We start from the raw sequence: 72,089 nt of genomic DNA, 5'->3' as shown, positions 1-72,089 counted from the left end.
ATTTATTGGGTTAATCTAACAGGACAGTCAGTGGATACAAGATCGTAAGTACAAAGGGGTATTGAAGATTAACAGTTTGGGTTGTTCGAGATTCTCTGTAACATCTAGAGACCTACCGGCTGGAAAAAGAAAAAAAGACTTCGACAAGCAGTCGAAGAGCATCCGTATAGATTTACGGTACATTGTTGCAGTCGTTTATATTCCAGCAGTCAAAAACTGATAGACTGCTTGACTATCGACGAATCTCCATACTACCTTCTACAGCCAGACGCCCGACGCGTTCTCGAGCAGGAAAGCACGTAATACGACAACGCGTCAATAACAATCAAATAATAGGGTGGTCTTCTATCTTAGTATGGGATACTATTGATGGCTGAGAGGCCTTATCAACCATCTTTGAAGAGAATAGAGATCTGAGTATGTAGCAAATATAATTCGTCACATCATAAATTTTTTCAACATATGATGATCACTACTCATAAAACTCGTCCCTAGAAGGGAAGGTAATGTCATGGACATATGCATGTTAGCTAGTAATTACTTATATAAATAGGTAGAAGTAAGTAAAAGTAGATAAAAGTAAGTTAATTCTATAATATCTTCTATGGAAGCTTTTTAGAAGCTTTATAGATGTTGCTTCAACTTCATAGGTTTTTATAATTGATTTTTTGGATTAAAAACATAGTCAATAAGTTGGCCATGTACCACACATGTTATTAGCTTGAAGATCAAGCTAACTATGTAGCCCATATGTAGAAAAACTTACCTTGTAAGTCAAGGCATGTATCCTACAAAGTCAACACACATTAGAAGTCCTATAGAACATCACTACATAGCCTCTAGTTAGATAGTATATATAGAGACAAGAATGAAGCCCTCTTCACTCTTGTCAACTCTTTCTTACTTCTAATTTAGTTTTAAGAGTCTCAAGTTTTCTTGTCTTTTGGTAATAAGCCTTTCTAGTTTCTTTTAATATACGTATTTTTTTATTTCTATTTTTTTACTTTTTCTTTGACACGGATTTCATTGGTTTATGCATCATCTTTTAGTTCATGTCCTTGATACATGGTCTTGCATAAACATATATTTTAATTATTTATATTAGGTATTTACATGGAACAAGATATTTTTGGTAATATTTTCATATTTTTTCATCCTATTATATATATACAATAGATGTAATAATTTTTTTTTATGAATTTTAAGAAATGGTTATTTCAATTCCTTCAACATGCATCACAATGAAAAATATCTATCTTAGTTTTACTAATAAATCTCTCTAAAATACATATTATGTTAAATTACATATTATAGTTACGATAATTTATTGTTTCAACAGGGTTTATTGGACTTTAAGGATTAAGAACTCTTTTGGACAATTAAATACTTGATATAGAATATTATATCAATAATTTTATAAAAGAATATTATAGATTATTGTCCTTACAAAAGATCACACCACTCTCTATATATATATAGATCAGTTATCTATTCACAATGCTATATGTTGATATCAAATGTAACATAAAATAATTAAAATTCACATTGCCAACATTTGTAAGTGACACATATCATATATTGGTTTATTGGACTCATCACAAATTCCATGTAATTTTTTTTTTTTTAAAAATGTTTGTTTTAACATCTAGGTACCATATTTAATAATCTATGATATATACATTTTAAGAAAATAAAAAATAAAATATTAGGGTTGAACTAAGTCTACAATGAACATTTTTGATTAAAAATTCTCCAAATTTGCATTGACATGCACCACACATTAGAACTTAAGAAAAAATGTTGGTCAACAGCATAATCGTGGTAAAAATCCTCTTCAAGTGGATGCGGAGTCTCATTTTGCAATCAATGGATTAAATGGAATTTTAAATAGAATATATATTTTTATACAATATAGACATGAAAGGAACATTTATATATATATATATATATATCATCTCAAAGACAATCATTATGACTCCTTCCATATTAGTAGCCCAATGTCCTTTAGAATCAAAAATATATTTGTATGACTAATGAACTTATTCAAAGGAAATACTTTAACAATCCTAAGCAAAGACATAATATTTTAAGCCCACATAAACATTTGAACTAAAAGACCATAAAATTCCTCTTTGGTCATTTGTCCAATATTTCATCCATTCTTTTTAAAATTTGTACAATTGATACCTTCCTGGTAATATTGTATATGCCAAAATCCTAGGGCTAATGCCCTTTCTATTGACATCCTGCCTAAAGATACCATGTTGATGCTGTTGATACCCTGTTAAAGCTGAAGATTCCCTGAAGATACCCTACTGATGCTGCAGATTCCCTAAAAATACCTGCTGATACTGCAGATTCCCTGCTGATACCACAATTTTCTCTGCATATACCCCGCAGATGCTGTAGATACCCTGTAGATGCTCCAGATACCCCGTAGATGCAGATACTCTGTAGATGCTGTAGATACCCTGAAGATGTAATAGATATCCTGCAGATACCATAGATACTCTGCAGATGCTGCAGATATCTTGTAGATACTACAGATACCATGCTGATACCCTACAGATGCTGCAAATATCCGCTAAAATTTGGTGTAGCCTACCAGATATCAATCTTTAGAAATTGTAGCCAATGTCTCTCTCATAATTCAGCCGACACTCTTTGTCTCCAATTTTAATCTCCAAAACAGAAAATAAAATTTCTCCTTTTTATACCGCACCCTTCTTACTTCCATAAAAAAACAGAAAAGACGAACGCTCTAAAATAACCTCAAGTCTAAATTTGATTTCAAGACTGAATATGTCTACAACAAAAAAATGTATACCTTTTTAAATAAAACCAACATTGCTAATGTATTCAAAGCACACTTTTATCCAAATATTGACTACTTACACACCTAAATCTAAGTCCTAAAATATCAAAATAAATAAATATTATTAAATTAATTTTAAAATTTTATTATTTAAAATTCAACAAGTGTACTTGAAGGAGTTAGCAAATATTGTCACCATCAAAGCTAAAACTATCTCCATCTACATATTGAATTCTTTCAACCATAGATTGATTGAACCCTATAAATTGTAATTTGACATTGATTTAATAAGTTTTTGGATTTTTGCATCTTTGATCTTTAAATAGTGATTAAAATCACTAAGAGAATAAATTCCACTACCAAAAATAACACATCTTCATCTTTCAAACATTATCATTAATCTAAAATATTAATTTTAAGACTTTTAATTAATTTACTTTTAAAAAAAGATCTAATTTTTATGATATTTGAATTTTAAAAAAACATAACAGAATTAAGATTAGAATATTTGTAGTTGTAGCAACAATAAAATTTAGCTTACTATTGAAATTTGAGTATGTAGATTAGTTTAAAATATAATTTCTAAGAATTAATTTTTTTTTGGAAATTCTATTAAAATTATAGTTACACCATTAAAAAGCTACTTAAAAGAAGTTATAAATAATAAGTCATGGGTTTATTAAATTAATTATTTTTAAGGCTTATAATAATTCATTAATCTAGAATTAGGTAGATCTACCTAATTAATAATTTAAAGCTATTATTAAAGCTATGATTAACTAAAAGATTTTTTTTTATCTATTAATTAATTGTATTAGCAATATCATTAGTAAAAATAAATTAAAAATCACTAAAACAAAGATAACTAACTAACAGAGCTGCTAGTAATACTCACATTAAGCAAAGCCTCAAGCCCTCTCTCTTCATACTACTTCTATGCTTATACCATATAATTATTAACTTTCAGATTAGACCATATTATCAAATTGTATAAGAGAAATTCAAAAAGATAAAACAAAAAAAAAAAAAAAAAAAAAAAACAACAAATATGTAATATAGAGCTTGATGATTAATAACTTAATTATTAATTTATGGAATTTGAAACATATAGTTTTACAAATTATATAGATGAAATTTAATATTAAATATAATTTATGAAGAACACATGTGTTTAATTTATTACATTAAGTCACAATATATCCAAATTAAAAGTAAAGAAAAAAATTAAAATTCAATATTCAATAATTGGAATAAAAAAAAAATTATGCAACTTGGCAAATATACTTGATCTGTATGTATTTTTTATTAATATTTTTGTATTTTCTTCCTATTTCCAAGCAAAAAACTCCGAAACTATAAATACCCACCTTCTCATTTAATGTTCCATATGATATATACTTGGATACAAGATAGTCTATACATAGAAGGAACAACATATTTTCAATATGTAAAATTTGGAATCATATCCTTCTATTTGAATGCTTATTGAAAATGTCTCACATTAAAAATAAAAATTAACACTTAACATCTTAAAATATATTATTTCTAATTAATTTCAAGAATGAAAAAATTTGGATATCAAATATGAATTTATGAAGGCTTTGGAATAATTTTCACCTTATTTTTATAATAGTTGTTGTAGGAATGTATAACTTTTCATTTAGAAATAGCAAAGCTTGGCTAAAGTTTGTAATATTTGGAGTGTAGTTTTTACTAAATAAAGTGCTACTGGCTTTGATGTCTTAATGTATCACTTACATCTGAGTATATGTGTGAAGATGGTCCAATCCTTATATCACTCCTAAACAAATGTTGAATTGTATTGGCTAAGTGATAGATTACTTGTTTTTATCTATGATTTATGCACATGCATGTTAATATAGCGTATGATAAAATTTTCTTCTTCCAAAAAAATCAATTTAAGCCTAAAACTTTTTATTTTTTAAAATTAATTTTATTTTGATTATTTACATGATACTAAATTAAATTCTTGAAAATATTGTGAGTATATATAGAATTTCAATATTTATCACAATGTGTAAATGTGCATCATTCTTCAACATTGTTCAAAAAAACAATTACTTTCAAGGAAAAAGTAAAATGATTGCACAATTTAATACTTATTTAATATGGTGTTGTATCAAGGGTCGGCTTTAGGTAGATGCAAAGTCCCTCCTAGCATTCAAGTTAAATCCAAAATGTACAAAATCTTCTTAAAAACTCCTTTGAATACTTATAAAACCATATTTGTAATAAACCACTAAATTGAAAGCTTGAAAATTTATATCCCAAGTTCTAACTATTCAAATAAGCTCAAAATTTGGGAGTACGGAATTTACACCTTTAAACATTATCACACAAAATTTCAGCTGCAAATTTGTTACTGATCGTCTGATATCACCAAATCCTTAGCAGGTATTTTTAAAAGTCAAAACCAAATTGGAAGCTTGAAAATTCATATCCCAAGATCCAGCTATTCAAATAAGTTCAAAATTTGGGAGTATGGAACTTACATCTTTAATTATTATCACACAAATTTTCAACTACAAATTCATTACCAATCGTCTAATATCACCAAATTTTTAGCAAGTACTTTTAAAAGTCAAAACCTTAGACAACTGAGAATAAATTTTGCCATTTCTCCCAAATCAGAGTCTCAATTGACATGAAATTTTAGAAATAGGCTCTTTACATTATAAGTGACATGTATATCAAAAATGAGCTTCAAATTCGTCTTGAAGCTTAATTTCTAGCTTAAAACCAAAACCTCCTTTTTTTTCTAATTTCTTTGAAACTCTAGTTTTAGTTTGCTGATCTTAACCAGCCATATCTCACTCATTTTAGATTCAATTCTATTGATCCTTCAATATAAAATGTTGAACTTAAAGTCTAATTTTTAATCCAATTCTTTGATTTCTTTCTAGTATCTTCAAACTCCTAATATATATGTGACAGTAGGTATCAAATTAATAGCCTAAGTTAAAACAAACATATCTCTCTCATTTGAGCTCTAATTCATGCATTTTTTTCCATCTAAACTCATACCAAGAAGCTCTTCTCTTTGAATACCTCCTTTGAACTTGCAAAAAATCTCCTTCTTTCTTACTTCTGAGCTCGATAAAAAAGTCGCAGCCAAGGTCTTCAAAATCCAAGTCAAAAATTAATAGTTTAAAGTTAAAAAAACACCAAATATAATCCTCCAAGTTAGCACTACTAATATTAGCTGACTAATGCTATTCAAATCCCCATTTATGTTTAATAAAAATCTACATACAACCTCAAAGTCAAAATTCTTCTTACATCTACAAATATAATCCTAAATCTATTAAAATCAAAGATTGGAGGAAAGCAAAAGGAATAAAAGAAGTTTTTAAGGCTAAACCAAAGATAAAGTTCAGGTTTAAGATAAAATAAAATTTAGCCAAAATTTCAAAAAAGAAAAAAGAAGAAAGTGGAAATTTTTTTCCAAAACTATAGAAAAACTAAATTGGTAAGAAGAAAAAAAATTTAATAAAAATTCAAAGAAAAAAAAGTCTAGTAAGGTTTTTGTACATAAATGAATTTACATCATGACAATGGATTGTACCATATCTATGTTTTTAATAGGTTCATATATCCACTTTTTTTCAAATATATACTAACCTTTCAGATTTACAAGTTTTTGGTGCATCATCTTAGTGATAAAGACCACCTCATTTAAAAAGTCATCTACTTCAAAAATTCATCCACTTTATTGAAGATTTTTAAAGAGATACAAGAGTAGGTGACAGTAATATGTACACACATATACACAAGAGAGTGTATAGTGTCAAGGACAAAGACCCGATGAGGGAAAATATACACCAAAAGGCTATCTCGATATAACAAGTCAAAATATAAACAAGTAGATATATTAAAAGGAAACTCGAATGGCTATTGCCACAAGACAAGAAACTAAAGACTCTTGAACCTGGACTAGAAGCAAGAAAGAAGTTGACAAGAGTGAAGAAGCCTTCACTCTTGTCTCTATATATACTATCTAACTAGGGGCTACGTGGCGACGTTCTATAGGACCTCCAATATGTGTTGACTTTGTAGGACACATGCCTTGACTTACAAGGCAAGTTTTTCTACGTGTGGGCCACATAGTTAGCTTGATCTTCAAGCTAACAATATGTGTGGCACATGGCCAACTTGTTGACCACGTTTTTAATCCAAAAAGTCAATTAAAGACACCTATGAAGTCAAAGCAGCGTCTAGGAAGTTTCTAGGAAGCTTCTATATTAAATATTATAGAATTAACTTACTTTTATCTACTTTTACTTACTTCTACCTATTTCTATATGTAATTATTAGCTTACATGATTATGGCCGTGACATTACCCCCCCTTCTAGAGACGAGTTCCACAAGGAGCGATCATCATATGTTGAGGAAATCTATGATGCGACGAATTGTATTCGCCACATACTCTGATCTCTGTTCTCTTCGAAGATGATTGATAGGGCCTCTCAACCATTGGTAGTGTCCCATACCAGGGCGGGAAGACCACCCAGTTATATGATCATTGTTGAGGCCTTCGTAACTTCCTTCGAATAGAATATTCGGAACACCATCAGGAGTTGTTCCTACCTCTAGCAAAATCACCAAACATCGAGAGTCCCTTCCCAAATCGTGATACCAAACGCGTTGTATCTCACCATCTGTTCGAGGAAGAACATGTCGTTCTTGAAGATCTTCATCTCGATTGCGTCGTCTTGAAGGTTGTGACAATCGTAATGTCTCGTCCGGTAGGTCAGCAAACGAAGGTTCTTGAGTTGAATCCGCTAGTTGTTGGCTCTCCATCTAATTAGCGTCACAAATGCAAAGAAGTTACAAACAAGGATAGGAAATTGAATGTTATCTTGCCTCAATCTTGTCTCTTTTATAAGAGAGATTTTCATCTTGGTTTTGATGGATGTCGCTGATGAAAAACTTTGACTTTAGCTGATGCATTTCCTAGATTCTTGGATGGCTCCCATGTGCGTTCACTAATATCATATCCGCGCTAATGAACAAGATATTCCAGCTTATTTCGGCGCCGCCTTGAGTCTAATATCTCTTCCACCTCAAATTCTTCATTATTATCTATTTCTATAGGAGGCGGTGGCATTTGTCTTCTTCCTTGTATATCCACTATCTTATATGGTTCAAGAAGAGACATGTGGAATAAAGGATGGATCTTCATTGACTCCAGTAGATGTAACCGATATGCAACTGGGTTGATCTGTTCAGAAACAGAAAAGGGGCCAAGCCTACGATAGTCCAACTTGTCACAAGGTCGAGTAGTCTTGATATTGCGACGAAGTAGCCATACCTTATCACCCACGTTGATTTGTGGTTGCTCCTTACGATATAGATCTGCGTTTATCTTTTGTCGTTCTTGAGCTTCCTTCAATTGCGTCTTCATTATTGCATGTAACTCTGACAACCGATTTGCCATATCTTCTGCTGCAGGATTATCAACTTTTGAAAAATCAAAAGTATCAAGTCGTGGATGATAGCCATAATTAGCAAAGAAAGGTGTTTGTTGCGTGGAAGAATGTACTGTATTATTATAAGCAAACTCTACCAATGGAAGAAGGGTTGTCCAATCATCTTGTTGGTAGTTGATAGTACACCTTAAATATTGCTCCAAGACTTGGTTTACGTGCTCTATTTGTCCATCAGTTTGAGGATGGAAAGCCGAAGATAGCTTTATGTCCACTTTTAAAATCTTGAAAAGGGCCTTCCAAAATCTTGACACAAATTGAGTTCCCCTATCTGATATGATATCTTTAGATAATCCATGATAGCGATAGATATTATCAATGAAAAGCTTAGCTGTTTCTTCACCTGTGATAGATTTTGTACATGGCATAAAATGTGCCATCTTGGTGAAACGATCTACTTTCACAAATATAGAATCATAAGATCTTGAGCTTGGAAGATCTGTGATGAAATCCATAGAAACAGAAGACCATGGTTGTTCTGGTATAGGTAATGGCTGAAGAAGTCCGTAAGGTCGATGACGAGGAATTTTTGATCTTGAACAAATATCACATGATTGTACAAAGTCTTTGACTGACTTCCACATTTGTGGCCACCAAAAATCTCTTGATATGAGTTCCAAAGTCTTATTATATCCAAAGTGCCCTGCTGCTGGAAAGTCATGACGTGCTTGAAGAACACGTAAACGTGCTTCTCCTTCTGGAACATATAGGCGTCCTTCAAAATATAATAGATTATTCTTGAACTCGAACTTAGAAGGATCATGAGACTTGGAAGAATTATTCTCGATATCATAAACAAGAGGGTCTGAGGACATACTGGATTGGATTTGCTTGAGAAAAGTTTAATCAACACTCAATGTTGATTTCATTGCTCGGAGATGAAATTGCTCCGGTTTCAAGAGGACCGTTCTTTGTTGCTCAAAAGCTGCATCTCCTTCTTTTAATGCAAAATAAGAACGTCTAGATAGGGCATCGGACAAACCTTATTGTTTTCCTGGCCGATAAGTGATAATGAACTCGAATGTTGACAAAGACATACTCCAACGAGCTTGACGACGATTCAACACGCGTGCTGACATGAAATACTCGAGGTTCTTGTGATCTGTATACACAGTGACTGGACTAAAAGCACCTTCTAGATAATGACGCCATTCTTGAAAGGAATCCATGATCGCAAGAAGTTCTTTATCGTGGATCTCATAATTGATCTCGGCTGCTGAGAATTTTCTTGAATGAAAAGCTATCGGATGAAGTTTGTCATCTGTTCCCATTTGTGATAAAACTGCACCCAAGGCAAAATCGGATGCATCTGTTTCCATAAAAAATGCCTTGGAAAAATCAACACGATATAAGACTGGTGCAGAGACAAACGATGTCTTCAAGGCTTCAAATGCTGCTTCCGCTTCTTGATTCCATTGGAATTTATCTTTACTAGTCAAACATGTAAGTCGAGTTGCAACTCGTGAGAAATCTTTGATAAAGATCCGATAGTAATTGACAAATCCCAAGAAACATTGGACATCTCTTACTGTCCTTGGAATCTTCCAATCCATGATTGTTTGGACTTTCTTAGAATCCATCATGAGACCATCATTTGAAATGATGTATCCTAAAAATTCAACTTGAGTAGTGTGAAATACACATTTTTCTATCTTGGCATACAATCCTGCATCTCTAAGTTTTTGTAATACTTGACGAACATGTATTTCATGTTCTTCAACATTCTTAGAATAGAGCAGGATATCGTCTAGATAGCAGACGACAAAATTGTCTAAGAATTCACGAAATACATCATTCATGAGATGTTGAAAAGGAGCTGGTGCATTCGTGAGTCCAAAGGGCATGACATTATATTCGAAATGTCCATACCTGGTTCGAAACGCAGTCTTCCATTCATCTCCTTCTTTAATCCGTACTAGATTATATGCTCCTCTTAGATCTATTTTTGTATAGATCTTAGCTTGATTCAACTGGTCAAGGAGTCCTGATATCAAAGGTAATGGATACCTGTTCTTGATTGTGATCTTGTTGAGTCCTCGATAATCAACACACATTCGTAAAGATCCATCTTTTTTCTTTACGAATAGAATTGGAGCTCCTGCTGGAGATTTTGAATGACGTATGAAATTCTTTGCTAAATTCTCGTCAATATATGTCTTGAGTTCAGCCATCTCATCTTGCGATAAATTGTAAATTGGTCCAAATGGTGGCTGAGTTCCTTCCTTGAGGTCGATTGAACAATCATATGGGCGATGCTCAGGAAGAATATCTGCATTCTTTTTCTCAAAAATGTCTTGATACTCCTGATATTGACTTGGAATGCCAATTGAAGTCTTTACGTTTTCAGAAATAGGTGCAGCATAAATAGCAAAAGTTGATCCTTCTTTTGCGGCGTGTATAAATGCTTTTACACCTATCAGTATGGGTTTTACTATACTAGACTTATAATTTTTTACTTGGTTGGTAGAACTATTAATAACGCTTTGAAAAAAGTCAAGTTTATGCGAATTCCAATCTATTCGAGGGTTATATTTTTCTAGCCAGGATAAACCTAAAATAACTGGATTGGACGGGGATTTAATTATGTTAAAAGCTATGTAGCTATCATGACCGTCTATTGTTACTTTTATAGGATGAGTTTCATGGGTGACATCTCCAGAAGACAAGGGACGACCATCTATGACTTCTACATGTATTGGTTTAGGTTTCTGTACAAAGGGTATTTTACGACTTTTAACAAATTGTTCATCTAAAAAACATGCTGAGGCTCCCGAATCTAATAAAGCAGAGGCTTTGTAATTCTTAGGTCCTAAATATAAGTCTATTATAAAACAAGGAGAGGGTTCTGAGGAGAGGATAGGACCTTCATTAGGAATTGTACAAGGTTCCAGCTGCACGGTCCCTATTGTAGCTGGACGAATCCGTTTTCTGACATGTTGTCTTCTTTGATCGTCGTACCCCTCATTTTATAGTTGCGTCGTTTCTTTGGACAATGTTGAGCAGTGTGCTTAGGTTCTCCGCAATATAAACATAATCCTTCTTGACGACGACGAATCTTTTCTTGCTCAGTTAGGGGTTTAAAACGTACCGCGTCAATTTGCATGTCTTCTACTTCTGAATGTACGTTTGGCAAAGATATTGATGTTGCCATTGAGTAATAACGTTGAGGTTCCCGTGAATGATTCTCGGATCAAAATTTGAAAAGTCGATTATCACATTTTACTGCAAAATCGATTGCTTGACTCAAAGTTTGAGGATGAGGTAAGTTGAGCATCAATTTCTTTACTTCGTATTGCAATCCATAAAGAAATTGACTGATGAGTGCAACATCATCCCACTTGATGTCAATTGCAAGTTGTCGAAATTGTGAAGCATATACTGTTACTGAGCGATTTTCTTGTCGCAGAATTCGGATCTTATTTGTTGCTACATGAGTTGCATCGTGTTCACCATACATAGATCGAAACTCCACCAAAAATGCTTCCAAATTGTCCAATATTGGATTTCGTTGTTCAAGAAAAGACGAAAACCACGATAATGCAGAACCAAAAAGTAGAGTGCCAATAAACCTGACTTGTGATTTTGGAGTTGGATAGCTTTGCAGTTGAAGTTCAATTGCCAATTGTACTTGATTGATGAACCCTTGAAACTTTGATCTCGTACCATCAAATTTCTCAGGTAAGGCAATTCTTGGTTTTCTAGTGCTTATAGGGTGTTGTACAATTGGAGAAGGAACGTGATTTGTTGTAGATGTTGAAGCAGCTCCGATCATCTCTATATCTCCACTTTCTGCTATTCTTGTTCTTTCCTGTGTTGGTGAATTGAGTTGATGCATCGCAAGCATTAACTCCCTCATTTGCTCTTGCATTTGTGCCATTTTACTCTTCATTTCAATAAGCTCTGCCATAATGACACTAAGAAGAAAAATTTGTTTGATATTGCTTAAGACAAAAGAAAAGAAAGACTTGATAACAAAGAAGATACTAAGAACAATATCAGTTTAGAAGTGGGTAATCCGCAAACTTCTAATACGCTTATGTCTTGTCAAGAGAAAGGAGTAATCCACTCTTACTGAAGAAAAAACAAAGCTCTGATATTGTAAGTGTACTCTTGTCAATCTGTCAAGGACAAAGACTCGATGAGGGAAAATATACACCAAAAGGCTATCTCGATATAACAAGTCAAAATATAAACAAGTAGATATATTAAAAAGAAACTGGAATGGCTATTGCCACACAACAAGAAACTAAAGACTCTTGAACCTGGAGTAGAAGCAAGAAAGGAGTTGACAAGAGTGAAGAAGCCTTCACTCTTGTCTCTATATATACTATCTAACTAGAGGCTACGTGGCGACGTTTTATAGGACCTCCAATATGTGTTGACTTTGTAGGACACATGCCTTGACTTACTATCAAGGACAAAGACTCGATGAGGGAAAATATACACCAAAAGGCTATCTCGATATAATAAGTCAAAATATAAACAAGTAGGTATATATTAAAGGAAACTGGAATGGCTATTGCCACAAGACAAGAAACTAAAGACTCTTGAACCTGGACTAGAAGCAAGAAAGGAGTTGACAAGAGTGATGAAGCCTTCACTCTTGTCTCTATATATACTATCTAACCAGGGGCTACGTGGCGACGTTCTATAGGACCTCCAATATGTGTTGACTTTGTAGGACACATGCCTTGACTTACAAGGCAAGTTTTTCTACGTGTGGGCCACATAGTTAGCTTGATCTTCAAGCTAACAACATGTGTGGCACATGGCCAACTTGTTGACCACGTTTCTAATCCAAAAAGTCAATTAAAGACACCTATGAAGTCAAAGCAGCATCTAGGAAGTTTCTAGGAAGCTTTTATATTAATTATTATAGAATTAACTTACTTTTATCTACTTTTACTTACTTCTACCTATTTCTATATATAATTATTAGCTTACATCATTATAGCCGTGACACTTACAAGGCAAGTTTTTCTACGTGTGGGCCACATAGTTATCTTGATCTTCAAGCTAACAACATGTGTGGCACATGGCCAACTTGTTGACCACGTTTCTAATCCAAAAAGTCAATTAAAGACACCTATGAAGTGAAAGCAGCGTCTAGGAAGTTTCTAGGAAGCTTTTATATTAAATATTATAGAATTAACTTACTTTTATCTACTTTTACTTACTTCTACCTATTTCTATATGTAATTATTAGCTTACATGATTATGGCCGTGACATATAGAAGGAGAGAGAGCTTTTAATCTATGTATTAATGTGGTTGTTTCTTGTACATAAAGAGAATGATAGAAAATAAAAAATTACTCTTTAATACGTTCCAAACATTATTGCTACATTATTTATTGATAACTACAATAAATGTTATAGAAAGTACCGACTACATTTAATGCTTTCAATACTCTTTTTTGCTTGTCATAATATTTATATAACATAAAATTTGCATAGAATAATGATCTATATTTTTTTGTAATCTTGTAAAATTAACAACTACTTCTTTATTAAATCCTTATTTGGAATTTTTTTATTATATTCAAAGGTAAAACTATAGATGAAGAAAAAGAATATAATATTATTATTTTTAATTATTTAAAAAATTCATTAAGTTTTTTATTCAAGAAAAGCAAGTTGTCTCATGCTAATGCCATAAATAAGTGTCACAGACATACTCATGTAAGCTAGTAATTACATATGCAAATAGGTGGAAGTAAGTAAAAGTAGATAAAAGTAAGTTAATTCTATGGTATTTAATATGGTAGCTTCCTAAAAGCTTCATAGATGCTGCTTTGACTTCATAGGTGTCTTTAATTGACTTTTTGGATTAGAAACGTGGTTAACAAGTTAGCCATGTGCCACACATGTTGTTAGCTTGAAGATCAAGCTAATTATATGGCCCACATGTAGAAAAACTTACCATGTAAGTCAAGGCATGTGTCCTACAAAGTCAACACATATTGGAGGTCCTATAGAACATCGCCACATAGCCCTTAGTTAGATAGTATATATATAGATAAGAGTGAAGCCTTCTAGACTCTTGTCAACTCCTTTCTTGCTTCCTGTCTAGTTTCAAGGGTTTCTAATTTTCTTGTCTTTTGACAATAGCCATTCCACTTTCTCTTTCAATATACATACTGTCACGGCCCTAATCATGTAAGCTAATAATTACATATAGAAATAGGTAGAAGTAAGTAAAAGTAGATAAAAGTAAGTTAATTCTATAATATTTAATATAAAAGCTTCCTAGAAACTTCCTAGATACTGCTTTGACTTCATAGGTGTCTTTAATTGACTTTTTGGATTAGAAACGTGGTCAACAAGTTGGCCATGTGCCACACATGTTGTTAGCTTGAAGATCAAGCTAACTATGTGGCCCACACGTAGAAAAACTTGTCTTGTAAGTCAAGGCATGTGTCCTACAAAGTCAACACATATAGGAGGTCCTATAGAACGTTGCCACGTAGCCTCTAGTTAGATAGTATATATAGATACAAGAGTGAAGGCTTCTTCACTCTTGTCAACTCCTTTCTTGCTTCTAGTCTAGTTTCAAGGGTCTCTAGTTTTCTTGTCTTTTGGCAATAGCCATTCTAGTTTCTCTTTTCAATATACATACTTATTATTCATATTTTGTTACTTTTCTTTGAGTGAAGGCTTACTTGTCTGAACTGTTTTTTCATCGAGTTCTTGTCCTTGACAGATTGGCAAGAATACACTTACAATATCAGAGCTTTGTTTTTTCTTGAGTAAGAGTGGATTACCCCTTTCTCTTGACAAGACATAAGCATATTAGAAGTTTGCGGATTACCCACTTCTAAACTGATATTGTTCTTAGTATCTTCTTTGTTATCAAGTCTTTCTTTTCTTTTGTCTTGAGCAATATCAAACAAATTTTTCTTCTTAGTGTCATTATGGCAGAGCTTTTTGAAATGAAGATTAAAATGGCACAAATGCAAGAGCAAATGAGGGAGTTAATGCTTGCGATGCATCAACTCAATTCACCAACACAGGAAAGAACAAGAATAGTAGAAAGTAGAGATATAGAGATGATCGGAGCTGCTTCAACATCTACAACAAATCACGTTCCTTCTCCAATTGTACAACACCCTATAAGCACTAGAAAACCAAGAATTACCTTACCTGAGAAATTTGATGGTACGAGATCAAAGTTTCAAGGATTCATCAATCAAGTACAATTGGCAATTGAACTTCAACCGCAAAGCTATCCAACTCCAAAATCACAAGTCAGGTTTATTGGCACTCTACTTTTTGGTTCTGCATTATCGTGGTTTTCGTCTTTTCTTGAACAACGAAATCCAATATTGGACAATTTGGAAGCATTTTTGGTGGAGTTTCGATCTATGTATGGTGAACACGATGCAACTCGTGTTGCAACAAATAAGATCCGAATTCTGCGACAAGGAAATCGCTCAGTAACAGTATATGCTTCACAATTTCGACAACTTGCAATTGACATCAAGTGAGATGATGCTGCACTCATCAGTCAATTTCTTTATGGATTGCAATACAAAGTAAAGAAATTGATGCTCAACTTACCTGATCCTCAAACTTTGAGTCAAGCAATCGATTTTGCAGTAAAATGTGATAATCGACTTTTCAAATTTCGATCCGAGAATCATTCACGGGAACCTCAACGTTATTACTCAATGACAACATCAACATCTTTGCCAAACGTACATTCAGAAGTAGAAGACATGCAAATTGACGCGGTACGTTTTAAACCCCTAACTGAGCAAGAAAAGATTCGTCGTCGTCAAGAAGGATTATGTTTATATTGCGGAGAACCTAAGCACACTGCTCAACATTGTCCAAAGAAACGACGCAACTATAAAATGAGGGGTACGACGATCAAAGAAGACAACATGTCAGAAAACGGATTCGTCCAGCTACAATAGGGACCGTGCAGCTGGAACCTTGTACAATTCCTAATAAAGGTCCTATCCTCTCCTCAGAACCCTCTCCTTGTTTTATAATAGACTTATATTTAGGACCTAAGAATTACAAAGCCTCTGCTTTATTAGATTCGGGAGCCTCAGCATGTTTTTTAGATGAACAATTTGTTAAAAGTCGTAAAATACCCTTTGTACAGAAACCTAAACCAATACATGTAGAAGTCATAGATGGTCGTCCCTTGTCTTCTGGAGATGTCACCCATGAAACTCATCCTATAAAAGTAACAATAGACGGTCATGATAGCTACATAGCTTTTAACATAATTAAATCCCCGTCCAATCCGGTTATTTTAGGTTTATCCTGGCTAGAAAAATATAACCCTCGAATAGATTGGAATTCGCATAAACTTGACTTTTCTCAAAGCGTTATTAATAGTTCTACCAACCAAGTAAAAAATTATAAGTCTAGTATAGTAAAACCCATACTGATAGGTGTAAAAGCATTTATACACGCAGCAAAAGAAGGATCAACTTTTGCTATTTATGCTGCACCTATTTCTGAAAACGTAAAGACTTCAATTGGCATTCCAAGTCAATATCAGGAGTATCAAGACGTTTTTGAGAAAAAGAATGCAGATATTCTTCTTGAGCATCGCCCATATGATTGTTCAATCGACCTCAAGGAAGGAACTCAGCCACCATTTGGACCAATTTACAATTTATCGCAAGATGAGTTGGCTGAACTCAAGACATATATTGACAAGAATTTAGTAAAGAATTTCATATGCCATTCAAAATCTCCAGCAGGAGCTCCAATTCTATTCGTAAAGAAAAAAGATGGATCTTTACGAATGTGTGTTGATTATTGAGGACTCAATAAGATCACAATCAAGAACAGGTATCCATTACCTTTGATATCAGGACTCCTTGACCAGTTGAATCAAGCTAAGATCTATACAAAAATAGATCTAAGAGGAGCATATAATCTAGTACGGATTAAAGAAGGAGATGAATGGAAGACTGCGTTTCGAACCAGGTATGGACATTTCGAATATAATGTCATGCCCTTTGGACTCACGAATGCACCAGCTCCTTTTCAACATCTCATGAATGATGTATTTCGTGAATTCTTAGATAATTTTGTCGTCTGCTATCTAGACGATATCCTGCTCTATTCTAAGAATGTTGAAGAACATGAAATACATGTTCGTCAAGTATTACAAAAACTTAGAGATGCAGGATTGTATGCCAAGATAGAAAAATGTGTATTTCACACTACTCAAGTTGAATTTTTAGGATACATCATTTCAAATGATGGTCTCATGATGGATTCTAAGAAAGTCCAAACAATCATGGATTGGAAGATTCCAAGGACAATAAGAGATGTCCAATGTTTCTTGGGATTTGTGTCACGGACATACATATAATTACCTATATGAATAGATAAAAGTATGTAAAAGTAGATAAAAGTAGGTTAATTATGTAATATCTTCTAGAGAAGCTTCTTAGAAGCTTCATAGACGCTGCTTTGACTTTATAGGAGTCTATAGTTGACTTTTAGGCTAGAAACTTGGTCAACAAGTTAGCCATGTGCCACACATGTTGGAAGCTTAAAGAACAAGCTAACTACGTGGTCCATTTATAGAAAACTTGCCTTGCAAGCAAAGGCATGTGGCCTAGAAAGTCAACATATATTGGAGGTCTTATAGAACATCGCCCTGTGGCTTCTAGTTAGATAGTATATATAGAGGCAAGAGTGAAGCCCTCTTCACTCTTGTCAACTCTTTTCTTGCTTCTAGTCTAGTTTCAAGGGTCTCTAGTTTTCTTGTATTTTGGCAATAGCCATTCTAATTTCTTTCTTAATATACATATTTCTATTTTGTCCTATTTCTTTGAGAAAAGTCTCACTTACTCTTTAGCTTTCATCGAGTTCTTGTCCTTGACAGATTGACAAGAGTACACTTACAATATGAGAGCTTTGTCTTTTCTTGATTAAGAGTGGATTACCCCTTTTTCTTGATAAGACATAAGCGCATTAGAAGTTGCGGATTACCCTCTTTTAAACTGATATTGTTCTTAGTATTTTCTTTGTTATCAATTCCTCTCTTCTATTTGTTTTGAGCGTTATTAGACATCTTCTCTTTTCTAAGTGCTACTATAGCAGAGCTTGTTGAAATGAAGAGTGCAATGGCACAGATGCAAGAACAATTGAGGGAGTTAATGCTTGCGATGCATCAACTCAATTTACCACCACAAAGAGCAACAAGAATGGTAAGAAGTGAAGATATAGAGATGATTGGGGCTGCTTCAACATCTGCACCAAACCATGTCCCTTCTCCCAGAATGGAACACCTTTCGAGTGTTAGAGAACCGAGAGTGGCCTTGCCCGAGAAGTTTGATGGTACCAGATCCAAGTTTCGAGGATTCATCAATCAGGTCCAATTAGTGATTGAACTTCAACCCCAGAGCTATCCAACTCCAGGGTCACAAGTTAGATTCATTGGTACACTTCTTTCAGGTTCAGCATTGTCATGGTTTTCATCTTTTCTTGAACGACGAGATCCAATATTGGATAATCTGGAGGCTTTTTTGGCGGAGTTTCGATCCATGTTTGGAGAACATGATGCAATTCGTGTTGCAACCAACAAGATCCGTATTTTGCGACAAGGCAATCGATCAGTAACATTATATGCTTCGCAATTTCGACAACTTGCAACTGATATCAAGTGGGATGATGCCGCACTTGTGAGTCAATTTCTCTACGGATTACAATATGAGGTAAAGAAATTGATGCTTAATTTACCTGATCCTCAAACATTGAGTCAAGCAATTGACTTTGCTGTGAAGTGCGACAATCGACTTTTTGAATTTCGATCCGAGAGTCGCACAAGTAGGCTTCAACGTTACTACAATTCAATGGCAACACCGACGTCTCCTCAACACATACCTTCAGAAGTAGAGGATATGCAAATTGATGCGGTACGTTTCAAACCTCTTACTGAGCAAGAAAAGTCTCGTTGTCGACAAGAAGGATTGTGCTTATATTGTGGAGAACCTAAGCACACTGCTCAACATTGTCCAAAGAAGCGACGTAACTACAAAATGAGGAGTACGGCTGTCAAAGAAGACAGTATGTCGGAAAACGAGTACGTCCAGCTACAATAGGGACCGTGCGGCTGGAATCTTGTACAACTTCTAATGAAGGTCCTATCCTCTCCTCAGAACCATCTCCTTGTTTTATAATAGATGTGCGTTTAGGACCTAATAATTACAAAGCCTCTGCCTTGATAGATTCAGGAGCCTCAGCTTGTTTTTTAGATGAAGAATTTGCTAGATGTCATAGAATATCATTAATACAAAAAACTAAACTTGTACACGTAGAAGTCATAGATGGTCGTCCGTTGTCTTCTGGAGATGTAACTCACGAAACACTTCCTGTAGATGTAGTAATAAATGGTCATAGTAGTTGCGTAATTTTTAATATAATTAGATCTCCCTCTAATCCAGTAATTTTAGGCTTATCATGGTTAGAAAAGTATAATCCTCGAATAGATTGGATTTCTCGTAAACTTGATTTTCCTCCGAGCATTAGTAACAGTTCTATTAATCAAGTAAAAAACCATGAGTCTAGTATAGTAAAACCCGCACTTATAGGTGCAAAAGCATTTATACACGCAGCAAAAGAAGGATCAACTTTTGCTATTTATGCTGCACCTATTTCTGAAAGCGTAAAGACTTCAAGTGGCATTCCAAGTCAATATCAGGATTATCAAGACGTTTTTGAGAAAAAGAATGCAGATATTCTTCTTGAGCATCGCCCATACGATTGTTCAATCGATCTCAAGGAAGGAACTCAGCCACCATTTGGACCAATTTACAGTTTATCGCAAGATGAGTTGGCTGAACTCAAGACATATATTGACGAGAATTTAGCGAAGAATTTCATACGCCATTCAAAATCTCCAGCAGGAGCTCCAATTTTATTCGTAAAGAAAAAAGATGGATCTTTACGAATGTGTGTTGACTATCGAGGACTCAACAAGATCACAATCAAGAACAGGTATCCATTACCTTTGATATCAGGACTCCTTGACCAGTTGAATCAAGCTAAGATCTATACAAAAATAGATCTAAGAGGAGCATATAATCTAGTACGGATCAAAGAAGGAGATGAATGGAAGACTGCGTTTCGAACCAGGTACGGACACTTTGAATACAATGTCATGCCTTTTGGACTCACGAATGCACCAGCTGCTTTTCAACATCTCATGAATGATGTATTTCGTGAATTCTTAGACAATTTTGTCGTTTGCTACCTAGACGATATCCTGATTTATTCTAAGAATGTTGAAGAACATGAAATACATGTTCGTCAAGTATTACAAAAACTTACAGATGCAGGATTATACGCCAAGATAGAAAAGTGTGTATTTCACACTACTCAAGTTGACTTTTTAGGATACATCATTTCAAATGATGGTCTTATGATGGATTCTAAGAAAGTCAAAACAATCATGGATTGGAAGATTCCAAAAACTGTAAGAGATGTCCAATGTTTCTTGAAATTTGCCAATTACTATCGGATCTTCATCAAAGACTTCTCACGAGTTGCAGCTCCACTTACACGCTTGACTAGTAAAGATAAATTCCAATGGAATCAAGAAGCGGAAGCAGCATTTGAAGCCTTGAAGACATCGTTTGTCTCTGCACCAGTCTTATATCGTGTTGACTTTTCCAAGGTATTTTTTATGAAAACAGACGCATCGGATTTTGCCTTGGGTGCAGTTTTATCACAAATGGGAACAGATGACAAACTTCATCCAATAGCTTTTCATTCAAGAAAATTCTCAGCAGCCGAGATCAATTATGAGATCCACGATAAAGAACTTCTTGCAATCGTGGATTCTTTTCAAGAATGGCGTCATTATCTAGAAGGTGCTTCTAGTCCAGTCACTGTATATACAGATCACAAGAACCTCGAGTATTTCATGTCAGCACGCATGTTGAATCGTCGTCAAGCTCGTTGGAGTATGTCTTTGTCAACATTCGACTTCATTATCACTTATCGGCCAGGAAAACAACAAGGTTTGTCCGATGCCCTGTCTAGACGTTCTTATTTTGCACCAAAAGAAGGAGATGCAGCTTTTGAGCAACAAAGAACGGTCCTCTTGAAACCGGAGCAATTTCATCTCCGAGCAGTGAAATCAACACTGACTGTTGATTCAACTTTTCTCAAGCAAATCCAGTCCAGTATGTCCTCAGACCCTCTTGTTCATGATATCGAGAATAATTCTTCCAAGTCTCATGATCCTTCTAAGTTCGAGTTCAAGAATAATCTATTATATTTTGAAGGATGCCTATATGTTCCAGAAGGAAAAGCACGTTTGCGTGTTCTTCAAGCACGTCATGACTTTCCAGCAGCAGGTCACTTTGGATATAATAAGACTTTGGAACCCATATCAAGAGATTTTTGGTGGCCAAAAATGTGGAAGTCAGTCAAAGACTTTGTACAATCATGTGATATTTGTTCAAGATCAAAAATTCCTCGACATCGACCTTACGGACTTCTTCAGCCATTACCTATACCAGAACAACCATGGTCTTCTGTTTCTATGGATTTCATCACAGATCTTCCAAACTCAAGATCTTATGATTCTATATTTGTGATAGTAGATCGTTTCACCAAGATGGCACATTTTATGCCATGTACAAAATCTATCACAGGTGAAGAAACAGCTAAGCTTTTCATTGATAATATCTATCGCTATCATGGATTACCTAAAGATATCATATCGGATAGGGGAACTCAATTTGTGTCGAGATTCTGGAGGACTCTTTTCAAGATTTTAAAAGTGGACATAAAGCTATCTTCGGCTTTCCATCCTCAAACTGATGGACAAATAGAGCACGTAAACCAAGTCTTGGAGCAATATTTAAGGTGTACTATCAACTACCAACAAGATGATTAGACAACCCTTCTGCCATTGGCAGAGTTTGTTTATAATAATACAGTACATTCTTCCACGCAACAAACACCTTTCTTTGCCAATTATGGCTATCATCCACGACTTGATACTTTTGATTTTTCAAAAGTTGATAATCCTGCAGCAAAAGATATGGCAAATCGGTTGTCAGAGTTACATGCAATAATGAAGACGCAATTGAAGGAAGCTCAAGAACGACAAAAGTTAAACGCAGATCTATATCGTAAGGAGCAACCACAAATCAACGTGGGTGATAAGGTATGGCTACTTCGTCGCAATATCAAGACTACTCGACCTTGTGACAAGTTGGACTATCGTAGGCTTGGCCCCTTTTCTGTTTCTGAACAGATCAACCCAGTTGCATATCGGTTACATCTACCGGAGTCAATGAAGATCCATCCTATATTCCACGTGTGTCTTCTTGAACCATATAAGACAGTGGATATACAAGGAAGAAGACAAATGCCACCGCCTCCTATAGAAGTAGATAATAATGAAGAATTTGAGGTGGAAGAGATATTAGACTCAAGGCGGCGCCGAAATAAGCTGGAATATCTTGTTCATTAGCGCGGATATGATATTAGTGAGCGCACATGGGAGCCATCCAAGAATCTAGCAAATGCATCAGCTAAAATCAAAGTTTTTCATCAACGACATCCATCAAAACCAAGATGAAAACCTCTCTTATAAAAGAGACAAGATTGAGGCAAGATAACATTCAATTTCCTATCCTTGTTTGTAACTTCTTTGCATTTGTGACGCTAATTAGATGGAGAGCCAACAACCAGCGGATTCAACTCAAGAACCTTCGTTTGCTGACTTACCGGATGAGACATTGCGATTGTCACAACCTTCAAGACGACGCAACCGAGATGAAGATCGTCAAGAACGACATGTTCTTCTTCGAATAGATGGAAGTTATGAAGGCGTCAACACTGATCAAATAACAGGGTGGTCTTCTCGCTCTGGAATGGGACACTATCGATGGCTAAGAGGACCCATCAACTATCTTCGAAGAGAACAAAGATCAGAGTATGTAGCAAATACGATTCGCCGCATATTAGATTTTCTCAATATATAATCACCGCTCCTCGTGGAACTCGTCCCTAGAAGGGGGGGTAATGTCACGGACATACATATAATTACCTATATGAATAGATAAAAGTATGTAAAAATAGATAAAAGTAGGTTAATTGTGTAATATCTTCTAGAGAAGCTTCTTAGAAGCTTCATAGACGCTGCTTTGACTTTATAGGAGTCTATAGTTGACTTTTAGGCTAGAAACTTGGTCAACAAGTTAGCCATGTGCCACACATGTTGGAAGCTTAAAGAACAAGCTAACTACGTGGTCCATCCATAGAAAACTTGCCTTGCAAGCAAAGGCATGTAGCCTAGAAAGTCAACATATATTGGAGGTCTTATAGAACATCGCCCTGTGGCTTCTAGTTAGATAGTATATATAGAGGCAAGAGTGAAGCCCTCTTCACTCTTGTCAACTCCTTTCTTGCTTCTAGTCTAGTTTCAAGGGTCTCTAGTTTTCTTGTATTTTGGCAATAGCCATTCTAATTTCTTTCTTAATATACATATTTCTATTTTGTCCTATTTCTTTGAGAAAAGTCTCACTTACTCTTTAGCTTTCATCGAGTTCTTGTCCTTGACAATTTGTCAATTACTATCGGATCTTCATCAAAGATTTCTCACGAGTTGCAGCTCCACTTACACGCTTGACTAGTAAAGATAAATTCCAATGGAATCAAGAAGCAGAAGCAGCATTTGAAGCCTTGAAGACATCGTTTGTCTCTGCACCAGTCTTATATCGTGTTGATTTTTCCAAGGCATTTTTTATGGAAACAGATGCATCCGATTTTGCCTTGGGTGCAGTTTTATCACAAATGGGAACAGATGACAAACTTCATCCGATAGCTTTTCATTCAAGAAAATTCTCAGCAGCCGAGATCAATTATGAGATCCACGATAAAGAACTTCTTGCGATCATGGATTCCTTTCAAGAATGGCGTCATTATCTAGAAGGCGCTTCTAGTCCAGTCACTGTGTATACAGATCACAAGAACCTCGAGTATTTCATGTCAGCACGCGTGTTGAATCGTCGTCAAGCTCGTTGGAGTATGTCTTTGTCAACATTCGAGTTCATTATCACTTATCGGCCAGGAAAACAATAAGGTTTGTCCGATGCCCTATCTAGACGTTCTTATTTTGTACCAAAAGAAGGAGATGCAGCTTTTGAGCAACAAAGAACGGTCCTCTTGAAACCGGAGCAATTTCATCTCCGAGCAATGAAATCAACATTGAGTGTTGATTAAACTTTTCTCAAGCAAATCCAATCCAGTATGTCCTCAGACCCTCTTGTTTATGATATCGAGAATAATTCTTCCAAGTCTCATGATCCTTCTAAGTTCGAGTTCAAGAATAATCTATTATATTTTGAAGGACGCCTATATGTTCCAGAAGGAGAAGCACGTTTACGTGTTCTTCAAGCACGTCATGACTTTCCAGCAGCAGGGCACTTTGGATATAATAAGACTTTGGAACTCATATCAAGAGATTTTTGGTGGCCACAAATGTGGAAGTCAGTCAAAGACTTTGTACAATCATGTGATATTTGTTCAAGATCAAAAACTCCTCGTCATCGACTTTACGGACTTCTTCAGCCATTACCTATACCAGAACAACCATGGTCTTCTATTTCTATGGATTTCATCACAGATCTTCCAAACTCAAGATCTTATGATTCTATATTTGTGATAGTAGATCGTTTCACCAAGATGGCACATTTTGTGCCATGTACAAAATCTATCACAGGTGAAGAAATAGCTAAGCTTTTCATTGATAATATCTATCGCTATCATGGATTATCTAAAGATATCATATCAGATAGGGGAACTCAATTTGTTTCAAGATTTTGAAGGACCCTTTTCAAGATTTTAAAAGTGGACATAAAGCTATCTTCGGCTTTCCATCCTCAAACTGATGGACAAATAGAGCACGTAAACCAAGTCTTGGAGCAATATTTAAGGTGTACTATCAACTACCAACAAGATGATTAGACAACCCTTCTGCCATTGGCAGAGTTTGTTTATAATAATACAGTACATTCTTCCACGCAACAAACACCTTTCTTTGCCAATTATGGCTATCATCCACGACTTGATACTTTTGATTTTTCAAAAGTTGATAATCCTGCAGCAAAAGATATGGCAAATCGGTTGTCAGAGTTACATGCAATAATGAAGACGCAATTGAAGGAAGCTCAAGAACGACAAAAGTTAAACGCAGATCTATATCGTAAGGAGCAACCACAAATCAACGTGGGTGATAAGGTATGGCTACTTCATCGCAATATCAAGACTACTCGACCTTGTGACAAGTTGGACTATCGTAGGCTTGGCCCCTTTTCTGTTTCTGAACAGATCAACCCAGTTGCATATCGGTTACATCTACCGGAGTCAATGAAGATCCATCCTTTATTCCACATGTCTCTTCTTGAACCATATAAGACAGTGGATATACAAGGAAGAAGACAAATGCCACCGCCTCCTATAGAAGTAGATAATAATGAAGAATTTGAGGTGGAAGAGATATTAGACTCAAGGCGGCGCCGAAATAAGCTGGAATATCTTGTTCATTAGCGCGGATATGATATTAGTGAACGCACATGGGAGCCATCCAAGAATCTAGGAAATGCATCAGCTAAAGTCAAAGTTTTTCATCAGCGACATCCATCAAAACCAAGATGAAAATCTCTCTTATAAAAGAGACAAGATTGAGGCAAGATAACATTCAATTTCCTATCCTTGTTTGTAACTTCTTTGCATTTGTGACGCTAATTAGATGGAGAGCCAACAACCAGCAGATTCAACTCAAGAACCTTCGTTTGCTGACCTGTCGGACGAGACATTACGATTGTCACAACCTTCAAGACGACGCAATCGAGATGAAGATCTTCAAGAACGACATGTTCTTCCTCGAACAGATGGTGAGATACAACGCGTTTGGTATCACGATTTGGGAAGGGACTCTCGATGTTTGGTGATTTTGCTAGAGGTAGGAACAACTCCTGATGGTGTTCCAAATATTCTATTCGAAGGAAGTTACGTAGGCCTCAACAATTATCAAATAACTGGGTGGTCTTCCCGCCCTGGTATGGGACACTACCGATGGTTGAGAGGCCCTATCAATCATCTTCGAAGAGAACAGAGATCAGAGTATGTGGCGAATACAATTCGTCGCATCATAGATTTCCTCAACATATGATGACCGCTCCTCGTGGAACTCGTCTCTAGAAGGAGGGGTAATGTCACGGCCATAATCATGTAAGCTAATAATTACATATAGAAATACGTAGAAGTAAGTAAAAGTAGATAAAAGTAAGTTAATTCTATAATATTTAATATAAAAGCTTCCTAGAAACTTCCTAGACGCTGCTTTGACTTCATAGGTGTCTTTAATTGACTTTTTGGATTAGAAACGTGGTCAACAAGTTGGCCATGTGCCACACATGTTGTTAGCTTGAAGATCAAGCTAACTATGTGGCCCACACGTAGAAAAACTTGCCTTGTAAGTCAAGGCATGTGTCTTACAAAGTCAACACATATTGGAGGTCCTATAGAACATCGCCACATAGCCCCTAGTTAGATAGTATATATAGAGATAAGAGTGAAGCCTTCTAGACTCTTGTCAACTCCTTTCTTGCTTCCAGTCTAGTTTCAAGGGTTTCTAATTTTCTTGTCTTTTGACAATAGCCATTCCAGTTTCTCTTTCAATATACATACTGTCACGGCCCTAATCATGTAAGCTAATAATTACATATAGAAATAGGTAGAAGTAAGTAAAAGTAGATAAAAGTAAGTTAATTCTATAATATTTAATATAAAAGCTTCCTAGAAACTTCCTAGATGCTGCTTTGACTTCATAGGTGTCTTTAATTGACTTTTTGGATTAGAAACGTGGTCAACAAGTTGGCCATGTGCCACACATGTTGTTAGCTTGAAGATCAAGCTAACTATGTGGCCCACACGTAGAAAAACTTGCCTTGTAAGTCAAGGCATGTGTCCTACAAAGTCAACACATATTGGAGGTCCTATAGAACGTCGCCACGTAGCCTCTAGTTAGATAGTATATATAGAGACAAGAGTGAAGGCTTCTTCACTCTTGTCAACTCCTTTCTTGCTTCTAGTCTAGTTTCAAGGGTCTCTAGTTTTCTTGTCTTTTGGCAATAGCCATTCTAGTTTCTCTTTTCAATATACATACTTATTATTCATATTTTGTTACTTTTTTTTGAGTGAAGGCTTACTTGTCTGAACTGTTTTTTCATCGAGTTCTTGTCCTTGACACATACTTGTTTATTTATATTTTGTTACTTTTCTTTGAGTGAAGGCTCACTTGTTTGAATTCCTTTTTCATCGAGTTCTTGTCCTTGACAATAAGTCAACAATAGTTACACAAAAGAGGAGCTTTGATGAAGAGATAAACGAGGTTATTTATGGATTTAATTGTTGATTTTAAAAACTTGATCAATAATCAACTCATGGATATAACAAAAATATTTTAAATCAATATATTTTGTCCTATTGTCTTTAATGAAACCAACTTACATTTGTAAAACATAAGTGTTATTGTCTTCATACAAGATTGTTAAAGAAAAATTATGTGAAAGTCTTTAGATTGTTCAAATATGTTTATCAATTGATCATAATTAAATATATTCCCAAGATGCTTAATATAAGGCAATAATTTTTGCATGGTTGGATGAAGTTGCAGTTACAGTTTGTTTCACTGATTTCTATAATATTGTAGCTATATGTTTCAAAAATACATAGAATGTTTGAAATTTGGTTGTTGTAATATTAGATTTATATCCTACATCATAATATCCAATAAATTTTAGATATGTAAATCGTGTGTAGTATAATCTCAAGTTTTTAGTACTTTTTAAATAATATAATAAATATTTGATGTCATTTCAATGTTGTAGTATTGGATGTACAATATGTCTTATAAGAACACTAATTATAAATGTAATATCTGATCTTGTAGATGTAGCTAAGTATAAAAATTTTCTAGTCGCTGTGAGGTATAGCTATTAATCTTTTAATATTTCTTCCTTTTCTTTATACAAATAGTATGGATTATTACCATTATGACTAAATCCAATCATTGGTGTTAACAATGAATAAGCATCAATCATATTGAATCTTTGTAAGATTTGTCTAATATACGTTAGTTAGTAGAAAAAAATGCTATCATCTTTGAGATGTATAATCTAAAGATCAATACAAAAAATTATTTTTTTTGATATTTTCATCTCAAATTCATGAATAAGTAGATTAACGCATATAAATCTAGTATCTATTAGATTAAAATCATCAACATATATAGTAATGATAACAAAAATAATTTTATCTTATTTAATAAATAAACAATGGATTAATGGATCACTTACAAACTTATTTGTAATTAAATAATCTTAGAGATTTTTTATCACATACATTCAAATTATTTTAGACCATATAAGGTCTTATTGTAATTTAATACTACAATATTATCTTTGAGCAAGTCAATTTAAAATTCCTATTTTTAAGCCAAGTAGAGCTTTTATATAAATATTTGCATCAAGAGAACTATAAAAATATATAGTTATCACATTTATGACATGCATCTCAAAGGTGTCATGAAGTACTATTCTAATAATAGATCAAAATGTAATTGAATCCATGACTGAAAAATATATAGATTTATTATCAATGCCAAACCATTGGATAAATCCTCGGGCAATAAGATAAGCTTTATAGGTGATTATTTGATCTTTAGTATCTTTTTTGCATACTAATACTATCTTATATTCCATAAGGTAAGATGTAAGAGTATTCACAATTGAATCAAAGACTTTCATCTTACGCAAAGAAACATATACCTCCTCAATAGAAATTTTCTATTTTAATCAATTAGAGCAATGCAAAAGTAGCTTATTTTATTTTTTTGTAAGTAGATAGGACATGAGATCAGAATGACTTCAAAATTTCACATTCCTATATTATTATATAAAAATAGCACGTAGGAAAAGAAATGTAGAGAGATTTTTTTCAATCATTTTTTCTTTAGACATGCTTTGTCTACACAACCATAATTGTGAGACAATATGATACATTTTATTGTTAAAAATATTTAAATTTGATAAATTTAAAATATGTAAATATGTCCAATTGTGATGTATACATGGAAGAAAAATGGTCTTTTGATGATCAAACTTGGATTTAAGATTCTCCCAAAGTTTGATTGAATCTTTCATTTCCATATATTGGTGTTGCAATGCAGGTGCAAGTTAACAACAAAGAAAAAGAAGTACTTTCCAACGGATAGTAAGAGGAATAGAAATACTTATAGTACGAGATTCTTCTAATAGAATTATGTTTGAGAATTATTCTATAAATAAAATTTCTTTTACTATTTTTATTTATAATAGATAATTATTTCTATCAGCAACCAATGGTGGAAATAAAAGAGCTTGAAAATGTTGGGATGCAATCGTGATAGTTGGAACCATAGTAGAAGGAGTTGATAATATTAAAATACTCATTATAAATAAATTTGTAAAAAAACTACAAGATGAAGTAAAAAAATTTGAATAAAATATACCTTAAAATGTAAAGTAAAATAAAATAATAAAATTAAACTTTAAATAAAAAATATTAAAAATTTGGAGAGATTTTTTATTTTTTTTTTATTTTTTTTTTGAAAGGATTTGTTAATATTATAGATTAGAAGTAACTTCAATTATGCATTGTCAATACGTTTTTGTAAATTTGAAAATGGGCCAAATGAATCATTATTTTGGAAAAGTGATATTCAATATTTGAAGATCTTACATTTGTATTTTTGGCTTGTATTCCAAAATTCAAGCATTTGTTACAAAAGAAATGGTATTATGTGGCAATCGAGGTTATGATTAAAATCTTTAAGCATCAAATTGCACATCAGCAAAACGATTTGTAATAGAATGGATCCAAGTGATTACTCATCTTGTTCGAAATTTAACGAAACCGATGAAACAAACACAATGAATCAATCGACTCTAAACTAGAATGAGTTGTAATAGAGTGGGTCCACACCATGAATGTGAGAGGATTTAATAGATTAATTCCTAGGCTTCAGAATAAATGGTGTAACAATGATCAAAAGTATTCAAAAATGAAATTCATTAAAAATAACATAAGCAAATTATCAAGGCAAAAGTCTCACTGACCAATTTTGTTGAGTTGTTTTTGATGTTTGCTCTGCACTAAAACTTCTCCATTTGAGGTTGATTTCATTTGTCTGGAACAACGTCCTCCACAATCAGATGTTGAAAAAGGAGCAACTCAAAAGAAAGTACCATAGTCAAATAGCAAGGTTGCTGTAATATCATTGTTATAAAAGAAGCAAAATTTTTGGATACTTTTGACAACAAAATGACAAATCTCCTATATATTAATTTGACATATTTTACTGGTTTAAGCCATTATTAGTAAATTTCAACAAAAAAAAAAAATCAAATCAAATCAAATCAAATTTTAAAAAATAGAAATTTGTTGAAGAAAATAAAAATTTGCTCAAGAGGTAGCTATAATACCTCCAACTTTGAGATAGGACAAGGATTGTCGTCAACTGCATTGGTTGATGTTTGAACACTTGAATCATCTTCCAACACACTCATATGGCTTGTATTCAATATTTCTTGTAATGGTTCTTTTTTCTCCCACATGAAACCATAGCAGGAAAAATCTACAGTTACTTGGTACGACCACTGGGGATCCACTGGCTTGTTGAAGCGTGATGGAAATTTATGATTATAAAACAACTCAAAAGCAACCATGGAATGCTCTTTGGTATGCCCAGAAGGCATCATGCCTATTGCATCTAATCCTTCAAAGCATGTTTCACAAGGGTGAAAATCAAAACACACTTTACAACACCGTGTTTTGTTCCGAAGTGGAAAAGAATCACAACCACTACAGGAAAATAGAGCCAGTTGTGGTGACATATGGTGATCGCAATTGTCCACTCTTTTTCTTTTTGTTGAAGTTGGTGCTACCTTAGAATGTTTCGAGGATCTATTATAGCAATCTTCACAGAGGTAATAATCTTGTCACAGATCACATTTCCACATCCTAGATGTCCATCTCTCAAGGGTGCCACAGGAAGCACATTGTTGTTTAAAGCCATTGCCACAATGACTTCGTGACAATATGGTTGTGATGTCAACTCTCATGTTTTAGTATACGAGGGAAAGTAATCCAACTGAGCTATAAAACTAGTCAATCTGATCCTTAGCAATCAAATAATTGACCAACTGGAAAGGCGGAAAAATTCATCTACACAGAGCCACAGCGCATTGAATCAAACGATGATGTCATACGACAAAGAATACCTACTCCATCACTTCAATACTTTACCATACACATACTACTGGTTTAATACAAGAAATATTTTCCACGTATGAAGAAACAATCTATATGTTCAAGTTAACATATTCCTTTCCACAATGTTCTCCCAATATTGAAATTACTACACAATTTTCAAAGTGAAAGGTTCCTCCTTCATCTAACTCATGATATGGACTGACCCTTGTCCTATCACCATGATAGAACAAACTTGCTCATTGAGCTACTTAAAACAACTGACATCAGATTCCCTATCACCTGACCATGATGAAAACTTTGCCCTCAAATTCTATATGAGAAAAAGATTACGACAAAATCTGGATATCAGACTTTACCGAAACAAGAATGAGGTCAGTGATCAGAAAAGGGGACTGTCTACCACGACAGGAAGCGAAAGCAAATTATCAAGTCACCATGTAATAGGTACGGAGCAGCCCAACCCCTCCAAAGAACCTGCTGCAGCGCCATGTGACCAGTACAAAACCATCCAAAGTCGTTCCTCTTCACCCCAAACGACACCACTGCACGCACACCCCAATCTCTCAATCCCAAACCCTCTTGCTCTCCGATGCCAGGTCCGCCAGCATCACTACATACGGCAATATTTGCAAGCGTAATATTACTACGTAGCGAGTGCGGTAGACAAGATAACAACCTCGGCTGCAGCTGCAGCACCTTGCCTTCTCTCAAACCCCAACCAACAACACAGCGTCCGCGTCCTGCCCCGTTTCTAGCGTGCCCAACATGTCCAACTCACTACGCCCATCAGCTTCACATCTGGAACGAGACTCCGGGCCCTGTGAGTGCCAAAAGCTAGCTTGTGTGCTAATTACCACATCGACTATGGCTCTGCCCTCGCTCAACAACTGGAACAACGCTCCAGAGAGTGACATGTCAGGAGAGTCTGTAATGTAGGAGAAGTGAGGAGCACCAAGAGAGTCGGTAACTTGGGGGAGCACGCAACCAACTAGGGATGAGAGCAAGTCAGCCCGAATGATACCTGCACAGTACGTGGGATCCGGTATATACCCAAAACCGTCGCTGCGCCAAAAGCCGCTTTTACACCGCCTTCGTTTTGTTGATTGCAGGGTCTCAATTGAACAAGAACGGTACATGTTGGTCATTTTGGATGCTTTGATGGTTTCGGGGATCCATCTCTTGGGATGAGGTGAAGGAAAGAGAAAAAAACGAACAAGTCCAGCTCCTTCAAGTATTGGTATGAGTGAAGTGCTTATTTCTTTTAGTTGCTTCTGCTGATATCTAGCACATGCGTACAACAATGATATTTTTTTTAAAGAGGTTTTCAAGCACCTAATTGCACCTACTGAAATGGATTTGGCTATGAAATGTTTAAACCACTGATACTTTTGTCAGCAAATGACTTCCAACATGTATAAAATATTATACAATATGTCAAATCTGAATGAACGTTGTCTTTCAAAAACATGATAAAATTTATTTTTAATCCAAAATACTAATTAATGTTGGAATGCATGGTTTTATTACAATAGTTTACATTGCCATACGAACTACATCGAAATGGACTTAAAGAAGAAGAACCTTGAGCAATGTATGCGGAGACAAATGAAATTACACAATTATCTTATTCAATTTGTTACATAAGAAATATCAAGAGATTAATTTTCAAAAATCTAAATAGTAATGGTAGGTATTAAAGTGTATTTTTTCATAGAAATAATATAACTTGACAATATATAGCTCATAGAGGGATGCCTCTTTGGAATTAGTTGGAAACAACAAAGAACTCTATTGATCACACAAAGCACATTCTTTCCTTTATTGACATGCAAATGCAATAACAAATCAAGCAAAACCTTGAGCCTCCCTTCTTCATACAACTTCCAAGCTTGCACTATATAACCATTCAACTTTTAAATTGCTCTTCATAATCAAATTGGAATCATTAGAAAGGCAAGGATCATGATAAAATTCCTTTACTGAGCACAATCTCTATAGATTTCTTTTTCCATGTAGAATAACATAAAATAAAATTAAAAATAAAAAAATAAAAAAAGAAGAAATAAACATATAGGAGATAAATTGATGGTTAATAACTTAATTAGTAATCTATGTAACTTAAAATACATTCATATAAATTATATGTATAAAAATCCATTATTGATATATAGTTTATGAAAAACAAGTGTATTTAATTTATCATCATAAGTCATAATACATGCAAATTAAATATTATAGAAAAAAAAATCAATATTCAATGTTCATTGAATGGAAAAATAATAATTACCCAACATCGCAAATATACTTAATTTGCAAGTTTTTCTTGATCAATGTTGTTGCTTATACTTATTATTTCTAAGTACAAAACTCCAAAACCGTAAATGCCTACTTTCTCACTTAATTCTCTACATAATACATACTCAAGAATAAGATAGCCTCTGCATGGAGGAAAAAACATACTTTCAATATATAAAATTTGGAATCATATCCTTTATTTAGATACTAATCAAGATCCTTATATATTTAAGTTATATAAATATGTTTGTACTTAAATTGATTCTATATATTTTATTATCAATTTTATTATTTTATTATCAATTATATATATATATATATATATATATATATATATATATATATATATATATAAAATAAATTCATGGCTATGAATCCATATGGTATATATATTTTTTGAATAAAATTTATTTTAGGTTTTCAAATTTTTTGTAAACATGGTGAAGATTCATTTTTTTGATTTTGATTTTGATTTTTGATTTCTTTAGATAGATGACATCTAGAAACCATAGAAAAAAACTTATGTGATTACTCAAGTTCTACCATGGATATTTAAACTTCAATGCCTTCATCTTAGCTACAATATAACAAGCCATACTTATAAGGTGCAATTCCTAACATTACTTAATATTTAGCAAATTGAATGAAGCCAACCAAGCTACGGTGGCTGATGAAATGGGGCTTAAAAGAAGATCAATGGTCTGCACGAGTAATGTGCCTTGACTTCTATAATTGTTGTACTACCAACAAGTAGGAATGCACTATGGATTAGATTAGACTTCGCATACTTCAACGACTATGAGGTAAAACAGCTCTAGCATAATTTTGTGAGTGAATGACATCCATAAGAAAAAATCTTGATGCATTATAGATGATGTTTATTGCCATTTTTCATCCATTTGTCTTGACTTTCATACGCTTATGAATTACATCAATTAACTTAATCATGTTTAATTGAAGAAAAAAGAGATAAGTAAACAAGAGGCCACCTATTATTCCATTTTATGCTACGTATGCAAAGGCCAAAGTACTAAGCCATCCTTGCAACCTATTGGCAAGAAGCTTGTATTGCGGATTGTCAATACTATCGTGGCTGCGCAAGACCATGACCTTAAACTAGCTATCATGGCCATTTGTTCCTTATTGATTTGTATTGTCTTTGTATATAATAATATAACTTGTATTGTATCTTACCTCTGTTGTGCTATGCCTATTGACTTGCATATTTTGTGCCATCTATTGCATCGTTTGGCTAAAATGACTAGCAAAACGAAATCAAATTTATAAAAATCTAACTATGAATATCCGCCATATACACCTCAATAAATAGAACTCAAAAATTTTAATAGAGTTACTTATTAATTTAAAGTTCAATATGTGGCATTACAATCTTATTGAAAAATATGTAAAATAAAAATAGATAACTTCCACATTATACATGTGACTTAGCTTAGTTTTGTATGGAGTTTACAACATAATATTTACAGTATAATGTAAAAAGTTTTTAGTAATGAAAAATAAAGATCTTATAGACTCTTATACTACACTTGTTTGTACTTGTAACGTGCAAGTTTTTTAAGCTTAAAGTGTAATTTGTTTGAGTCATAATAGTGCACTTGCATGCATTTTGTAAAAGTGGACATGTAAATCTTATCAATGATATTCTTGTGAAGTTGCAGGCTAGTAGATCTATGAGAGATGTAGCAAAAAAGTTACATGTTTCATAAAGTTATGTTTTTAGAATCAAGAAGGAGAAATTATTGAATATTCTAATAAATCATGGTGGTAGATCATATGCTCTTATACCTATAGAAAAAGAAAATGTGATGTTCCTATAAGTTTTGATATGGTTAAGAAAGTGTTGATATAATTAGAAGACTATTGTATGATGTAGAGCTTCACTTTTAAGTGAAGAAAAAAAGACTAATATTGGTACAAAAGTACATCAAGTAATGATTTGAATTTGTTAAGTACCATGGTGTCGTCTTGTAACATGGCTATATGGTAAAAATATAAATAAAAAAGATTTTATTAATATTTAATTATCTTGGATGTTAGAAACAATGGCCAATTCTAGTGCCAATATTCAAAGGCCTGTTAATGTCACCCCATTGCAAGCTATACCATCCCACGTGACATCAGCAATATGCTCCACCAACGTCATCGAATCAAATACCCTCTGTACCAACGAGACAACCAGGATCATTTTCTAACCCTACATAGAACAAGCCTAGTAGGTATATATCAGTGGAGACACCCAATATGCCTGATGGGGGTGCAAGAAGACCACTTTGTTGTTTCTATTGTAGAGAGATTAGTCATTACGTAAGTGAATGTCCTAATCCCAGAGCTAGTGACAATTACACTGTTGTATTACGTGCTATTTAGCTTGAGAAGGCATCGGGCATCTGGTTGTGGAAGATAAAACAATGTTTTGCAAGTATCCCAATAGTCTAGTGGGTTTCAACTATCTAAATACAAACTATTTTGGATTTCAATGTAAAAGCTTAATCCGAATACAAAGTGCTTAGAAACACTATTTTTAATACCTTCAAGATATTATAAGCACAATTTTTTTTGTTATTTTTTAGTTTTTTTTTTATTAGTATTATTTTATTTTTTTTTAATTTTTAATTTTTTAATTTTTAAACACTAACCATAGACAGAGAGCTTTGGCAAGCTGTAATTCTCAATTTGACCATCTGATTGTTGTAAAACTTCTACCACTAGTGTCTTTGTAAGTCTTCAAAATGCTCAAAAAGTTTAAATCCAATCCAACTTACAGATTGTAAGAAAATACCATAAATCTACAGTGATGTTCTTTGATCGCCGCCTAGAAAGTTGATGACGAACTTTGAATTCTAATTTTTCCTTCTCCAATTGATAATTCTCATTCAAACTTTGTGTGCAGCTTTGCCTTTAAGTCCTCGACTTACCATGCTAAAAATCACCTTATATCAGCTAGTAGATCTCCTGATATTGCAGAAATCCTAAACAACCTCAATATGCCAACTTCTGATACCTCTTTATACTAATGATCAAATATCCTCTATCCGTACCGTAAGATTAATACAAAATTTTGTATGCATTTGGCATACTCAACCATCTAGCCTCTATATTCGGAACCTCATTTGGTTGCTCAACCGAGTCAGGTTTCATACTAGGTAAGAGGCCCGTAACATGACCTGGATTGGATGTCCTCGTAATTGAGTCAAATTGGCCCTTTACGTTAAGCTCATCTGAATGTTGAATTGATCCTTTCTCCTTTTGCCAACTCTTGGTAAGAACGGCTTGGACACATTCCACCCGATTTACTGGAGAATCTTGAAGACCTCGATTTATTTCCTCAATTTTTCCTTGGCTTTGGATCTACTGATCCCGATTATTGAAATTGAACGGAGCATTACATTGCTGATAAGTATGCCTCCACTACTTGCTATTCCTATACAATGGCATGTAATTGTTACTGGCTTTGGGATTGGGACATTTACTAGTATAATGACCAATTTTTCTGCAATAGAAACAACGAAGTGGTCTTCTTGTACCTCCATCAGGCATATTGGGTATCTCCACCAGTATATACCTATTAGGCTTATTCTATGTAGGATTAGAAAATGATCCTAATCATCCATTGGTACGAAGGGTACTTGATTCGATGACGTCAATGGAGCATATGCTATTGTGACATTCGGTGGTACAGCTTGCAATGGGATGACATTAACTGGCCCCTGAATATTGGCACTGGAATTGGCCAGTGTTTATAACATCCAAGTTGACTAAATATTAATAAATCTTTCTCATTTATATTTTCACCATATAATCGTATTACAACACGACATCTACTCCCTCTGAACTTGTGCATCATTTGGTATGTACCAAATAATCTAGTTTTTGTTTGATTTATAATATGTTCTTCAAGTCTTCGTCCAAATCCTCTTCATCACTTTTCTAATGTCTCTAATTTGCGTAATTTTCTTTCAATACTATATAATATTTTTCTTTTTTTTTCTTTTAAAATCATCAACTTTCTTATACATAATATTTCCATTCTCAAAAATACCAATAAAACTCGCATCAAAGGCACCTACATCTAGCGAGAATACCTCCTCTTTTGTACCTACATAATCCCGCTTTATAGTGGTACTTCTCCAAAATCCTTAAATTCTTCAACAACCCTTGGCAATGGTTTCTCCCTCAACCTATCTTGATTCCGTTCATAATTAAGAGGTATTGTTAGAAATTACACAGCTTTCTTTCCATCTTCATTATGTTGTCATATTACTTGCTTTCCTGTTCAAGAACGCATCGGGCGTCTGGCTGTAGAAGGTAGTATGGAGATTCACTAATATTCAAACAGTCTATCAGTTTTTGACTGTTGGAATATAAACAACTACAAGAATACACCGTAAATCTATACGGATGCCCTTCAACTGCTCGCCGAAGTCCTTTTTGTCCCAGCCGGTAGGTCTCTAGACGTTACAGAGAATCCCGAACAACCCAAACTGCTAATCTTCGATACCACTTTATACTCACGAACTTGTATCCACTGACTGTCTCGTTAGATTAACCCAATAAATTTCATTCACTCTGCATACTCAATCCTATAGACACCCTTTTAATTCTTCATCACAGACGTAACTCGATTTCACAAAACAGTCAAGAGTAATCAAATCCACTTCATTAAAAATCTCGATTCACCATTACAACACTGACTTCAACAACGATTGCTTCAATCTTCCCAAAACCCTATGAAGAAAAAAAAACCCAATTCTCTGTCTTTTTTCCCTGCCCGAAGCATGAAGCTAGCTCTCTAATCCTTCAAAAACCTCTCCAAAAAAAAACTTCTTCCCTCCTCTCATTTCTTAACCTTAATTCTGAATTTCTTCAATCCTCCGTCTTGGATCCGAAATTGGCTCTCGCCGTCAGAGCTTTTTCCTCCGTTTTTACCTTTAAGAGATTCTTTTATCGAAAATAACGTTCCCTAAAATGGCACAGAGAATAAGACAACCTGAAACAAAATCGAAACCCCGTAATCGGGACCACATTGAGTCGCCCGACCAATTCAGGTCTCATATTGGCTAAGAGTCCAGTAGTAAGACCCGGATGTTCTCGTAATTGGATCAAATTGGTCCTTCACGTCAGATTGGCTGAGGCTCATAGTAAGACCTGGATTTTCCTGTAATTAGACTGCATTGGATTGCCCGACCAATTCAGGTCTCATATTGGATAAGAGGACCCGGATTGGATTCTTGAAATTGGATCCAATTGGCTCTTCGAACTAGGCTCACCCATTGTGTGAATTGGTCCTTTCCCTTCCTATTGACTCCGTTATCGAAATCGAATGGAGCATTTCAGTATGCCCCGGCTGACTGTAACGGGGTGACTGACCCTGGCCTCTCAGTATTTGCACTGGAATTGGTCGTAGCTCCCAATATTTGAGGTAACTGAATATTAATAAAAGTCCCATTTCTTTATATTTTTACGATATACTCGTGTTACAACACGACAACGTACCCTTGCATAAGTAGAACCATCGTCAAGTATTTTTGTTTCCATCTGTATTGCCATAATATAAGCTTGTTCTAAAATCAATGGATAAAACGTTGAATCTTGAACAAAGAAATATTGTTCTAGAGCAACATCTCCAATCCAAATTTTGACATCTAGATAAGCTCCATATAATTTGCCTCGTGTCTTATTAGCTGCTCGTATTGCCCATCTATGTTCCATATTAATTAGCCATTTTTATTTCTTATAAAGATCCTTAGACATAAGATTTATTTCAGAACCATGGTCCACTAAAGCAACAATTGGTTCTTCTATATCTCCTACTTTCACCAACACTTCAGTAGTTGTCTTTGTCCAATGCTTTCAAGTATAATATCCTGAAGCTTTTATTTCTTTATCACTATAATTTTTAAAATATACTTGTTGAATATATCCATTCTTTTCATTTGTTGATTGCTTGTAACCATTATCAACCTCTTTTTCATCTTTATATAATCTTGCATCAATAGCATGATTCATTCTAGCTTCGCCCATTGATTGCTTCTTTTGTTTAATGCTATCAATGATAACATCATGAAACTCCTTCTTTGTAATTCCTAAAATCTCTTTCAATGTGAATTCCATCTTAGCATTTAATATATGTTCATCCAACACCCCTTTTAAATTTGTTGCCACTTCAATATCAGAAAGTAGCTTATAAGCAATTGATTTATCCTTATTTTTTGTCTCCTTTGTTTTTTCTTCCAATGATGCTGAAGTATCCTTTATAGGCAATTCTTGTGAAACCACCTTATAAGCCTCGTCTCCTCGAGTTTGTCTCTTAGAAGAATTTCCTTCCCTTGTATCATCAAAATTTTCTTCTTTCTTTTCTTCCATCAAAGCTTCATGTTGGTTCTTAGGAATATATGCATAAACTGAAAGAAATTCAACAAGATCTTTCCAACCTATTGCATCTCGTACTATAGCTACAATCCTCAATAACGCTTCTCTAGGTATTTTTCCTTTTTGCATTGTAGAAATGGCAAAAGTCCAAAATTCACTAATTTCTATACTTCTATCAAAGTCATCATCTACTCTAGCACCATAACTTGCACTCTCTCGTGTTGCTATTCCATGTTCTATTAAATAATCTTGAATCAATGCTGTCATACCTCCTTTTTCAAAATTGGTTTGAAGGAGATCCTCTGTATCTTTTAATGCAATCTTTCTATCTTTTCAATAAATAACTCCTTGCTGTACCATATTATTAAATTCATTGCAATCCTTCCTAGTGTGTAAAGCGTCATCATACCAGATACATCTTTGTACATACCCTTGTTTTGAAACATTCTTCAAATTTTTTGTAGAAGTATTTTCTTCAAGTCTTTTCAATTTGATTTGAAGATCTCACATTCCACGTATAATTTCTTCAATCCCCATATCTCCTTTCTTCGATAAAGATGTTGAAGGTTGAACAATAGGCATTGTTGGTTGTGTTGTATGTATTGGAATTTTAGGTGCTTGTACTTCTTTTGGAATATTACTCCTATCCTTCCTACTTTCTCTTTTTTTAAGCAAACCCACCATATTTTCAATATTTTTCCACTTTGTTGTTAATCCTTCATCTTCTTCTTTGTCTTTAAGAAGCAACTCCGATTTCTCTTGTAATTCTCCATCAGTAGCTTGAAGAAATAATTCAACCTTATTCGGCTCTAATGTCATATTTTCTACCTTCGATAATTGAGAATATTATCTCTCAAATTTCCTTAGTAGCTCTGATGCTTGCAAATTCTTATTAGGCTGCTCAATCCATTTTAGAAATAGTTTCAAAGTAACACGATCAATGTCCTCTAAGAAATATTCGTCTTTTAATACATGTAAAAAAATCTCCTATGAATTTTCATAATGCTCCATAATTAATGTAATATGCTCTCTTATTTCCAATATCATAGCAAGTCCAAATAATTCAACCATCTTCTTCTCAGAAACCCGATTTCATTCCATTTCCCAAACATAACATCTTAAATACTTTAAAATATCCCTTCCATCAAATTGATCAATTTTATTGACCACTGCTTGCAATGCTTTGGTTGCTAAAGTTTCTTTGTGATCATTATTGCTACATAGATAATGATAAGGCTTGAAACATATTAGCAATAGACGGATCCATATACATACCTTGTCTTTTAGAAGAAATTCCACCAGAAGCTCCACTTGAAGCTCCTCCCAAAGCTCCTTCAAAAATTTTATTCTCATTCTCCATAAAATAAAAATAAAAATAAACGAATTTCAATACCTCCCACCTCAAGCGTTTTACATCAGGTTCACCACTTATATCATTGTTGTAATACGTGAAGTCTTGTTTAAGAATGCTCCGGGCACCTAGCTGTGGAAGGAAGAATGGAAATTGTAGTAACAAAATCCTAATTCTAATAGAATATTAACAATGCTCTAATTAGACCATAATAATGCTAAACAAGCTTAATCAAATTCAAAAAAATCTCAAAGAAATTTCAAACAAACAATAAAAATTCTTAAAGAAATATTAGAAGGATCACAAATATCACTCAAATACATCTCAATTCAATCTTAATTTAATTCTAGTTAAAATTCTATTGAACTTTATTTAAACTTTAGGCCAAAACTAATTCAATCTTAAATCCTAATAAAATACTAAACTCTAAATCAAACCTGAAACAAACCTTAAACCAAACTCCAACCAAATCCTAAACCAAATCCTAACCAAACCCTGAACCAAACCATAAACCCTAAATCAAATCCTAACCAAATCCTAATCCAAATCCTAAATCTTAAATAATATCCTAACTAAATCCTAACCAAATCCTAAATCCTAAATAAATCCTAAATTCCAAATCCTAAACCAAATCCTAATCCAAATCCTAATCAAATCTTAAACCAAATCCTAGTAATTTCTACAAAAGATTTAAACCTTAATAATTAATGAATAAACCATTGATCTTAATTCAAATTTTTTACACTTCTAAAAAAATAAGTTAAAAACAAGCGATAAAAAATTAAAAAGGATCAGAATTACGAAATTGATGATAACCTCAAAAATGTGCTCGAGTGTTGGCCGGCCTCCTTCTCCAATCTTGATGCCAATCTTCTAGAGCTAATATCTCTCCTTTGCACCATTCGATTGATATCAAAATTCTCATATACATAGAAAATCAAGTCTAATATCTTCTCACATAAGTTTCACTCTAATCCAACTAATAGATTGCAAGAAATCTTAAAAACCCCTACTAGATCTAAAATTCTACTTTTTGAGACCTTGACCCACTTAAACCTCAATATCCCTCAATTCAACCATAAGATCAAGCTCAAATTCACAACACATATTAAACACAACTATAACCATAAACTCACAAAATTTCATTAATAGATTTATTACAAAACACTTGAAATTATCCAAAACATAAACCCTGTTTTATTTCATAAAATCTAAGTCATCCAAAACAAACTTTGACTTTGCAAAGCTCTTACAAAGTCATCTCAATTCCAAATCATCCAAAATCACCGCCCATAGAAACCCTATCTAAACTTCTTTCAAACTCCACTCTTCGATTTGCCAAAGAGTCCCAAAGTCGTCGTCAAGACTCGGTTTTGTGCCTCATGATCTAATTTTGACCCTGATTCATAACCGGCCCTCTTCGCGTATCAACATCTAGTTTTTTTTAAGTAATTTTTACTACAATTTACTCTTAACTTCCTCCTAGAGATGTCTATATCATTTTTTTTTCCAATCTATCTTATTTTGCCTTATTTTTGGCCCTACAAAGTAAGTAGAAGTTATTTTTTCTAAAAGGGCAGCATTACTACTAAAAGTTTTACTACCTTCCTATCTTTTATCCATATTTTTCTACCTTTTCTTTTAACTTGGCTCTTCTATAATAAGATCCATATTATCATCTGTCATCATATAGTCATCTTACAACATGACATCGTATTACGTGCTATCTAGCTTGAGAATGCACTGGACATCTGGCTGTAGAAGATAAAACAATGTTTTGCAAGTATCCAAGTAGTCTAGTGGGTTTCAACCATCTAAATACAAACTATTTTGGATTTCAATGTAAAAGCTTAATCCGAATACAAAGTGCTTAGAAACACTATTTTTAATACCTTCAAGATATTATGAGCATAAATTCTTTTATTATTTGTTAGATTTATTTTATTTTTTTATTTGTATTATTCTTTATTTTTAATTTTTAATTTTTTTATTTTTTTATTTTTAAACCATAATCCTAGACAACAAGCTTTGGCAAGTTGTAATTCTCAATCTGACCATTCGATTGTTATAAAACTTCTACCACTAGTGTCTTTGCAAATCTTCTAAATGCTCAAGAAGTTTAAATCCAATCCAACTTACAGATTGCAAGAAAATGCCATACATCCATAGTGATGTCCCTTCACAGCGGCCTAGAAAGTAGATGACAAAACTTGACTTGCAATTTTTCCTTCTCTAATCATTAATTCTCATTGAAACCTTGTATACATCTCCGCCTTTAAGTCTTCGACTTATCACGTCAAAATTCACCTTATTCTAGTTGATAGGTCTCCAGATATTACAAAAATCCTAAACAATCCCAATATTCCAACTTTTGATACCTCTTTACACTAATGATCAAATATCTTCTATCCATACCGTTAGATTAATACAAATTTTTGCATGTACTTGGCACACTCAACCATCTAGACATTTCTAAAATTTCAACTGTAGATGTTTCTCCAATTTCACAAAACAATCAAGCTTACTAGCCTTAACTTTATTGCAAAAAATCCAATTCACCAATACAAACACTGACTTTGAGCAACGATTGCAAAGTCCTTCCAAATCCTATGAAATCCAAGTCTTATACCTTTTGAAGGAGCTTGAAGCTAGCTCTCCGACTTCAAAAATCTTGATCTCCGAATGCCCTCTTCTTTTTTCTTTCTTTTCTTTTAACTCCGTAAGGTCCTCTATTCTTCCACCGTGGACTCGGAATTGGAACAGCAAACCGCGCTTCCATGGAATTCATGCCTCTAAGAGGATCTTTCCACGGAAAGGACGTTTCTTCCAAAACGGCATAAAGAATGAAATAGCTTGAAATAGAAATGAAGCCTCCGTATTTGAAACTTCATTTGGTTGCTCAACCGAGTGAGGTCTCATACTAGATAAGAGGCCCATAACATGACCTGGATTAGATGTCCCCGTAATTGGATCAAATTGGCCCTTTACATCAAACTCACCCAAATATTGAATTGATCCTTTCTACTTTTGCCGACTCCTGGTAAGAACTGCTAGAACACATTTCACCCAATTTATCGAAGAATCTTGAGGACCTCGATTTATCTCCTCAATTTTTTCTTTTTTTGGATCTCTTGATCCCGATTATTGAAATTGAACGGAGCATTACATTACTGATAAATATGCCTCGACTGATTGTTATTCTCACACAGTGACACGTAATTGTCACTAGCTCTGGGATTGAGACATTCACTAGTATAATGACTAATTTGTCTACAACGGAAACAACGAAGTGGTCTTCTTGTACCTCCATCAGGCATATTGGGTGTCTCCACCAATATATACCTACTAAGCTTGTTCCATGTAGAGTTAGAAAATGATCCTGGTTATCCGTTGGTACGGAGGGTACTTGGTTCGATGACGCCGGTTGAGCATACGCTATTGTCACGTTCGGTGGTACAGCTTGCAATGGGGTGACATTAACTGGCCCCTGAATATTGGCACTGGATTTGGCCATTGTTTCTAACATCCAAGATGATTAAATATTAATAAATATTTTTTATTTATATTTTCACTATATAATCATGTTACAACATGACAATGTGGTACTACGTGGGAATTGCAAGTAGTCGGGGCATACTTATCAGCAATATAATTCTTTGTTCAATTTCAATAATTGAGATCAGCAGATCTAAAGCCAAGAAAAAAATTGAAGAGATAAATCGAGGTCCTCAAGATTTCCTATTAAATCAGATGGAATGTCTCTAAACCATTCTTACTAAGAATTGACAAAAGGAGAAAGAATCAATTCAACATTTAGGTAAGTTGATGCGAAGGACCAATTTGACCCAATTACGGGGACATCCAATCCAGGTCCTGTTACAGGCCTCTTATCCAATATGAAACCTGACTTGGTTGGGCAACCCAATGAGGTCCCGATTACAAAGGCTTCAGTTCCATTTCAAGTTGTTCTGTTCTGTATGCCATTTTGGAGAAACATCCTTTCTATAAGAAAATCCTCTTAGAAGTAGGAATTCCATGGAAGTACGGATTGTTGTTCCAATTCCGAGTCCAAGGTGAAAGAATAGGAGATTTAGGGTCAGGGAGCGAGCTTCAAGCTCCTTCCAAAGGTATAAGACTTGGGTTTGACAAGGTTTGAGAGGACTTTGCAATCATTGCTCAAAGTCAGTGTTTGTATTGGTGAATTGGATTTTTTACAATAAAATTAAGACTAGTACTCTTGATTGTTTTGTGAAATTGGAGAAACATCTGCAGTTGAAATTTTAGAGGTGTCTAGATAGTTGAATATACCAAGTGCATGCACAATTTTGTCTTAATCTTATGATACGGATAGAAGATATTTGATCATTAGTATAAAGAGGTATCAAAAGTTGGCATTATTGGAGTTGTTTAGGATTTCTATGATATCTGGAGATCTACCAACTAGAATAAGGTGAATTTTAGCATAATATGTTGAGGACTTAAAGGCAGAGCTGCACACAAAGTTTGAATGAGAATTATCAATTGGAGAAGGAAAAATTGTAATTCAAAGTTTGTCATCAACTTTCTAGGCGGCGGTCAAGGAACATCACTATGGATTTATGGCGTTTTCATACAATCTGTAAGTTGGATTGGATTGAAACTTCTTGAACATTTAGAAGACTTATAAAGATACTAGTGGTAGAAGTTTTACAATAATTGGACAATCAAATTGAGAATTACAGCTTACCAAAGCTCTTTGTCTAGGATTAGGGTTTAAAAATTTAAAAATTAAAAAAAATTAAAAAAATAATACCAATAAAAATAAATAAATAAAATAAATAAATAAAAATAACAAATAACAAAAGAAATTATACTTATAATATCTTGAAGTTATTAAAAATAGTGTTTCTAAGCACTTTGCATTGGAATTAAGCTTTTCTATTGAAATCCGAAATAGTTTGTATTTAGATGGTTGAAATCCACTAAACTACTTAGATACTTGTAGAAAATTATTTTATCTTCCACAACCAGAGGCCTGGTGTGTTCTCAAGCAAGATAGCATGTAATACAACAACAGTGTCAAAGATATGAATCTCAAAGAATCAAAAATTCAATACACTCTTACGTAATTCAAAAAGAATAGATATCCACTAAAAATTTATATAGTATTAGAACTAAAATGGCTATTGCCAAAAAAAATAAGATTAGAAAGTCTTGAAATAAGACTAAGAACTAAAAAGATATTATCATGTTGTAATTTGGCTACCATATAAAAATAATATATTTATATATTTAATATATAATATACTTAGCAACATGGTAAGAGCCATGTTAGTAGATTTTAGTTGGTTGTAGAATGTAGTTAAATTACTACTTTAAAAGAAGATTGTTTAAAAAGATTACTATTAGAACTTATATAACTTCATTTTTTTTTGATAATGGCTTCTCAAATTGATTTTATTGATATTAATCTCATACATTTAGAATCTCTTTTATTAGACATTGATGATCCTTAAAGTCTTATTTTTATTCTTTAATTTGGTGTCTAGGACATATATTATATAAATCTTATATAAAAAAAGATTAGAAAGGAGTTTTGATAGCAAAAAGAATAATTAGGGCATCTATAGGGATGAATGAAGATGGATGATAAAAATTTCGATTTTTATTGGCCAAAAGTCATAACCAATGGACTTCAAGGAGACTACTTAAGACTTTATTAAGATTTAGGATTAGTCTTTTGAAGGGATTTGAACATTAGAGATTAACGTGAGCAAGTTTAAGTTTTTGACTTTGCAAGCCACATGTCTTAACTTGCAAGGTAAGTTTTCCATAGATGTACCACATAGTTAGCTTGTTTTCTAAGCAACCAACATGTGTGATACGTGGTTAATTTGTTGATCATGTTTCTAATCTAAAAGTTAACTATAAATCCGTGTGAGGTCAAAAATACATCTATAAAGCTTCTAGAAAGCTTATCTAAAAGATATTATGAAATTATTATATTTTTATTTAATTTTATATACTTCTATCTAATTTTATAGGTAATTATTAGAATAAGTATGTATGTCTGCGACATTACTCTTCTTTTTAAAGATGAGTTCTTTAAAAAAGAGTCATCATCTTTCATAGATCTTGTTATTCTTGATCTTGATTTTGATGAATGTTGTCAATAAAAAAAAAAAAAAAAAAAAACCTTCTTTATTATATTTTCAAGATTCTTTATTGGCTCCTATGTGCATTCACTAATATCATATTCATGCCAATGAATAAGATATTTTAACCTATTTTGGCATTGCCTTGAATTTAAAACTTTTTTCAGCTTAAATTCTTCATTATTATCCACTTCTGTAGAAAGAGGTGGTACTTGACTTCTTCTCAATATATTCAAGCTCTTGTATGGTTTGAGAAGAGATAGGTGGAATACAAGATGAATCTTCATTGATTCTAGTAAGTATAATTGATAAGCAACTGGATTGATTTTTTCAAAAATAGAAAAAATCTCTATTATAGGTGAAGAAACAGCTAAGTTTTTTAAAGCATCAAACAATATTTTGGCTTCTTTATTCCACTTAAGTTTGTATTTATAAATCAAATGTATAAGTGAAGCTGCAACTTAAGAAAAGTTCTTAATGAAGATTTGATAGTAATTGGCAAGTCCAAAAAGAATTGTACATTTCTTTTTATTCTTGAAATCTCTCAATTTATAATAGTTTGAACCTTCTTTGAATGCATCATAAGTCTTTTGTAGAAAATAATTTATTATAGGAAGTCAACTTAGGTAATCTAGAATACACACTTTTCTAACTTGACATATAATCTTGCATCTTCAAGTTTTTATAACACACAACAAACATAAATATTATGTTCTTTTGTGTTCTTAGAGTAGATTATGATATTTTTTAAATAAAAAATAGCAAAATCATCAAGAAACTTCCAAAAGACTTCATTCATTAAATGTTGAAAAGTAATTGGTGTCAAGGACATGAACTAAAAGATGATACATAAACCAATGAAATCCGTATCAAAGAAAAAGTGACAAAATAGAAATAAGAAAGTATATATATATATATATTAAAAAGAGATTAGAATGGCTTATTGCAAAAAAACAAGAAAACTTAAATTCTTGAATCTAGACTAGAAGTAAGAAAAGAATTCACAAGAGTGAAGAAAGCTTCTCTCTTCTCTCTATATATACTATCTAACTGAGGGCTACGTGGCAATGTTCTATAGGACTTCCAATACATATTGACTTTATAAGACCATACCTTGACTTATAAGGCATGTTTTTCTACGTGTAGGCCACATAATTAGCTTGGTCTTTAAGCTAAGAATATGTGAGGCACATGGCCAACCTATTGACCACGTTTCTAATCCAAAAAGTCAATTATAAACACCTATAAAATCAAAGCAGCATCTATGAAGCATTTAAGAAGCTTCTATAGAAGATATTATAGAATTAACTTATTTTTACCTACTTCTACTTATTTCTATCTTTTTATATAGATAATTATTGGCTTACATGTGTATGTCCTTGACATTACCTCTTCTTCTAGGGACGAGTTGTAGGAGGAACAGTCATCATATATTGAAGAAATCTATGATGTGACGAATTGTATTCACCATATACTAAGATCTTTGTTCTCTTTGAAGATAGTTGATAGGGTCTTTCAACCATTGATAGTGTCTCATACCAAGGCGGAAAGACTACTTTATTATTTGATCATTGTTGAGGCCTTCATAACTTCCTATATCTTATTTTTTTTATAGGAAAGGTCTTCATCTTGATTTTAATAGATGTCATTGATTGAGAGCCTCTATCACCTTTGCTACATTTGCAAGATTCTTTAATAGCTTCCATGTGCGTTCATTAATATCATATCTATGCCAATGGATAAGATATTCTAATTTATTTTGACGTCGCCTTGAATCTAAAATTTCTTTCACTTCAAACTCTTCATTATTGTCCACTTCTATAGGAAGAAGTGGAGCTTATCTTCTTTTTGGTATATCCACTGTCTTGTATAGTTCAAGAAGAGATACGTGGAATAATTGATGGATTTTTATTGATTTTGGTAGGTATAAATAATATGCAACTAGATTGATTTGTATAGAAATAGAAAATGGTCCAAGCCTACAATAGTCCAATTTATGACAAAGATGAGTGATCTTAATATTGTGACAAAGTAATCATATCTTATCATCCACATGGAATGATAATTGTTCATTTGGATAGACATCCACATTGATCTTTTGTTGTTCTTGAGCTTCTTTTAACTACTCCTTCATTGTTACATGTAGCTCTGACAAATGATTTGCCAAATCTTTTGCCACAGGATTATTAGCTTTTGAAAAGTCAAAAGTATCAAGTTATTGATGATAACCATAATTGGCAAAGAAAGGTATTTTTTTTGTAGAAGAATGTATTGTGTTATAATAAGCAAACTCTAATAATGGCAAAAGAATTATCCAATCAACTTATTGGTAGTTGAAGGTATATCTTAAATACTACTCTAAAACTTGATTAATATGCTCTGTCTATCCATCAGTTTGAGGATGGAATGCCAAAGATAGTGTTATATCTTCTTTTAAAATCTAGAAAAGAGTCCACCAAAATCTTGATACAAATTGAGTTTTCCTATCAAATAAAATATCCTTGGATAATCCATCATAGCGATAGATGTTGTCAAAAAAGAATTTAGTTATTTCTTCACTTGTGATAGATTTTTCATATATTACAAAATGTGCCATCTTGGTAAAATGATCTACTATCACAAATATAGAGTTATAAGAACCTGAGATTGAAAGATCGTTGATAAAATCTATAAAAACAGAAGACCATGGTTGTTTTGGAATGTGTAATGGTTGAAAAAGTCTGTAAGGTTGATGACAAGGAGTTTTTGATCTTGAACAAATGTTTCATGATTGAACAAAGTCTTTCACACCCTTCCACATTTGTGACCCCCAAAAATCTCTAGATATAAGCTCCAAAGTCTTATTGTATCTAAAATATCCTGTTGCTAGAAAGTTGTGACGTTGTCCTGTTGTAATTTATTCATAGAGTAAAAATAATGGTTATTATATTGATGTTATTTAATAATGATTTTAGAAAATAATGAATTATTTTCTATAGAAGTTCATAGTTTATAGAAAACTTAAATAACTTGTATAAGTTTTATAAGTAAAAGTAGAAGTATTAGGGTTATTTAATATAGAAGATGTAGAAAGATATGGATATTGATATTATAGTATTGTGGCCTTAGGCCATCTACGTGGATAGATAAGGCAAGGATAAGAGGATCTTCACTCTCATTGGCTATAGGTCATGACCAATGAGCTTCAAGGGGCTGTCCGAGAGAAAACCGAAAGGGAGGCTACTTCTTCGAGTGGATTCGAGGATTTAGAGGAGAGATTCAGAAAGCTTGTGTTTTGGGCTATAATTTTGGTGTATAAAGTTTGTTATTTGAGTTTGGTATGAAGAAGTTAAGGTTGTTTGAAGTTAGGGTGTGAATTGTTTACCAACTGTCACGCTTTTAAGCATACAGAAAGATGTAGAAGGTTTTTTGGAAAACGAAAGGTGTCGTTGGAAAGCTGGTTTGAAGGACTACAATTTTTGTGAAAGGGTTGTTAAATTTGAATCTGCAATGAGAGAGTTATGGTTATTTAAAGTCTAGTTGTTAAATTTATACCTACTGTCACTCTTTCAAGCATACAAAGAGTTGTAGAAAGGCATTTAACAATCGAAAGGTGGAGTTGGAAAGTTGACTTGAAGGATTTCAACTATTGTATAAGATTTGATGAAATCAGATCTGAAGTGAGGAAGAAATGGTTGGTCGAAGTCAGAGCTTGCAAATTAAGGAAGTAAGGGAACCAAATTGTTCATGGTTATGTTTTGAGCCATTTTTTTTTGAGAATTTTTGAATGAATTTTGGCTCAAACTTGCCAAAGTTGTAGTTATAATATTGAGATGCTACACAAAAAAAAATAAAATAAAATAAAATAAAATCATGTCATTTGAGTGTTGGCTTTGTAAGAAATCGCAAAATCAGTATATAGGTGTTTGTAAGTCAACATGTAAAGGCCGTGCTACTAGAATTGTGTTATCTAGAGTTTTGTAAAGAATCAACAATTGAAATTTGGATATAAAAGATTTAAGGGTATTGCCTTACTTCTTAGATAATTTGAACTCAATCTAACAGTTGGATTGAGAATTATCAAATTTTAAAGTTCATTGCATCAAAGGGATTCGGTATTGAAGGAATTTTGGTATTACAAGGATTTTACTACTACAAAAAGGATTTTGGAAATTATGAAAGATTTGGAAAATTACTGATTAATTTTATTATTACTAGAGGTCTAGTAATTATTATTTATTGCTATAACTTTTATTATTATTGGAAGTCTGATGATTATTATTTATTACTACAACTTTTACTATTACTAGAGGTTCGGTAATTATTATTTACTACTATAATTTTTATTATTACTAGAGGTCTGATAATTATTATTTACTGCTGTAACTTTTATTATTATCAAAGATCTGATAATTATTATTTACTACTACAACTTTTATTATTACTAGAGGCTTGGCCTTTGATATTTATTGCTTCTATGTTTAATATCATAGAAAGGAATATAAAAAAAATTATAAATAAACTTGGAGTATTTTTCATCTTATGATTAATTGAGAATTTAATGTCAACCAAAAGCCCAACGCTTTCTCAAGGCAAACTCTCTTTTCCTCAACAACATGCTTGAAGAATACGTAATCATGCTTCTCTTTTTGGAACATATAATTTACCTTCAAAATAAAATAGGTTTTTTTTAAACTCAAACTTAGAAGTATCTTAGGACTTATAAGAAGGATTCTTAATATTATAAATAAAAGGATAAAAAGATATATTTGATTAAATTTATTTCACAAAGATCAAATCAATAGTCAATGTTGATTTCATTACTCAAAGATGAAAATGTTTTGGCTTCAAAAAAATCATTCTTTGTTTATAAAAAGATGCATCTCTTTCTTTTGGTGCAAGATAAGAACGTCTAGAAAGGACATCTAATAAACCTTATTGTTTATTGGATCAATATGTAATCTTGAAATCAAATCTTGATAAAGACATGCTCCAACAGACTTGGCAACAATTTAAAATACATAATCTATCATGAATCTATCATAAATCTATCATTTGAAATAATGTATCCTAAGAAGTTGACTTGAGTAGAATAAAATATACACTTTTCTATCTTGGTATAGAGTCTGGCATCTCTTAATTTTTGTAACACACAACAAATATAAAGTTCATATTCATTTATATTCTTAGAATAGATCAAGATGTCATCTACATAATAAACAAAAAAATCGTCCAAAAACTCTCAAAAAATATCATTTATTAGATGTTGAAAAGCTATTGATATATTTGTAAGTCCAAAAGGCATGACGTTGTATTCAAAATGTCCATACCTAGTTTGAAATGTAGTCTTTCATTCATTTCTTTTTTTTAATACATACTAGATTATATGCTCCCTGTAGATCTATTTTTTTATAGATCTTAGCTTCATTAATTGATCAAAAAGTCTGGATATAAAAAATAGAAGATACTTATTCTTGATGGTGGTCTTTTTGAGTCCTCAATAATCAACATACATTTGTAATGATCCATCTTTATTCTTCACAAATAAGATTGGAGCTCCTACTAGTGATTTGGAATGGCGTATAAAATTCTTGATCAGATTAACTTCAATATATTCCTTGAATTCAGCCAATTTATTTTGTAATAAACTATAGATTGGTCCAAATGGCAGTTGTGCTCTTTCTTGAAGGTCAATTGAGCAGTAATAGGAATGATGTTCTAGAAGAGTATCCACATTCTTCTTCTCAAATACATCTTAAAATTCTTCATATTGGCTGAAAATGCCACTTCTTCATATTGGCTACAAATACAAGTTTAATTGTACTAGACTTATAGCTTTATATTGGATTAATTTCACTCTTAATTATAATTTTAGAAAAGTTAAGAGTACGAGAAATCCAATCTATGTAAGGATTATACTTTTTTAACCATGATAAATCTAAAATGACTAAATTAAAAGAAGATTTAATTATATTAAAGATAATACAATTACTATGACTATTTATTGCTATATCTATAAGAAGAGTTTTATGAATAAGATCTCTAGAAGATAATAAACAACCATCTATGACTTCTACATAAACAAGTTTAGTTTTTTGTACTAACAATATTTTATGACTTTTAACAAATTCTTTGTCTAAGAAAGAAGCTAAAGCTCCTGAATCTATCAAGGCAAAGACTTTATAATTTTTAGGTCCTAAATACACATCTATTATAAAATAAGGAAAGAATTGTGAGGAGAAGATAGGACCTTCATTAAAAAAATTACAAGATTCTAGCCACACAGTCCCTATTGTAACAAGACAAATTTGTTTTTTGACATATTATCTTTTTTGATAGCTGTGCTCCTTATTTTTTGGTTTTCTTGCTTTTTTGGATAATATTAAGTAGTATATTTAGATTCTCCATAATATCAATATAATCCTTTTTGGCGACAATAAATCTTTGCTTGCTCGATAAGAGGTTTAAATTATATTGCATCAATTTACATATCCTCTAATTTTGAATATATGTGTTGAAGAGATGTTGATATTGCTATTGAATTTTAGTAAAATTGAGGCCCACTTGTTCGATTTTTAGATCAAAATTCAAAAAGTTGGTTATTACACTTCTCAACAAAATCAATTGCTTAATTCAATGTTTGAGGATCAAGTAAGTTGAGCATCAATTTCTTTACTTCATATTGTATCCATAGAAAAATCAACTAATAAAAGCAACATCTTCTTACTTGATATTAATTACAAGTTGTCAAAATTGTGAAGCATATAATATTACAAATCAATTGTCTTGTCGCAAAATACAAATCTTATTGATTGCAACACAAATTGTATCATGTTCTCCATACATGGATTTAGCTTCTGTCAAAAATGCCTCCAGATTATCTAATATTGGATCTCGTTGTTCAAAAAAAGATGAAAATCACAATAGTACTAAACCTAAAAGAAGTGTATCAATGAATCTAACTTGTGATCCTGAAATTGGATAGCTTTGAGGTTGAAGTTCAATCACAAGTTGTACTTGATTGATAAATCCTCAAAATTTAGATCTTGTACCATCTAACTATTAGGGACATAGTCCTTAGATCTTTCTAGAGACAAGTTTCTAGAACCTTCTAGAAAGAAGTCTCTAGAAACTTCCAGAAGATTCCTTGAATATTCTCTTAGAATATTCTTCAAAGATTCTCTAAAGATTCTTTGAAGATTCCCTAAAGATTCCCTTAGAAGGCTCTAGAAGATTCTTAGAATATTCTAGTAGATTCTAGGAAGTTACTTGAGAAGCTTCCTAGCTCTTGAGTAGTTGCTCGAGAAGCTTCATAGTTCTTGGGAAGCTTCTTGATGCGCTTCCTTAGAACCATAGGCCAGTAGTATATATAGGAGTCGAGGCTGAAGAGTTCTTCAGTCTCGACAACACATCTCTTGGAGTTCTAGCTCACCTTTCTGGTGTTGTTCTTGTACTCATCTATTTAATCTAGTTCTGCCACTTCTTCTTGAACTTCTTGTTAGATTTCAAGTCTATATTTTGTGTCCGTGACAGTTTGTCGAGACTACCTTTATCTTAATGTCAGAGCTGAATCCTTCTTGTTTGAGAGTGAATTACCCCTCTTCTTGAAGGTATTCTAGCACTTTAGGGGTTGCGGATTACCTTCCTCTAAACTGATATTTTCTCAATCACAATATCAGAGCTTAGTTCTTTGAGGCAGAGAGTGGACTACCCCTTTCCTTGGAGATACTTGAGCGTTCTAAGGGTTGCGGATTACCCTCTCTTGGACTGATATTAATTCCTTCTTTTTGTTTAGCATAGCTAGTAGAAAAGACTGTTAACATCGATTTCAGAGCTTTGCCTTCTTGATAGAGTGCGGATTACCCCTCTTCTCGAAAGCATTGAGGCATTTTTAGAGGTTGCGGATTACCCTCCTCTAAAACTGAAATCGTTTAGTGTTTTTTTTTCCTTTTCTCCGAGTAGGTTTTAGTGACAGGTAGTGCTACAATTTTCTCCAAGAGACTTAGCAATTTCTTCTTCTCTCAAAATTTTAATCCATCTATTCTCTAAATATGGAAGTAGACCAGGTCATAGATAGTGCATCTCCACAAGTAGACAATAGAGTGGCAACTCTTGCAGATCTTCAAGCTCTTATGAATAGTGTACGAAAGGAGATTGCATTTCTTCACAATCCAAGTAAAGAACCTCAAATTGATCTAGTGACCGAAGAAGCTAGACGCGAAATTCATAGCCTACAACAAGAGATTATTCGACTGAGAGAAGTAAGACATGTGTCACATACGACCCCTATAGATACTTCAAAGATTAGTACGAAAGAACCAAAAGCGAGTATGCCAGACAAGTTTGACGAAACAAGAGCCAACTTTCGAGGTTTTGTGCAACAAGTACAGCTTTATCTACGCCTATACCCTTCTCGTTATCCGAATGGATTTACCCAGGTTGCTTTTATAGGTACTCTTCTATCAGGAAATGCTCGCTCTTGGTTTGCTCCACTATTGGAGAAGGATTCTCCAATATTGTACGACCTAGAGGCTTTCATAGAGAGACTTACTACTGCGTTTGGAGATAGCGATCGAGAAAGAGTGGCTGAAAGAAAGATACAAAATCTGCGACAAGGATCATGTTCTGCTGCAATCTATACTGCAGAATTTCAACAGCTTACATGTGATCTTGATTGGAATGATAAGGCGTTCATGACACGATTTCGATATGGACTGAGAGATGATGTCAAGAACTTATTGATCACCATGCCTAAGGCGGATACTTTAGAAGAACTTATATCTTAGGCAATTATTTGTGACAACCGCCTCTTTGAATTACGACAAGAAAGACGATCAGGTTGGAGAAATGATGGAGCATTTGCTACATTTTCAAAAGGTCCAGAGAATCACTCCACAGATCCTGAACCCATGCAAATTGATGCGGTACGTTTCAAACCCCTCACAACTGAGGAAAGGAAGCGACGGTTTGAACAAAACTTGTGTTTATATTGCGGAGAAGTGGGCCATAAAGCTATAGATTGTCGGAAGAAACAGAAGCCTCAAACAACAAGACTCAGGAGTACAAGCATGCAGGAAAACAAGGACGCCTAGCCACAATAAGGACCGTGCGGCTGGACATTTCAACATCCAAAATTAATCAAGGTCCCTTTCTCTCAACTCAACCTTCAGATTGTTTTATGGTATCTTTACATCTGGGTATTCAAGAACTACAAGTCGATGCTTTATTAGACTCGGGTGCATCCACTTGCTTTATAGATGAAGAGTTTGCCAAGCTTCACAATATTTCTCTTGTAAAGAAACTTAAGCCTGTCTATGTAGAAGTCATAGACGGACGACCATTGTCTTCGGGCAATGTTATCCATGAAACTAAACCATTGAAGGTACGTCTTGAAAACCATGAGAGCAATATTGTGTTTAATGTTATCAAGACCCCTTCATGTCCTATCATTTTGGGACTATCTTGGCTTGATAGATATAATCCATTGATAGATTGGAAGTTGCGAAAAGTGACATTTCCAACAAACTCCTTGAAGGTGGAATCTGCCAAGACAATGTCTAGAAACAAATCCTTGTTTATAGGTGCAAGGGCTTTCATGAAGGAAGCCAAGCAAAATACACCTCTTCTCATCTTTGCAACTCCGACTCGAGAAGATGCAACTCCGACTTTGGTTATTCTAAAGCAGTATGAAGAATTCAAAGATGTCTTTCAAAAGAAGAATGCTGATATGCTGCCAGAGCATCGACCCTATGACTGTGCCATTGAATTGCAAGAAGGAGCACAACCACCTTTTGGACCAATCTACAATTTGTCGCAGACGGAGTTGACTGAGTTGCGGAAGTACATTGACGAGAATCTAGCCAAGAACTTCATCCGTCATTTGAAGTCGCCAGCTGGGGCACCAATCTTATTTGTGAAGAAGAAAGATGGCTCACTACGGATGTGCGTGGACTATCGAGGTCTCAACAAGGTGACAAAAAAGAATCGCTACCCACTGCCTTTGATCTCTGGTCTTCTAAAACAACTTGGGCATGCAAGGATCTTTACAAAGATTGACCTAAAGGGAGCTTACAACCTTGTGCGAATCAAGGAAGGAGATGAATGGAAGACAGCTTTTCGAACAAGGTATGGCCATTTTGAATACAATGTCATGCCATTTGGTCTTACTAATGCTCCAGCGGTCTTTCAACACATGATGAATGACATCTTTCGAGAGCATCTAGACGATTTTGTTGTCATCTATCTAGATGATATTTTGATATTTTCTAAGAACGAGGAAGAACATGAGAAGCACGTTCGTCTGGTACTCAAAAAACTACGGGAGCGAGGACTCTATGCCAAATTGGAGAAGTGCTTATTTCACCAAACTGAGATGGAGTTTTTGGGATTCATTGCGACTACGGAAGGATTGAAGATGGATCCAAAGAAGGTGGAAGCAATCATGTCTTGGGAAGTTCCGAAGACGGTTAGGGACGTACAATGTTTTCTTGGATTTGCTAACTACTATTGGATCTTCATCAAGAATTATTCTCAAGTTGCTGCCCCCCTCACTCGGTTAACGTGCAAGGACAAGCTCGAATGGGGACCTATCGCAGAAAAAGCATTCCAAGATTTGAAGATGGTATTTACTACAGCTCCAATCTTGGTACATCCGGACTTTACAAAGGCCTTTTATTTGGAGACAGATGCTTCGGATTTTGCTTTGGGAGCTGTACTTTCACAGATGGGCGTAGATGAGAAGCTCCATCCAGTTGCGTTCTATTCTCAAAAATTCTCTGCTGCTGAGATCAACTATGAGATCCACGATAAGGAACTCCTTGCTATAGTAGATTCTTTCCAAGAGTGGCGCCACTTTCTCGAAGGAACTGCACATCCAGTGACCGTATATACGGATCATAAGAATTTGGAGTATTTTATGTCGGCTCGGGTTTTGAATCGGCGTCAAGCTCGGTGGAGTATGTCGCTATCCAGGTTCGACTTTGTTATTACTTATCGGCCTGGGAAGCAACAAGGGTTGTCCGATGCATTATCAAGGAGATCATATCTCGCGCCAAAGGCTGGAGATGCAGCATTTGATCAGCAGTGCACGACATTGTTGAAGCCAGAGAAATTTCGACTCAACGCAGCTATTGTACCAATTGATGCTGACTTCCTCGATCAGGTACGGGCCGCAACCATTGAAGATTCTCTAGCCCTTGATATCAAGCAACATGCTAGTGATGATAAATTCAAGATGGAAGGAGATCTAGTATATTTTGAAGAGTGGTTGTATATCCCAAAAGGGCCAACACGACTCCGAGTTCTTCAATCTCGTCATGACTTTCCAGCTGCGGAACATTTTGGATTCAATAAGACCTTGGAACTTATTTTCCGCGATTTTTGGTGGCCTCAAATGTCGAAGGATGTGAAAGATTTTGTTGTATCTTGTGACATTTGTTCAAGATCCAAAAACCCTCGACATCGGCCTTATGGACTTCTACAGCCATTGTCTATTCCGCGCCGACCATGATCTTTGGTTTCCATGGACTTTATTACGGATCTACCACCATCGAATTCATTTGACAGCATTTTTGTTGTCGTAGATCGGCTTACAAAGATGGCACATTTTGTCCCTTGCAAAAAGACATCGTCAAGCAAAGACACAGCAAGACTCTTTCTTGATAATGTGCATCGATATCATGGTCTACCAGATGATATCGTATCGGATCGAGGAACCCAGTTTGTGTCAAAGTTTTGGAAATCTCTTTTTGAGATATTGAAGGTGGATATCAAGCTTTCTTCAGCATTTCATCTTCAAACGGACGGCCAAACAAAACGAGTGAATCAAGTTTTAGAGCAATATTTACGTTGCACCATCAACTATCAACAAGATGATTGGGCCACATATCTACCGCTAGCTGAGTTCGCATATAACAACACCCTTCATGCATCAACTCAATAAACGCCATTCTTTTCCAATTATGGATACCATCCGAAGCTTGACTTATGGAATTCGTCAACGATTAACAATCCGACAGCTGAAGGATTAGTGAAGGAGCTTTCGCAACTTCAAACTATATTGAAGCTTCAATTGCAAACTGCCCAAGAATCTTACAAGGCGTCCGTGGACAAATTTCGGAATCAGGCACCTAAATTCATGATTGGAGACAAATTTTGGCTGCTTCGACGAAATATTAAGACCAAGCGGCCATGTGACAAATTGGACTATCGGAGATTGGGACCATTTGTTATCCAGAAGCAGATCAATTCTGTAGCGTATCGTCTGGAGTTACCAGCTACTATGAAGGTACATCCTGTCTTTCATGTTTCTTTGTTGGAGCCTTATCGAGAATCGTCTTTTCCTGGAAGAGTACAATGTCCACCACCTAGCATAGAAATAGAGAACCACGAAGAATACGAGGTGGAAAAGGTCCTGGATTCACGGCAAAGACGGGATAAATTAGAATACTTTGTGCATTGGAGCGGTTACGATATTAATGAACGAACATGGGAGCCGACCGAAAATCTCGCGAATGCGCCGTAAAAGGTACAGGAGTTTCATCGATGATATCCTGAGAAACCCAAGCCGGTTCGACGATAGCTTCTTACTGAAGCTTGCTCATCCAGAAAACAGAAAAGAGGAGAGAGCACCACCAAAATCCATAGTTGATGTAGTCATTCTCTCCAAGATAGCGTAGAACTTTGTTAGTAGCCCAAGTTTGTTCTTATTGTTTTAGCCTTTGAATATGGATAGCCAAGATACTACACTTGTCATGTCATCTCAAGCAACTAGCTCACGAAGACGACCGCGAGATGAAGAACCGCCTGCACCACGACGACGTCGAAGGATTCCGAGCAACAGATCGCTAGTGATTGTATTTGAGGTCGAGCCTGCCTACAATGGTCAGCCAGAAGGAGTGTTTGCAGGACAATTTCACAATGAAGACACGGAGGTTCATGCTTGGTCAGAAGTTGAAGGCGTGGGCCACTACTGTTGGCTTCAAGGACCATTGAATCACTTGCCTCGTGAACAACAATTGGAGTTCATAGCAGAGGTTATGCGACAGATCTTCATTTTCTTGCGTTGGTATTGACTGACGATAACATTGCTTCTCGGAGATCTCGAAGCTAAAGCAGGAGGTGATGTTAGGGACATAGTTCGTAGATCTTTCTAGAGACAAGTTTTTAGAACCTTCTAGAAAGAAGTTTCTAGAAACTTCCAGAAGATTCCTTGAATATTCTCTTAGAATATTCTTCAAAGATTCTCTAAAGATTCTTTGAAGATTCCCTAAAGATTCCCTTAGAAGGCTCTAGAAGATTCTTAGAATATTCTAGTAGATTCTAGGAAGTTACTTGAAAAGCTTCCTAGCTCTTGGGTAGTTGCTCGAGAAGCTTCATAGTTCTTGGGAAGCTTCTTGATGCGCTTCCTTAGAACCATAGGCCAGTAGTATATATAGGAGTCGAGGCTGAAGAGTTCTTCAGTCTCGACAACACATCTCTTGGAGTTCTAGCTCACCTTTCTGGTATTGTTCTTGTACTCATCTGTTTAATCTAGTTCTGCCACTTCTTCTTGAACTTCTTGTTAGATTTCAAGTCTGTATTTTGTGTCCGTGACACTAACTTCTCAAGTAGGGCAACTCTTGGTTTTCTAATACTTGAAGGATGTTCCATTATGGATGGAAGAACATGATTTGGTATACATATTGAATTAGCTCTAATCATTTCTATATCCTCACTTCTTGCCATTCTTATTGATCTTTGTAGTTGTAAGCTAAGTTGATACATCGCAAGCATTAACTCCCTCAATTATTCTTGCATGTATGCCATTGCATTCTTCATTTTAATAAGCTCTGTTATAATAATACTCAAAAAAAATATATCTAATATAAATTAAGTTAAGTAGAAGAAATGACTTGAAGACAAAGAAAATATTAAAAATAATATCAATTTAGAAGAGGATAATCTGTAACTTCTAATATACTTTTGTCTTATCATGAAAAAGAGATAATCCAATCTTAATCAAGATAAGACAAAGCTTTGATATTGTAAGTATACTCTTGTCAATCTATGAGGAATATGAATTAGAAGATGATATATAAACCAATAAAATCTATGTCAAAGAAAAAGTGACAAAATAAAAATAAAGAAGTACATATATTAAAAAGGGATTAGAATAGCTTATTACCAAAAGATAAAAAAAACTTGAGAATCTTGAATCTAAACCAAAAGCAAGAAAGGAGTTGATAAGAATGAAGAGGGCTTCACTTTGATCTCTATATATACTATCTAATTAGGTGCCACGTAACAATATTCTATAAGACATCCAATATGTGTTGACTTTGTAGGATACATGCCTTGACTTACAAGACAAGTTTTTCTATGTGTGGGACACATAGTTAGCTTGGTCTTCAAGCTAACAACATAAGTAGCACATGGCTAACTTGTTGACCATGTTTTCAACCCAAAAAATCAATTATAGACACTTGTAAAGTCAAAGCAGAGTCTATGAAGCTTCTAAGAAGCTTCTATAGAAGATATTATAGAATTAACTTTCTTTTACCTACTTCTACTTATTTTTATTTATTTATATAGGTAATTATTGGCTTGCATGTGTATGTTTGTGATAGTTGATATATTTGTGAGTCCAAAAGGTATGACATTATATTCAAAATGTCCATTCTTGGTTTGAATTGCAATTATCTATTTATCTCCTTTTTTAATGCATACCAGATGAAATGCTCTTCATAGATTTATTTTTTTTATGGATCTTTGTTTGATTTAATTGATTAAATAGTCTTGAAATCAAAGGTAGAGGATACCTATTCTTGATGGTAATCTTTTTGAGTCCTCAATAGTTCACACATATTTACAAAGATCTATCTTTTTTCTTCACAAACTAGATAGGAGTTTTAACTAGAGATTTAGAATGGTGTATAAAGTTGTTTGCTAAATTCTCAACAATGTATTCTTTTAATATAGCCAATTTATTTTACAATAAGCTATAGATTGCTTTGAATAGTAGTTGAGCTCGTTCTTGCAAATCAATGAAACAATCATAAGGTTGATACTCTAGAAAAATATCTATATTTTTAAAAATAAAAATAAAATAAAAATAAAAAAAACTCTTATAATTCTTCATATTGGCTAGGAATACCACTTAATATCTTTTTACCATTTGAAATAAGCATGGCATATATAACAAAAGTTGACCTTTTTTTTACAACATGCATAAAAGCTCTTAGACCTACCAATAAAGATTTGGATGTAGTAGAGTTATGTATTTCTACTTAACTAGCAAGAACTTGGATTATATTATGAGAAATTTTAAGGTTATAAAAAATCCAATCTATTTGAAGGTTGTATTTTTCTAGCCAGAATAATCCTAATATAATTAAATTAGAGATAAATTTTATTACATTAAATATTACTACGCTATTATGATCTTTAATTGCTACATTTAAAAAAATAATTTTGTAAGTAATATTTCTAGAACTTAACAAACGACCATCTATGACTTCTATATGTATGGATTTAGTTTTCTTAACTAAAAGTATTTTTTATTTTTTGACAAAATCTTTGTCTATAAAATACCTTGAGATTCTTGAATCTAATAAAGCAAAGAATTTTTGTTTTTTAGGTCCTAAATCCACATCTATTATAAAATAAGGTGAGGGATTTAAGGAGAGAATAGGACCTTTACTAGGTATTACATATAATTTCAACTCCACAGTTCCTATTATAGCTAAAGAAACTCATTTTTTAATGCATTGTCTTCTTTGGCAATTGTGTTCTTCATTCTTTGAACAATATTGAATAGTGTACTTAGCTTCTCTAAAATATAAGCACAAATTCATTTCATAATGTTGAGTCTTTTCTTACTCCTTGAAGAATTTAAAATATATTGTATCAATTTGCATTGGTTCTGAGCTTGATGAATACCTTTTAGAATACTTGAAAGCTACCATCATTACTTGACTTGTTCTTCTTTAGCCAAGTCTTTTTTTTTTTATATCTTTCAAATAATTAATTATTGCATGCAATGGTTAAGGAATAGATTGTTCCAAAGATTTTGCTTTTGGCATTGTTAATAACAAAACTTTGACGTTATCTTTTAACTCATAACAAAATTAATTGATAAGTACTTGGTTATTCCAATCCACATTACAAGCAATGTTTTAAAATTCAGTACCATATATGGTGGTTGATTGAGATCCTTATTATAAAGATAAGAGTTTGGTCTCTACTACTTGTTCTCAATCACTTACTTCAAATATAGCCATAAATACTTCTAGGAATAAATTCAAATCATTAAAGAGTTGCAAATCTTTTTCAATTAAAGGTGAAAATGAAGAGAGAGTTCTTCTAGATAGAAGTGCATGCTATGAATTCAATTTGAGTAAATCTATTAGGATATTGGAAGGGATGTAACCTTATATAGAGATTGACTTGTTAGAAAAATCTTTGAAATTTTGATCTTATTCCATCAAACTTCTTAAGTACACTAATCCTTGTCTCCATTATACTTATAGAAGCAAAACTTCTGAGATTTGGTTGTGAGGTCAATCTATTTGCTTCCTTCAATTGCACAACTTCCTAATACAGATCCTAAACTTCTTCTATAGGTGTAAGAATAGTACTTCCATGATTTACATTAAAAATATATTGTCGTAATATGTGAAGTCTTGCTTGAGAATGCTTCAAGTACCTGACTGTGGAAGGTAGAATGGAAATTGTAACAACAAAATCCTAATTCTAATGGAACACTAACTAAATTCTAATTAGACTATAATAATATTAAGCAAGCTTTAATCAAATTCAAAGAAACCTCAAAGGAATTACAAAGAAACAATAAAAAATCTTAAAAAAATATTAAAATGATTAAAAATATATCTCAAATACATCTCAATTCAATCTTAATTTAATCTTAGTTGAAATCCTATTGGACTTCATTGAAACTTTAGGCCAAAAATTAACTAAATCTTAAATCTTAAACAAACCCTAATAAAATCTTAAATCTTAAATCAAAACCTTAATCAAATCCTAAACTCTAAATCAACTTTTAATCAAATCCTAATCCTAAATCAAAGTCTAACCAAATCCTAAATCCTAAACTAAATTCTAACCAAATCCTAAACCCTAAACCAAATCCTAACCAAATTCTAAATCCTAAATCAAACCCTAACCAAATCCTAATCCTAAATCAAATCCTAATCAAATCCTAAATCCTAAACCAAATCTTAAATCCTAAACAAATCCTAAATTCTAAATCAAATCCTAACCAAATTCTAAACCTTAGACCAAACTCTAACCAAATCCTAGTTATTCCTACAATAGATTTAAACCTCAATAATTAATAAATGAACTACTGATCTTAATTCAAAATTTTCACACTTCTTAATAATTAAATTTACAACAAGCACAAAAAATTTGAAAATGATCAAAATTACCAAATAGATGATATCCTCAAAAACGTGCTCGGATATTAGCTCGCTTCCTTTTCCAACCTTGATGATAATCTCCTAGAGCCAATAGCTCTCTTTTTTACCATTTAATTGATCTTTAAATTCTTATATATGTAGTAAAACAAGTCTACTATCCTCATACATAAATCTCACTCCAATTCAAGTAGTAGATTGCAAGAAATCTTAAAAACTCTCACTGGACCTAAAATTCTACTTTTTGAGACCTTGACCCACTTAACCTCAATAATCCTCAATTTAATTGTTAGATCAAGTTAAACTTTAAAATACATATTAAGCACAAGTATAACCATTAATCTACAAAATTTTACCTATAGATCTATTATAAAATCCTTAACATTGCCCAAAATATCAACCCTATTTTATTTCACAAAACCCAAGTCATCCAAAAACAAACTAGACTTTGTAAAGCTCTTACAAAGTCATTATGAATCCAAATCACTCAAAACCAATGCTCATAAAAATCTTATTTAGTCTGATCTCAAATCCCATTCTTTGATTTGTAAAAGAACCTTAGAGTTGCCATAGGTGCTCAGTTTTGTGCCTTGGAGTCTAATTTCGACCAAGGTTGATAACTGGCCCTCTTTGGATATCAAATTTTATCTTTTTGAATTAAGTTTTATTAAAATCAACTCTTGACTTCTTCCTATAAATGCTCATATCCTTTATTTTCCTAATCTACTTTATTTTGTCTTATTTATGGTCCAACAAAGTAAATAGAAGGCCATTTTATAAAAGGCAATATTGATACTTTTTAGTTTTACTATCCTTTTGACTATTAACTATATTTCTAAGATAATTTTCTCTGATACTTTGAATTAAGATCTCCTATATTATAATGATTTCTACACTCTTTCACCTATTAGTCGTGTTACATCATGACAATGTGCACTTAGCACACTCAATCAATCGAGCATATTCAAATTTTGAACCTTCGATGTGATACCAATTATACAAACTAGCCAAGAGTGTTAGCCCTAATTATATTGCATAAATTCAAAGTCATGAATACATACTTGATTTTGAATAATAATTACAAATTTATCTTAAATCTTATAAAAACAAGCTTTGTGCTTATAAAAGAAGCTTGAAGCTAATTCTCCAACTTCTATTGCCAATCTCCAAATACATCTATATTCTATCTTAGGCATACATTTTAGTCATTAGAGATCTGATTTTAACCCTATCCCACAAACAATCAATCCTCATTATCAATCCAATCTATCGTAGCAATGCTTTAGCCTGACCCTACCTTCAATTTAACCTTAATATCAATCATACTAATTATTTATCTCTTCTATTATGTTTTTATTAATTTATGGCTTTTATGAAGCAATAAAAGAGTTTCTATAACTTAGAAGATAAAATTACTAACCAATCTTTAATCTATTAGCTATTAGGATAAGAAAATAAACGAAGAGGCTTTTATAAAAGCTATGTTTAAATATCTTAAATTATTATTGAATCAAGATGATTAAATATTTATTAGAAATTCATTTTTGATTATATTTTCACTATATAGTCATATTATAATACAACAATGGCAAGGTGGCAATGGAGTGGTTGGGCAAGTGACCATCCTCACCCTGAGATTAATCTTGAGCAGGGGCATAAGGTGGGGTGCAGATTAATAATAATTAGGAGCTAGGGCTCAGGTGTCTTAAAAGAGGTGTCTAACACCCTACTTGCTTTAGAAAATTTGAGTTGTGGTTTAGGATTGTTTAGAAGGCAAAAGTCAGTCCGAGAGTGAAAAGAGAACTCTTTAAGTGACCCCTGCAATGATATCCAAGAGAAGCATTGTGGAAAGAATCACAGCGAGACTCCCAAGGCGTGTTCAGTTGAGACTGGAGGCACAGTGTAGTGCACTGTGAGTCACACAGTACCCCAGCATGGAGTCCAGAGTGACTATGCTGTGCTGTAATGTGATTCTGGATGAAGTGCTAATTGTCTCTAGAGTTGAGTCTAGGAGTTATTTTTGTTTCGGGGTCAGCACTAAGTGTGGGCTTCTTGGAGCTGCTTTGGATTTGTTTTGTGAATTTTAAAGTGAATAACATTGTCTTCATTGGGTGATTTTAGGAATTGAATAAAGATCCAAAGTGAAGAAGTGTTGCACTTTGCCTCAGGCAAACCAATCATAGTCTCTCGCTCACTTTGTGCCTTATTTATTTAATCAATTACTTAATTTTGAAACAAACATAGAGAAGAAAGTTCTGTGCTAATAAAGGAAGAGCCCAGGCTAGCACAGTTTGAACCAAGTCGTTGTTAATAATTATTAGTGGCTATTCAGGTGGGTAGCAAGGTCTGCTCTTGGAGGGGTACAATCCCATAGGATTCCATTTCCTGTTTTTAAAATAGGGTATGCACATTGTTTCAAGTCCATATAATACCAGATTCATCGAGAAGAGTAATTTCCTTGTTTCAGTATTGCTCTAGATATTACTTTTTGCATACTGTCCTAGAAAAGTCTGTTGTTATTTTTTAGGGTGATCCAGCTTGAGACTATGACTCCTTGTTTTATTGGAGACTCTACAACTGTTTGAAAACTCATTTTATTAATGTGGAGCTAAATTTTCATCTGCAAATACTTGTATTTAAATGCCAAGTCTGTTTAATTGAAGAAAAGATGTTGAAATAGAGCTTCAATATAGATGAGTTGTTTGAAGTTGAGAAGACAATATATGGACCTTCTAATATGATTCTACTAGACTTTGTTGATAAGAGGTGTGTGTAAATTAAACTATTTAATTATATTCTTGAGGTCACTTCATTTTTTTTAATTATTAAAGGATGAAGTAAAAGTTGTGTTTTTGAAAGAAGAGTTTAAATTGTTTACTCCAGGGTCATATGATCCAGTGTTGTTGGAACATACTTGTACAGACACATAATCTTTATTTCATTCATTAATTTTATTTATTTTCTTACATGGTATCAAAACATCCACTTTTATTAATGGAAAAAAAAAAAAAAAAAAAAAAAAAAAATCTACCTCATAAGCTATACTTAAAATATATATTTTGATGTGACTGTTAGTTCAATCACCAATTGGTCTTTCTTAAATTTCCTTATAATTTTTCAAAACTATAGTACATGGAATATACAAATGTTGCTTTTTATTTATTCTAAAATTTATGAAATCGTCATTTAAAAATTCAATAATTTTTTAATTTTTTCTGTGCATGGTTCTTAACAGATTCTAAATCTGGGTCAAACACCGTTTTGAATTATAGTCCATCTCAAATTATCATTAATACTATGTGTCTTAACCAGCTTCAAACTTTAAAGAAATATAGAACTGAATCCCAAACATTTATCAGATATTTAAATAAACTTTTTAAATAGACTCCATTATTCAATTATGTGTAATTTTGATAATATATTTACACTCTTGGACCATTGGAAAATGATACTAAGAAAATCTATTTTATTAAGCTCTATGTTTATTAAACATCAATTTTTTATTTCATTTTATTTTATTTTAAAATTTTTGGATCTTTTTTGGATTTTTTTAATAAAAACTCTCAAAATTTTGATAACACAACCTTAAAAATATCATCTACTATTTTATAGAAACATAATATTAAAAATTCAAACCTAATTAGCAAAAAATAAATTATATTCAGTTAATGTAAGTAAAATAAATCAATCTTTAAAGTTGAAGTTTTATAAACAATCTTAAAGTCATACAGTTTCAATATATAGTTGGATTTTTATAAAATATAGAATTTTACAACTTTTTTTTAAAAAATAACATAGAAATAAATATATTATTGATAAAAGTTGTTAAAAATAAGTCTATGCACTTTTGATTGCATTTAGAATATATACAAAATTAAACCACTATAGAGAAACACTAAGTGGACATTTCTCTTTTACTATGTGGATACTCTTTTTTATTGCATGGACACCCTCTACGCCTCACCAAGCATGCATCATTGTTACAAATTTTTTAACAAGTTTAATAAAAAGATAAATAAATAAAAGAGAGTAAAAAGTATAGAAATAAAAAAGAAAAGAAAAAAGAAAAACAACAACAAAAATAAAAATTCATGAACATCAACAATACCAAAGCTAAAGAAAATAAATAAATAAAAGAGATATCTACATAGCAATTTTGCTAAGTAGACAATTTCTTTTTATCATTTGTTTTGTTTGCATTGAAAAACTTCATATATTTTGTTTTATGTGTCTATGTATGTTTTTTTTGTTTTTTTTTTTATTTTTATTTATTTTAGCCTCATTAGTGTCTAACTTTTTGAAAAACTTGTAACAATGGCATATTATTAGTGTGACATGGAGGATATCTATGCAATAAAAAAAAATGGTGTCCATATAGTGCTTTCCTTAATATATTAAAAATTCTTACATAAGTATTATTAAATTCATACTAAAATTATTTTATTCTATACAAAGTCTTAGTAAGATGCAACTATGTTTTTAGTAGTATCAAATAGATAAGAAAAACAAATTACCAATATAAAGTTGATAAATTGCTATTATTGTTGTTAATGACTTATATTAGTAACTTTGATTATTTTTATTATGATTTCTTTAATTTGGTTGGTATTTCAATTCAAGCTTTATAAATATATTTAAAGACAAAAATATGGTTCTATCTAGGTTCCAATTATTTTTTTGAAGAATAAAAAGGATCATGGAGATAGTTGGATTTATGATTTTATATGTGAGATTTTATTAAAATATATTTATGTTCTAATAGAAAAGATAAATTTGTAATCAAATATTGCAATAATTAATAATCTTAAGGATTTGATTTAGATGTATCTCATAATTAAAAAAATTGATAGTTTTGTAATAAGTAGCATCTACAAAATATAGATATTAATAAATTTTTGTATGATTAATTAGATGTGTTGAATTGGTAGTATTATAGATTTCTAAAAGATATATAGATACACAAAACTAACTTAAGTTTATATAAATATGGCATTAAATTCAGACACTACTAGAATCAATAAGATGGTCAATGGTCTATTAAAAAATATTTAATGACTCAAATATTTAAAGCTGGTTTAATTATGTTGATTGCATAGTTATATATTTGCTTGTGGTGGTTGTGTAAGCACAAAATTAATATGTATATAATATTTGTTGTAGACTCATGTAAGATACTTTAGAAAGGTTAATTGGTATTAAATAATTATTACTTTTTAATATCAAAAAAAATACTATTCAAATGTAAATCTAAACAATCTCAACTATAAATTTAAATAATTTCAACTATAAATTTAAACTATAGTAGTAAAGAAAAAATATTTTATGTTTTTTGGTTGTTGTTAGGAAATTTTACAAAAGACGTAAAAATAAACCTTTCTATAAGGATTAATTTTATAAAGTTTTTAATTTAATAAAAAATAAAATTTAATATTTAAATGGTACTAATATTTTAAATTTTTTATTGATATATGAACTATAAATTATAGTTGGAATTAAAATATATTCTTTAAAATATTATTATCAAATATTATTATCAAATATTATTATCAAATATTATTAGTCATGCTTAATATCTTAATTAATACTTTTATAATTAATATATATATATATATATTAATTAAAATATATCACTTTTTTAAGTCTATAAGTATATATACAATTTTCTTGCACATTTTTGTTTTGATATTACAAATATAATAATTTCTAACCACCATAATAAAGATAATTATTATCAATTTAATTTTAAATATTACATTTATTCATACAATTCAGTTTATTTATTTTTTAAAATTAAATTTATTTTGTTTAAAGTTTTTAAATCTTTCATTATTTATTTGTTTTAATTCTTGTAAATGACTATAGATAAACGATTCTTAAATAATTTGAGCAATATTTTGTAGAATTATTCTCTATTATTTTTAATTTTAAGTTTTACTGATATATACATATGTGTTTCTTATTTTAAATTTTAATTATTTCCTAATTATTTAAATCGGTATATAGATTTATTTTATATAGTTATTTCTCATGTTTTACCTTAAAAAGGTAATGAATGTTTCAAATGGACTATGAAACTTAAAAGTCATGAAAATTGTAAAAATGATTGAAGATAAAAAATTTAATAGAGTTTTCTTGTCTTTTATGAATTTTTTAAAAAATCGACCATAATTTCCTCTTCAATTAGAGTACTAGTTGGATATATTTTTATTTATTTATCATTTATATATATATATATATATATATATATAATATTACAAAATCATATGTATTTAATTTAATATTACAAAATCATATGTATTTAATTTAATATTTAGAAAATACTATCATTTGAAATTTAAAATAAACAATTGTTGCTTATTATTTTGTAGTAAATATTTTAAAATGAATGTTGTATGTATGTGTGTATATATATAGATATAGATATAATGGGTGTGCATATAGCAACTTGGAGTGTGCTTGTAGCATGAGCTATATATATGTATATGTGTATATATATATATATATATATATATATATAGTGTCCAAATAAAATTTGTGCTTATTTATTATAAATAATATTTCTATTAATTATTGATTCAATTGATACATCCATATAAAAACAACGAAAAGTATGCTTTAAGATCCATCTTTTTCCTCCAAAAACAAATAGTTGCTCCCTAAAATTTGTTTTAATTTGTTTTGGTAGTTTATGGAAAAACAGTACAAAATGGAAAAAATTGTTACTGTCATCACCGATGTAATTTTAGATGACTGCAAACACTGCGAAGTAATAAGACGTATATCATTTCAAACAGAAGTTGTACTTAAGTTCGCAACTTTTTACTTCGATTATTAAACTGATATTCTCACAAAATATTGGCATTGCTATCAAAAAGCATTTGTTACAAAG

Source organism: Physcomitrium patens, chromosome 2, assembly GCF_059467195.1.
Source record: "Physcomitrium patens ecotype Gransden chromosome 2, ASM5946719v1, whole genome shotgun sequence".
Taxonomy (NCBI): domain Eukaryota; kingdom Viridiplantae; phylum Streptophyta; class Bryopsida; order Funariales; family Funariaceae; genus Physcomitrium; species Physcomitrium patens.
The sequence above is the reverse complement of the archived record's forward strand: the minus strand, read 5'-3'. Positions refer to the sequence as shown.